At 38.9% G+C, this 65,687-nt stretch overlaps 2 protein-coding genes and 1 long non-coding RNA gene across 5 annotated transcripts; 2 read left to right on the top strand and 1 right to left on the bottom strand.

The window, feature by feature from the left end:
- Positions 1–16,683: 16,683 nt before the first annotated feature.
- Positions 16,684–17,483, top strand: LOC126802736 (extensin-1-like). The gene is made up of 2 exons (XM_050530419.1): positions 16,684–16,792; positions 16,975–17,483. The coding sequence occupies exons 1-2, from the start codon at positions 16,684–16,686 to the stop codon at positions 17,481–17,483; spliced, it is 618 nt and encodes a 205-aa protein (XP_050386376.1).
- Positions 17,484–24,743: 7,260 nt separating this feature from the next.
- On the top strand, positions 24,744–52,464 carry LOC126801820 (uncharacterized). 3 transcript variants are annotated; one of them, XR_007672880.1, is made up of 3 exons: positions 24,744–25,048; positions 25,479–25,542; positions 52,395–52,464. It is a non-coding gene; the product is annotated as an uncharacterized LOC126801820 (long non-coding RNA). The 3 variants fall into 3 exon arrangements; XR_007672879.1 differs by lacking the exon at positions 52,395–52,464 and adding an exon at positions 45,970–46,088; XR_007672878.1 differs by lacking the exon at positions 52,395–52,464 and adding an exon at positions 26,853–26,915.
- Positions 52,465–53,290: 826 nt separating this feature from the next.
- Positions 53,291–60,066, bottom strand: LOC126801819 (CSC1-like protein At3g54510). The gene is given in 11 exon segments (XM_050529284.1): positions 53,291–53,533; positions 53,853–54,086; positions 55,247–55,525; positions 55,682–55,776; positions 55,779–55,960; positions 56,533–56,831; positions 57,231–57,425; positions 57,546–57,758; positions 57,926–57,989; positions 58,812–58,979; positions 59,768–60,066. Coding segments are annotated over 11 exon segments (2,190 nt in total). The 3' UTR covers positions 53,291–53,371.
- Between the last annotated feature and the right edge of the window lie 5,621 nt (positions 60,067–65,687).

The raw sequence follows: 65,687 nt of genomic DNA, 5'->3' as shown, positions 1-65,687 counted from the left end.
GCCTGCACCGAGGTCACTAAAACCTGATGTCTGGTACATTCAGGAGCACGGAAAAGCTATGGAAGCTACAAAAACTCAGAAGAGAAACGTTCAGAAACGATGGGGCAGGGCTAAGCGAATGCTAGAGGCATATAACCGAGGAGAGCTCTCTCACGACCAGCTAGAGCAGCCACCTTGGCTGTTGCGAGAGACAGTTGAAAAGCTTAGTTTCAAGCCATATGTGCACATTTGCCGGAATGATCGCCACAGGAAGGAGCCATACCCCAGGGAAAGCGTTCATAATCGACTTGAACGACCAATGGAAACTGCTCCTACACAAAGAATTTCAATCCATGATAGGTTGTCTTACGCGTCCACTGACGGCAGAGCAACAAACAGGAAACACGCACAAGGTGTTTCTGCTCAGCAGAAACAACAGAGAAGTTGTGTTGCGCATCCTGCGCAATCGAAATGGATGCCAAAAAGGTCTGTAAGTAAGCCAGGCCTACATGAGCTAATTCCAGAGAAAATCAAGCCACAGTTTGAATGGAAACTGAAGATCAAAGAACCAACACTAGTGGTTCCAATAGTGCAAGAACCAACACTTGTGGTTCTAGAGGAAGAGGTTGCGGCATTGGTTATTCCTCTAAAGGCTCATCAGGAGCAATCACTAACGGAGTATATCAGGAGCAAGTTCCCCTCGCGAACACCAACTGGGTCCATGCCGGATGACAATATGGACGAATCAGGTGGTGATGAGCAAGGCTTAGGGTTTTCTGAGGACGAGCTGGAGGAAGGTTATGATGAAGAAATGACAGCTACGCCAGATTGCAACATGTTTAACCTATATCACGGAGATAGCGACGAGGAAGGAATACCAAGGTTAGACACTGTTCCTAGTTGCAACATGGTGTTCACTTTGTCCTCGAAGTATGCTCTTCCACGGCCGATGCCATCTCATCTATTTATTGGAGGTGAGACGCAAGCCTAAGAGGTGGGTACAGTCGCAGAGTTATTATCTACAGAGGTGCCAACTGTTGAGAAGGACACGAGGAAAGAAGGAGCTGATAACTCTCACACGATGACAGAGCTCCAAAGATTTTTCATGATGTTCACAAAGCCTATGGCGACCATGACTCAGCACATTAAACCTTTATACATATCAGCTGAGATGGAGGGTAAGAGAGTGAACAAAATCCTTGTTGACGGCGGTGCAACAGTTAGCATTATCACGGTGAAGACAAGCACTTGGGATTGCGAAGGAAAAGGTTCTCAGTAGCAATCTCAAGGTCAGGAGTTTTGCTGGCAACTTAACTAAGACCTTGGGAGTTTTGATCCTCAAAGTCAAAATAGGACATTCTGAGCTGTTTCAGACATTCTTCGTTACGGATTGCACCACTTCGTACAACATCATACTAGGTAGGGATTGAATACATCGAGCTTACTGCATCCCTTCTACTCTACACCAAGAAATATTGATGCAGGATCCCGCAACTGACAAGGCAGAGCTAGTGAGAGCAGATGATCGACCATACTCAGTCGCTTCCTGTATTTTGGATGCAGAGTATTATTATGGTGATATGAGGCCTTTGGGAGTTGCCGGGATCGATACTAAAGGTCGTCCAGTTGGGGTGACTTCTACAGAATTGACACGATGGGGTTTAGTACAGGTTAAAACAAACATAAATAGACCTGGCTTTATCGTGAAAGCAAAAAGTAATCATCCATGAGTACATCACTGACCAAGGAGCAAGAGCAGGCCTATATATCCTTTCTCCAACGTTAATCTATTTACATAGAGGAACAGGAGGCTTGGGGGCAGTGAGACTAGTTGAGTGCATTGAGGATGATTTGACTGAGGTTCAAGCAGAGGAGGAGTTTATTCAACCAGCACCTGCAGCTTTGGATGATACTCCACCTAAAGTGAAGGATACAGTGGAAAAGATCAATCTGGGGACCACAGAGGAGCCCATGAAGGTTGGAATAAGTAAACACTTGGATGAGGAACTGAGACAACGTTTGGTGGAATTGTTGCAGGAGTTCCGCGATTGCTTTGCTGAGAAATTTGAGGACATGTCGGGCTTGTCACCAGATCTGGTTTGCCATCGCTTGCCCATCATGGAAGGGTACAAGCCTGTACAACAAAGTCCACGACGAATGAGTGTAGACACAGCAACAGCGGTCAAGAGAGAGGTTCCAAACATGTTCCAAGCCGGTATTTTCCGACCAGCTAAATATTCCCAGTGGTTGTCGAACATAGTACCGGTTCGGAAGAAAACTGGCAAGATTCGCGTGTGTGTGGACTACAGGAATCTGAATGCCGTGACACCGAAAGATGTCTATCCCATGCCCGTGGCGGATATGTTGGTCGATGCGGTCGCAGGGCATGAACGACTATCTTTTATGGACGGCACAGCTGGTTACCACCAGATTCCTGTTTATGAACCGGATAAACACAAACAGCATTTCGATGTCTAAGATTCACTGGAGTGTTTGAATATAACAATATGCCATTTGGTCTGACCAACGCGGGGGCTACATACCAGCGAGCAATGAACCTGATTTTCCATGATGTGGTGGGGGGCATTCTCGAAGTATATATCGATGACGTGGTGGTCAAGTCTAAGAAGAAAGAAAATCACATCGAGAATTTGAGGACAGTGTTCACCAGGATGAGAAAGCACAAGCTCAGGATGAACCCAGCTAAATGCATTTTTGGGGTTCGAGCAGGAGACTTGTTGGGTTTCATCGTGCATGAAAGAGGTATTGGGGTCGCGGAGGATAAGGCAAAAGCGGTTCTAGACACGCCGACACCAAGGAACAAGAAGGAACTTCAGAGTTTGCTTGGGAAAATAAACTTCCTTCGACGCTTCATTTCTAATTCCGCTGGCAAAACCGCAGTCTTCTCTCGTTTGCTGAAGCTTAAGGCGGATCAGTAGTTTCAATGGGGACCTACGCAACATGCAGCTTTTGATAAAATCAAAGAATACCTTACTCATCCACCTGTTCTTCGACCCCCACGGCCTGGAGTACCGTTGAAGCTATACATCTCAGCGTCCCCTTATTAAATCGCAGGACTCTTAGCATAAGATCGTGATGGAGAGGGGGCAAGAAGATTGAGCACTCGGTTTATTACCTGAGTCGGACCCTATTGGAGGCTGAAACTAGGTACTCGCCAATTGAGAGGTTGTGTTTAGCTTTGTACTTCGCCGGTACTAAGCTCCGCCATTACATGTTGTCCTTTACTACGGTGGTGGTGGCGCAAACTGATTTAGTGAAGTATATGCTTACCAGACCTATGCTTAGGGGTCGGATTGGTAAGTGGATCTTGGCGTTATCGGAGTTTTCTTTACAGTATACACCCTTAAAGGCGCTCACAGGACCGGCAGTGTCCGACTTCTTGTTGCATCATCCTATTATGGAGGGCATTGAAGACCATAACGTAGTTGTTTCCTTCATTCACACTCAGCCTTGGGTTCTGTATTTCGATAGTAGCAGTACGGATCATTTATCAGGCGCGGGTGTTACATTGGTTAACCCTTCCAGAGTAAGACATTGTTACTCTTTTCAGCTAGAATGGAAGTGCACTAACAATCAGGCAGAATATGAGGCCATCATCATTGGCCTGGAACTGTTGCTGGATCTGGAGGTCACCGAGGTAGAGGTATTAGGTGATTCACTCCTAGTTATTAACCAGCTCAAGGGTGTCTACAAGTATAACAATTTTACATTACTTCCTTTTTGGGAGCGCGCATCGGAATTGTTAGACCAATTTGCAGACGTGGTGCTTGACTATATTCCTCGAGAACGAAATTTCGCTGCCAATGAATTAGCACAGTTGGCTACTGGCATTCGCTTGGCAGATGACGTTCGCGAGAGGATTTTGAAGGTTCAGAGACGCACATTACCTTCCTTTATGGCAAGGAAAGAGGTTAACGATGAATGGTTGGTGGCTGTTCTCGACACTATTGATGTGGACTGGCGGCAACCGATTATCCAGTACCTCACTGATCCTTCTGCCCTGGTGGAGAAGACAGTTAGATATTTTGCTACTAACTACGTCCTTCGAGGCGGTGAGCTATTGCGCAGGACAGAAGATGGCTTGTACCTGCGATGCATCTATGGAGATGAGGCTAAGAGGTGCTTGCGAGAGGTTCATCGTGGAAATTGTGGTTCTCACCAAGCTGGTCCAAAGATGCGATGGCTCATTCGCCGATATGGTTTTTATTGGCCTACCATGCTCAGGGACTACATCAGCTTCGCGCAGGGTTACATTGAATGTCAAATGCATGGACCAGTCCAGCATGTGCCTGACGTTCCTCTGCAACCAATAATTAAACATTGGCCAGGTCGTGGATTGGCTTTAGACTTTATTGGGGAGATTCATCTCAATTCCTCTTTACAACACAAGCACATTCTACTGGCTACAGATTTCTTCACTAAGTGGATCGAGGCTATACCAGTCAGGACAACATCTTCGGAGGTGATCACTGATTTTATCTTTAAATATATTATCACTAGGTATGGCATTCCAGAATGTTTGGTGGCAGACAGGGGGGCAGGTTTCATGGATGAAAGGACTCAGAAATTCTTAGCTGGCTATGAGATCAAGTTTCTGCATTCCAGTCCTTATTATGCTCAAGCAAATGGCCAGGCCGAAGCTAGCAACCGCATCATTATGTCTATACTCAAACGAATGTTGGATGTAAATCCGCGATCTTGGCACACAGACTTGGATCACACATTGTGGGCTTATAGAACTTCCAAACGTACTCCAACTGGTACTACACCTTATGCGTTGATGTATGGACATGATGCGGTGCTTCCTATGGAAATTAATGTTCAGTCGCTGAGGGTTCGCAAGCAGCACCAGTTGATTGGTGAGGACTATGTTCAAGCTATGTTTCAAGAACATGAGGACTTGGACTTTCGCCGGATGGAAGCTCTCGACAGCCTTATTGCCGAAAAGAAAAAGATAGCACGGCTCTATGATAAACGCACGAGAGGACGCAGCTTTGGAGTTGGGGACTTAGTTTGGAAAGCTTGTTATCCGTATGGTGAGCGAGTTGATGGTCATGGTAAATGGTCTACTAAATGGGAAGGTCCTTTTGTGATTGATTGAGTAATGGGCAAAGGCGCCTACTACCTTCGCGACACTGATGGGAATGTACACAGAAATCCCATGAATGGTCGCCATCTTAAGAAGTACTTTCCTAGAGTTTGGGAGTATGAAGATCCACCGGCAGCGGTGCAAGCCACTTAACTGGTGTTCGGACTTAGTGTTTCCTTGGTTTCCATTCTTTAGACCAAGTAAACAGGGGGGTAACACCATGGATACTCAGTGCGATCGCGAACTCAGAAAATTTTCTAAAGTCGCGAATTCTAGAGTCGCGAACGTTCCTACTGGTCGCGAGCCCAGAATTTTTTTTCCGAAACTATCGAGTTTCTGAAACTTTCTGAGTTTCTTAATCATACTCAGGCGTTTTTTGTAAAAACGTTGGACCAATACCTGTGGTCAAAAATTTTTTGTGACTTTTGTTTTGCAGCACTGAAACAATACAAGTGTTTTATGAAACAAGTTGTGCTCGGGCCTGGACGAATTCTGGAGACTCTAGAGGTGTCAAGGTGACGACAGGACCCAGCATATCATTTAGAGCGATGTTCTAATGGATCAACAACTAGTGTTGATCCAGAGGCTCCAACAGTCAGAGTGCCTTGGGAGTTGGAAGCGTTCGCGACTGCTGCGGCCTGCAAATGGTAAAGAACGGTTAACCATACAGTTAAGTGTTTATAAATGGGAACATAAACATATAAACCAAGAGGTGGTTAAGGGTTTTACCCCATCAGATTGAGAAGAAGGAACAATGTTTTCCAAAAGGGTTCGTGGTGTAACATCAGGGCTCACTGAGGCCGCATTCGCGAGGGGATGCTCCACACTTTCACCTTCTCGGTGAGAGCTGGTCACGCCTTCTTCATTCTCCAGAATTTGAGTTGAAGAGGAGCGGGAGAGTACAACTGTTGGGTTGATTAAGGCATGTGGCTCCAAGGTCCGAGTTCCTGCCACCATGTTGAGGGGAGTAGCTTGAATTGGTTACCCATGCATGATCGCAACCTGTTGAATACCAGTCGCGATTCCCATGATGGTGACTGAGTTTCAGCATGAGCTTGTGTTAAAGACAAATTAGTACATCGCTTATTCACAGATGAACAATATAAGACAGAGGAATTACATCCTAACAAATAATAAAGCGTTGCTTGGGGGGCAACAATGTGTTTAACTACGTACAGAGACGTCTTCCATGGTGGTGGCAGCAGCCTGAGTGGTAGACAGAGGTTGTGAAGTTGGGTTCTCGTGAACCTACAAATCAAATAAGAATCAGTCAAAGTGGTTCATGAATGGATTGCCAGTTGGAACAAATAGGGTGTTCTTTTTACCTCAACTGTTTTCTCTGGATTGCTATTCCCAGTTACTGTCTCAGGGTTGACTTGGTCAATTGACGAGCGTGGTTCTGCATCATTCGCGACTGGGGTAGAGGTGCTTGAGGCATCTATTCTTCTTCTTTAATTCTACTGATATTCACAGGAGTTGGTTAGTGGAAAATGTTGCAACAGTCTTTAGTTTTGTTAATCAAATATGGATAAAGACTTACAGGATTGAAGTCTACAGCGTTAAGATCGTCCTCTTCATTGTTAGAATAAATTATTCTCCCTCGCTTATGGCATTGGGAGGAGGAATCACCAACTGTGTCCTCAAAAACCTGCAATATGAACCAGTTAGTGGTTTTTAGTCAGTGTTGGAATAGAAACTGAAAGGGTTTCTGAGATTGGAACCGATTGGGTTCTGGGAAGAGATGCGTCTGCTCGATTGAAACTGGTTTGAGTTTCTGAAACAGTAAGTGTTTCTCGCATACTTCAGCTCGAAAGGTTATAGTGGTTTGAGGTGAAATCACGCGTCAGTTGGCAACTGGGGAACGTAAAGCGTTTCGAACTATTTTAAAAGATAACCGTTTGGGGTTTTTCTTCTACCCCTTTTCAATTTCGCGGGGTCTTCAATTTCAAGGCCTGGGGGGCAATGTTTGGGCCTAAAATAATACTCCGGTATTATCTAGACTATTTAGGCTCGTGGACCGGTTATTTGAGGAAAGTATATCACAAAGCAAGATTACCTGCCGTATTGGAATAGATTTAGGGGACTATCGCCGTATAGAATCTGAGTTGATTAAGGAAGGTGAATCTAAATCAACTAGGAGGTTCTCAAGACTTGATTTGCAAGAAAGAAAAAATTGTGTTCTCTATATAAGGGGGTTGAATACACAGAATAACACAGGCAACGTCAAAACAAACTATCGCGCAACCGCATAGTCAAGTCTCCTCACGGAGCAAAAGTCTCATCGCGGAGCAAAAGTCCGATTAGCTTCGGCAACCAAGTCTCCTCATGGAGTAAAATTCCGACTCGCATCGGCAACCAAGTCTCCCATCGGAGCGGAGCTACCCAGATGTACGCCTCGCGCTGCATGTAGAAAACAAGTCCGATTAACCTCGGCAACTAGAGTCAAGTCCATCGAGTCGCTAGCCTAGCTTCTAGCAAACACAAAAGTCTGCACTAGTCAGCAAATCTCATTCGCGAGAGAGTCCTGCTATTAACGACACAATATAAGCTCTGCTTTTCCCCAAGCGGTCTAAAGTAAGATCGGCCATCTACTTGAGGTGGAGTGAAAGGTACCTAGCAACTCCGGTTGTGTATAGGTCATTCGAACTTCAACGGTTTATCAGCAACTGCAGAGCAATCGTTTGAGAAGAAGACAATACGTGGAGCGCAATCATCGTCAAACAAAGCAAGAGTTGTACCTAACTCAAAGCTACTGGCACGCCGGCAACAACAGAGAACGAAGGGTCGAACCGTCTAGGGTTCGACACCGGGGTTTGCTGATTGTTCTCTGAGGAGGATCCGTTTTCCCAGCTCGAACACATATGTCAGATGAAATAAATTAATTTGTAGAATTTTCGGTGTCAGCAGTCCTTCTATCTGACAAGAAATCATGTTATCAATTCTTAATTGATTTCATTGTCCACGTGAAAGTGTCTTTTGATTATACTTTGATTATGGAAAGGAAATAAAAATTCACTTCCTCATAAACTCTGAATTGAACTTCCTACTAAGAAGTGGTAATCTACAGTATTTCCATTCAGGTATTCAAAGATAAATGACATGATTCAACTAGGGATCTAGGCCGCGCGTTGCTGTGGCTCTGTGTTAATGTTCATGTTGGAATACGTTGTTAGGTAAAAAGCATGCAGGTTGTAGCAGAGTTTTTAAATATAATATATGGTATTGTAAAACTAAACTTCATATAGATTTACCAGGAATATACGTTTAAGTGAAGTATGTAATAAATTCTTATTTTGAGTTGTTATGCAATCTTGTTGTAGTAACCCGATTTTTCAGAAAAATTTATTAGATTGTTTTTAAATTTAAAAAGTTTGTGAAATTCATTAAACGTGTTTATTTCGCTTTGCGACGTCGAAAATCAAAAAAGGAACCGATATCAGAAATGTGAATTAGAAAAACGTTACGTTTCCGCGACGTGAGAATCGACTTTTACTCTGTCGCTCGTTTGTGAAAAATTCCTTCACGAAAGTAGTAGAGATCGTCGATACGAGTTCGTGGACATGTCACGCGTCCTAATCGGACGTCGTACGTGAAAATTATTAACGACGGAAGTTAGTTTCCGATTTAGAAAAGGGTATAAAAGGGAATTTAATGGAGTTAGGGTTTCCATTTTCGGAAACCCTCACCCCCGCCCCCTTTCTCCTTCTCTCTCTCCTCGACCTCACCCCTCTCCCTTAAATCGCCTCCGGCGATCTCACCAGCTAGAGCGCCGTGGCTCACACCGCCTCGCTCGATAGCTTCGCCAGGACCACCGCACACGACCCCGAGCTCGAGACGCCTCGCCTCACCGCCGTGAAGTCGCGCAACATCCCCGAGCCCCTGCGAGGTTTCTGTCGCCGTCCAAACCCCACGCCACCGACGCAAGCTCTCACCCCTTATCCCCCTCCACCCTCCGACGCCGCCTACGAGTAAATGGAACTCGATTCGAGCCACAACACGCCCTCCACGAGGAATTGACCACGATCGGCGATCCATCCCTCTTCGACGCCTTTTCAAAGGCTCCACCATATGATCTAGGTATGATTTGATGTATTTGATGTTTGTGTGTGATTGTGTGATGATTTTGGATCGATTTGGGGAAGATTCGGAGGAGGAGGAGATGGAGGAGATACCGCCGCCTAGGGCGGTGCTTGTAAGTGCGTGAGGAGGTTTGGAGGCGGCCTTGGGCCGTGTAGGAGTGGAGGAGAAAGAAAGGAGCGGTTTTGGGGCGACGGTGGCGTGCTACGCGCTAAGTTTAGGAGAGGTGCGTGGGCCCCACGCGTAGCCATAATGAGTGGCGTGTGAACCCCATGCGCCGCCACGTGCGGCGGCGCGTAAACAGTGAATTCAAAACAATAATTTTGTAAAATTTTTTTTTTCGTGATTTACGTACAGTAAATGTGAATTTATTTTACGTATAGTAACTGTAAATGTAAATTACGTACAGTAAATGTAAAAGTAATTTCGGAAGGGTAAATCGTAATTATTATTTACTGAGACAGTATTTACGATTGAATAGTATGCATACGTACAAGAATACGTAATTAATATATATTTGTACAGTAATACATGAATAGTAATTTTGTGAACAGTAACTTCGTAAAACCAGAAATTGCTGAACAGTCTAACATTATTATTGTTTCGGCATTTAAGGTTTTACGTAACGATCCTAAATTCACTTCTTATCTATTCTAGGTGATCGATACTTCAAGTAAAGGATTCACATTCAGAATCGTGGAAATTACGCTCAGGATTATAAGGTGAGTAAAATCTCATGATTACGCTTAATTAAAATGAATGAACTATGATATGTATAAGATATAGTGGATTGTGTATGTGTATAAATAGTAAAAGAGGTACATATATACGGTTTGCTATATTATATACTTTCATAAATTCCGTTTGCGAATAAGTTTATTTGGTGTTCAGATATATTTATTGAGCATGTTGATTCGATTTGTACAATATAATGTGATGATTATTGTACGTTGTTTTAACATTGAGTTTTGTTAAAACGTTTTGTCTTTGGACGTGTTTCTTGTCTTCGGACGTGTGTATGTCTTCGGACGTGTTGGCATGTCAGAACCTAGCCTTGGCCGGGCGAAAGTTACGATACAGTTAGAGCTCTAGTCTGTCTGCCGGGGTACTGCATAAGAGGTAACAGATGGGTTATCGGCTTATGAGTACCCATATTTTGGATATTGGGTAGCAGGTGGTTGCCCAATGCCGGCGGCATACCATCATGAGGGGTAACAGAGGTGTACCATCGCTCATGAGTATCCGTATTATAAATATATTTGGGTAAACAGAGAGGTTGCCCAATTTCTCATGAGCACATATATTTTCACATTATTAGACGACCAGATGGGCCGTCTAATGAGTCATGAGTGCATTTATAATTGACATTTTTGTGGATTTTCGTATATATTTTTATACGAGTTATATTGTTGTTTTACTCATACGAGCTGCAAAGCTTACCGGGTTTGTGTTTACAATCCCGGTGCACCTATTCGATGGTGTAGAGGATAATTCTGTAGGTGTGGATTAGCGGAAATCGATGGACAACTCTGAAGACTTGAAGTTGTTTAATTCTATCTTGTGGTGAGGATTTGTGAGGATTTATACATTTCCATTTGATATAATGTTGAATTATAAATTTGGTTTGTAATAATCGATTTGGCTGAGTTGTACTTTGAACACAGTAATGATCCACTGTGACATTAAAATGATTTCGATTTATTGAGATTGTTTTAGAGTTTTTTATGACTTCGAAATTTGAGTTTCATGCTCGAAATTTTGGGGTCTTGACAATTGTTTCCTAAGATCAAAGTTTGGCTATGTCTAGCATGTATGATCTAAGGATGTGTGGCGATATTAATGATTAATCATTAGTCCAAGACTACTTTTGAGAAGCATGTAATGAACATTGTATACTTTGTTAGTTGTACTTCATGATTATGATACTAATCAGGGGGAGTTGTTTCATAGACTTCAGGAGAAGTTTACCTCCCATGTTGCTATTAAATGTAGATAGTGTGTTGTGCTATTTTTTCCTTCGTTCAAACTTTTGTTTTTCACCAAAGAAGTTTTTATTTTGCTTGATATGGTTTTTACCGAGTCAATGTTATGTGCATCATGCAACCTAGGCATGCGACACAAGGGGAAGTATTCCGGGAGAATTATTATTCTACCATTTTGTGTGTCTTAACCTATTTAGGTTTTTTTATTGGAGTAGATTATGCTTTATGTAATAGATATAAATCCATGATTCATCGGGATACTAAGTATGTAATGCCTATAGATATGCCCCATTATCAATCAATAAAGAGCTTGGTTTATGTTCTTTTACGTTGTTATTATTCTCGTTTCTATCATACTCGATCAGTTTTGACTTTTTAATTATATATTTTTATTGAAATTATTATAGGCTCTCACTCTTCTCATTCAACCATATTTGACGTGAATATATATTTAACAAAATAAAAAGAAATGAAGCAATGATATTGCGAATTTATCAAGTGTGTTGTCATATGACATGTAATTAGAGACTTAATTTATTGTATTAATCATAAAAAAAATTTAAAATTAATTGTATTAATCTCAAAATTAAAATTAATTGTACTAACTAATAAAATTAATATTAATTGTATTAATTAAGAAAAAATAAAATTAATTTTATTAATCATCAAAATTAAAGTTAATTGTATTAATCATCAAAATTTAAATTACTTGTATTAATAAAAAAAATTATAATTAAAATTAGATGTAATTGATGATGAGAATTAGATGTAATTGATGATGAGAATTAGATGTATGGACCTATTAAATAAATAAATAAAATCAAAACCACTCAAAGGGCTAAAAGACATTGTTAAGAGCTAAAATAGCCTTTAATAATGTCTTTTAGCCCTCTCATTATGATCTTTTAACCCTTAACTAGATTGGTTGAAGATGAGTCTTTTAGCCCTTAACAAGCTTGGGTTGGAGATGGCCTAAGGATATCTGTAGGGCAAGTGTGCTCTGTTGATCCTTTTAAAGAGAGCCTTCTCTTGCTCGACAGGGCTGATGCAGCTTCCTACTGAGGGAAACCATAGGTCAGGTATGTTATCACTTATCAACAACCTAATTTTATGCGCAGTGATTGATTTACTACTTCTGCCTAGTACGTAGAGGTGGCAACTGGGCCCAAAAGCCCGAATCCGGCCCGGACCTGGCACGTTAAAAAATGGGCTGAGCCCGGGACTGGCCGAGCTCGTTTTTAGCCCAGCACGAACAGAGCACGATAAATCATGGGTCGGCCCGTTAAATACATAATTTTATATTATTTATATCAATATTTAAACAATTATTATTATTAAACTTGAATATTATATATTTAAAATTAAAATCTATTGATTATTTCATTATTTTAACTACAATATTTCACAAATATTATCAAAATAGCGAATAAAACGTAATTGTTTTGAGATACGTAACGTTTTAAAAATAAGATTATGAAATGTGTTGTAGTATTTTATTTATTTTACTATTTTAAATAGTTATATAAAACAAATATTCAAAATACATAATATTCTGTTTTTAATTGTGTCATATAATGCTAATTGACTGGGCCGGCCCGCTTCTTGGCCCGACATGAGCTTGGGCCGTGGGCCAGGCTGGGCTTAATATTTAAACAAATGGCCTGGCACGATAAATAAATGGACCGGCCCGAGTACGGCATAAACACGATTTTGACCCGTTTAAAATGGTCCGGCCCGGCCCGTTTTCCACCTCTACTAGTACGTGTTGTTGTTGGTATTGTATGTTTTTGTTCTTTTGGCAATGTACATCTTCCCGTCTTAGCTAACTGTTCTTTTACTTTCGTTGTCTCAATAGAATCTTCTCAACTAAACTTGACTCAGATATAATGGAAGAAACCAAGAAGTTAAAAAGAGAATCTCTAGAATGTCAATAATTAAAGACAACCAGATATACGTAGTTAGGCTACTCTGAATCGGTTTGCACCTTCATGTTTTATGTATTATGGAACTCGAATTCCTTAGATAGTGGACGGTGGAATTGTTCATGTTGCTACTATAGTGTGCTTGAACTTTTGTATATATTTATGTGCTGTTGTAGTCTTGTAGATAGAATTAACACAGTTATCTTTTCTTTTCGTTTTTTTTTGAGGAAAAGAAGTAACATAGTTTCAGATCCCAGAAAATAAAAAAAACGTCTACAGCATAGTTCATTCAGGTTACTAAAAAGTTTGCACTCCTGTTTCTTCATGTTAATTTGTTTCATGTTAGCTTCTTACTTTGAAACAATTTTATCTTTGCAGCTTAATCTCATTTTCTGTGAAACGCGGCTGAGGATAATTCTTCTAATGGAGATGCAACCACTGAACAAGAAACCGCATCTGCTGGTGGGTTACTTTGTTTGATCTGTAATAGGATGTCAATGAACGGACTTAGTGATATGGCTACTTTTCTTTTGATGTTGCATGATCAGTTTAAATTTCCATTTTCAGTTGAACTATTTGCTTGTTCTAGTACATTAGTGTTTAATATAATTTGCATAGTCACGTCTTTGATGCATAAGCAGCTGTTTTAGTAAAAACTGTGGAATCAGACTCCTCATCAGGTGCCTATATGCAAATCATGAACAATTTGAAAGCAAGATCTATTCCAAAATGCTGGCCTGTGATACTTGTGCATGAAGTTATGAACTAGATACTAGTTAGTGTGGTCGCCGCTTTCCCGCGGCTTAGTAATTGCACTACACATTCTCTGTATATCCAACAGAAGCACTTATACATTAACTTTATAAGAGCTCATACTCATTTATAAATTGGCGGTCCATATACATTAATAAACATTATTTACATTACAGATTAAGGTTCACTGACCTCCACACAGTAAGAGCTCGTTCATTGTTCTAGAGCAGCAATTAGGAGGGGAAACCAAAAAAACAAAAAAACCAATGGGCACAAATAGCTCAAGTGTCCTAAAAGGTGTAGTGTTTTGTGCAAATATATGGTATTACTAATCTGTTCGTAGTTTGAGGGCACTGTTTTTATTTAGACACAAAATATATTTGTTCCATAAGAGCAATAGGAACATTAGCAATAGACATATATGTGCTAAATGTAAGTATAGATAGATATATATATAGATATATATATATATATAACCTTCACTCTGAAGTTTCAGAGTGAAGTTCCAATTTTGACACACTTTTAGGTCAAATTTTTTCGCCATAAGTGATTCAATATTTAGATATGCTATTCAAGATCATCTCTATAAAGTTTCATCCAATTTGACAATGATTTGAGCTTTCAAAATTGAGATTTACACGAACGGTTCACATTGAACAGTTTTAATTCATTCATTGATTTAATCTAATTTCAATACCTTAACGATGTCCGAATTAGATGAAATTTTGTAGAGATGATCTTGAATAGCATACCTAAATATTGAATCACTTATGGCGAAAAAATTTGACCGAAAAAGTGTGTCAAAATTGGAACTTCATTCTGAAACTTCAGAATGAAGATTATATATATATATATATATATATATATATATATATATATATATCTATACTTAGCACATTATACTTACAGGCCGATATATATATATATATATATATATATCTATATATATCTATCTATACTTACATTTAGCACATATATGTCTATTGCTAGTGTTCCTATTGCTCTTATGGAACAAATATATTTTGTGTCTAAATAAAAACAGTGCCCTCAAACTACGAACAGATTAGTAATACCATATATTTGCACAAAACACTACACTTTTTAGGAAACTTGAGCTATTTGTGCCCATTGGTTTTTTTGTTTTTTTGGTTTCCCCTCCTAATTGCTGCTCTAGAACAATGAACAAGCTCTTACTGTGTGGAGGTCAGTGAACCTTAATCTGTAATGTAAATAATTTTGTAGAGATGATCTTGAATAGCATACTTAAATATTGAATCACTTATGGTGAAAAAATTTGACCGAAAAGTGTTTCAAAATTGGAACTTCACTCTGAAACTTCAGAGTGAAGCTTCACTCTGAAATTACAGAGTGAAGTTCCAATTTTGACACACTTTTCGGTCAAAATTTTTCACCATAAGCGATTCAATATTTAGGTATGGTATTCAAGATCATCTTTACAAAGTTTCATCCAATTTGACAATGGTTTGAGCTTTTAAAATTGAGATTTACATGAACGGTTCACGTTGAACAGTTTTAATTCATTCATTGATTTAATCTAATTTCAATACCTTAACGATGTCCGAATTAGATGAAATTTTGTAGAGATGATCTTGAATAGCATACCTCAATATTGAATCGCTTATGGTGAAAAATTTTGACCGAAAAGTGTGTCAAAATTGGAACTTCACTCTGTAATTTCAGAGTGAAGCTTCACTCTGGATAGAGACTATATATATATATCGGCATGTAGATACCACCCTTAGATATGTTATATCTCCTCTTAGCCCTTTATGTCTTTTAGTGTCCCTATTGTTTAACACTTGAATGAATTGTTCCGAGTTGAAACTAAACTAGAGACAAGAAGGATTTTGAAGTGAAATGTTGTCGTTGTTAGGAGTATATTTAGGTGAGTCAAGTCAAGACTTGGCATTTTGAACAAGATTTTCTAGATTCCTTAGCAGCGGAGTCAATTTAAAACTGCACCAAAATCAATCCGAAAGGCAAAGCGGTTCACGTACACAAAGAAAACTAGATGGAACCGGTTTGAGTTTTAACCCGCACCGCAACACACACCGTGTCCGGCTAGCTAGCTGCAGCAGACCTTAAACTGTTGATGACCTAAATACACCATCAATAATATCAGTCACCTTTGAGCAACATTGTCAGCATTAACATAAACAACCCACCACATCAAAGTGATCACTATCAAATCGGCTGTCTCAGACACTGACTAATTAACAGTAGTGGCCCAAAAAATTATTTACCCGAATGGTAAGGTTTTGATCGATCACTTCTTTCTTCGTAATTCAGTACACTAAAACACTCGATGCCAAGCCATGACGTACATTATAAGAACCATATTGGATTGTAAAGTATTTGTAATAAAGCTATATATATATATATGTATGTATGTATATGTCAGTACTCTTATTAAACTTGGCATTGTTGGCAATGGCTAGGCAGCGGATTTCAATAATTAAGCGGTCGTGTATTTTTATCTTTCACATGGAAATTGGAAAATCGTGCTCACTATTAATGGCAAGTAAGAAAAAATTTAAATGTTGGTAGCAGTTAGAGAAATGGATCAATCGAAACTCAATGAAACAAATTAAATAAATTATCATTTGAGCTGAAAAAACGGTGAGCATTATCATACTTATGCTTAGAACAATAATCCTAATGAATCTAGCTCTTAGTTGGCCCTCAAACATTTAAGGGCAAGCTAGCTAGACACCTTCCCAAACTTGTGTTATATATGCAAAGCTAGCCTTTGAGAATGAATACATCAAGCACCAAAAGTTGCTTAACCAACTGCAAACTTGTGGTACACTAAGTGCGTGTAACACTTAGGGTCATCGAAATGCAGATCCCTCCTGCCCATGGGGCTCTACTTGGTCTCTGCATCTTCTTGTTTACTTCAAGCTTATGCTACGGTGAGGATACCGGACAGCCAAGCAAAGTCTTCTCAGGTGAGAAATATATCTATATATAGTTCGATATTGATCGACCCGGCATCATATACTTTTATCATATGAGAGCTAGCAATTAACACATTACTTATTTGAAGTCTTTTCTTCCATATATATATAGATAATTAAAAATAGAAAAATAACAACGTTTATGTCTTTGTGCATGTTCAACATGATTGAAGAGTTGAAAACAGCCGAGGCTGCAGAGCTCAATGAAGAGGGAAAGTTTGCGGTACTACCACCAAAGTCGTTCTTCAAGAAACCCATCCTGCCTAAGGTTCCAATTCTGAAGAAGCCATTTCCACAAAAACCCTACTTCAAGAAACCACCTCTGCATAAGATTCCCACTCTCAAGAAGCCATTGTCATCTCCTATACCTGTTTTCAAGATCCCACCGTTTAAGAAGCATCCTTCCCCGATTCCACAAGATGAAAAACCTTTTTTGAAGAAACCATTTTTCCATCCGATTCCAAAATTCAAAACGCCATATTTCCATCCTATTCCGGTTTATAAGAAGCCACTTTTCCCCCCAGTTCCGGTGTACAGGAAGCCCGCAGTTCCGGTTTACAAGAGTTTACCTCCAATTCCTGTTTACAAGAAGCCATCCTTCCCCCCAGTTCCAATCTACAAGAAGCCATACTATCCAATTCCGAAATTTAAGAAGCCATTTCCTCCATACGTGGCTCCCTAAGAGGCTAAGATAGCTCATGCATTTCTAATTTCTTTAATAAAATAAAGTCTAGCTTGTATACACAGAGCGAGAAGAAAGTGATGAAAAAGAAAGGAAGAATACAATTACTGTCCTTGGAATTTCATTATATATGTATGTATGAAGTATATGTTCTTTCTGGTTGTATGTGTAGCTACTGCATGTTAATCTAGTACCAAATTCAGTGTTTTCGTAAGAATACATATGTTATAACGAAATCGATCAGAAATATTCTTTGATATAATCACTGAGAAACTGAGAATATAAAAAGTATACATTATCGTAAAGAATTAACATTTGTTCAAGATCAAATCTGATGACACATAGCCACACAGTCGACTAATAATTATCCAATGTTGTCGAATAACTATAAAGAATCAATTGTACTTGTATCTCAGTTTTAAATTAACCTAGAATATCTATAAAAATGATCACGTACAGAAACAAATTAAGTGAAATAGCAATAATTCTCAAAAAAGGGGACCATGTATATTTATGCATGGCATTACTATTTCTGCTCTCAACTAGATGATCGTACGTATAACTAATAACTAATATTCTATCTGCATCAACTACCTCCGGCAATAATGTCACCGATTTTTCAGGTTGCAAAGAGCACATGAATGCAGCTGCGTGCATGCCTTAACCCGTCCAACTTTTCATTTTTCCTTTGGAGTTTGGAAATACAAATACGTACTGTTTCAATCAAATAAGTTTTAAGCAGGGCCGGTCTTGAGAATTTTGATGCATTTTATGTCTGATAGGTGCAAAATCACCTACAAAAATACTCTATTATTAAATTAATTATATCAATGTAATAAATGACAAATAGGGGGTCATTACCCGCAGATAATTGGTGAAACTAAGACTTAAAAACACAAATAGACACGTAAACCAGAAATCTGGCAGACTCGACCTATGACCGGAAACCTAAATAATTAGATAGTCTAGACTCAACTAAATATTACGAAATTAAATAGACACTAACTAGACACAGTGACTTACTACCACACAAATTGTGAGAGTATTCGGAATTGGTCTGATTGGTGAAAAAAGAAGAAGACAAAAGTACTGCTTAAAACCTAATAATTAAAAAGTGAATATGGATGTAAATATGAGAAAAACAATAGGTAGGAACTTCTCTCCAGCAGTAGATATGTTTCAATCACCTCAAAACAATATCAATAGTTATAGATGAATGCACTCACAGTTAAGCCAATGTCGTTAGGTCATTAACCGTATTACATTCTCTTACTTGTCATGTTAAGCGAAATATTGATATCGACTTAACTATATTCTCAATTAATTGATCTATGAAATGTCGGTATCTAGACCAAAATAATTAAAATCATGAAATTCTAAGAACGTTTGAGTAACAACAAAGAATCTAAGGTCAATGTCAGTAGCCTTAGATTACTAAGGAATCACTTCACACAAGTACCTGCAAATGACTTGTTATCTCTCACATAATATGCAATGATATGTCGGTCATATACATATTCAAGATAATAAATACTACAACATGCATCAAAGTATCGACCCAATGAGATATGCAATAAAATTATCAATGAACAATCAGTGAAGAAATTTTCATCTAAAATTATATAAATCAATTAGAGTTTGAAATCGAAGACATATCTAGAGCTTCCTTTCTCTTGGGGAGGTTTGATGAGATTTTAGCACCTTGAGGAGATGTGGGTTGTAGCTTGAGGAGATGTGGGTTGTAGCTTGAGGAGATTGAAGGTGACTTCGCTTCGGCTCTCACTGTCCGTCTTCTCCCCTTTCTCTTCTCTTCTTCTCTTTATTTTTTCTTCCTCTCTTCCATTCGGCCTCTCCCCTATTTATTCTCTTCTTTTCTCCTTCTCTTTTCCTTTTTCTCATTTTCTCTTTTTTTCTTCTTTCTTTTCTCTTTTCCCTCTTTCTTTCTTCTCTCTTTTCTCCATCTTTTCGGTTCCTCCTCTCATTTTCTTGTCTCTTTTCTCCTTTCTCTCTTTCTTTCTTCTCTTTCCTCCTTCTTTCGGCCTCTACTCTCTTTTCTTCCTCTCTTTCTTCTCTCTTCTTCTTTATTTCACTTCAAAATACCTAAAAACAAATAAAATTAATTAAAAATATAAAAACATAACAAAATACACTACTACACATATGTGCATCAATGACATTTTAAGCATGACGTTTTATAAAAAAAACGCCGTGAAAAGTACTATTTCATGGCGTTTTATTTGAAAAATGCTATTGATAATCTAAATTTAAGTATGTGGGATATTTCTATGGCGTTTGCAAATGCCGTGAATTTTATAACGTTTACTTAAACGCTATTGTATGTATTTTTGATGGTGTTTTCAAACGCCATGGAAATATTTGATATTGATGGCGTTTCCAAAAGCCATGCGACAAGCGGGTTTTTTTTGTTGTTCACTCTTTAGACCAAAAGACACGGAGATCTTATTTCATTGAAAACCCTTGGCTCCAACTTTATCCTCTCCAAATTCATAAAACTCCTGAAATCACTACCTTCGCATTTCCTTTCCATTCCCATCTTCTCTTCCAGACTTTGAAGGCTTTGACAACGACGAGCCTACCGACAGCGACGAGCCCTTATCGGTTGTAACTCCTCCGATCCATTCATTCGATACCATGCTCCTCTATTCTCGGTTCAAATTCTCTGGGTTCAAGGTAAATTGCAATTTTAGGGTTTGAATGCAATTCAGGCATGTGCAAAAGCTTTTGCCAATTCAGATCTATGCTTCACGAAGGTGGAGGAGATCTCACAACTTCTTTCAATGTGGGTACTATAATTTCTCATTCATTCACTTCTGTTGTCACCACATATCCTTCGTTATTTGTCTTATCATGTTATTTAGTGTTGTATCAGTTGTTTCTTTCATCTGTCTATGGAAGATCGAGACTGATTTGCGATTTTCGGGTGATGGAGAATTTGATTTGGTTTGCAATCAGGAAAGACGAGGGTTTTCATTTTCTGGGTTTAGGGGATGGTTAGCTAATTTCTTGCTCTGGGTTTAATTTCTGGCTGATCTTCTGATTTTGTTTTTTTTGTTTTTCCTTTTTACTTCAATGTAGTATTAGTAGAATTTGCTCTTTTCACTTGTGTTATAATTTCTAAACCGTATAAAGCTTTTTGCTTATGAAAACTAAAACTAAATAATAAACATGAAATTGTTGTGAATGCTAAAGATACAATTTTCAGGAGTGTCCTTGACTTAGTTTGTGCTCGCAATGGTTTGTGTTCGAGGCTTCACAATAAAGTAGCTATATTGATATAGTTTCTTATTGCATAACTCCAAACAATAAAATCAATGATACAAATGTAACGTGGATGTTACTGGTGGGTATAATTGTGGATGATTCTCTTTTTTTCCTTTTTATTGTTCATACTTGATTTATAGCTTGACCTTTTGTTTCAATTTGACATGCATCAACCAGAGAAGAAGATACCAAACACGTGAAGGTAGTCTTTTTTATTTTTGTAGATTCTCATAGAGCTTAATTGTCTTCATTGTACTATCTGAAATTGAGCTTAATTGTAGACCTGTAAATTTTAGGTGACATCAATGTGTAAAACTATTGCTACTTCTAAGAGTTGGATACTCTTTTTGGGTTGGATAATCATTTAGGGCAAGGAGGTGGATTCTAAGTCGCCGTTGTGGTTCCAATTCATTGTGGTGAATCAGCACAACACAGGTAATGGGTAGGTTCCAATATTAGCTTCTTGTTCACATGCACGTAGGACCATATGTTAAAATGATACATATGGATTAAATGTAGATGATCTTGATTTCCAGTGTTACTGTTTGATTGGAACATTAACTGATATGAAGGGGTTATATGAGCATGGTTTATTTTATATGTAAATTCAATTTGAGGTCAATATCTTGTGTAGTAGTAAAATCCATCTTATAGATGTTTGGATATCTTTGTCAGCTCATTCAGCTCATTTCTTGATGAGTGCCTTTATAGGAGCTGCACTTGCTAAGAAAAAGATGTCAGTAAGCCTCCATGATGCCTTTGTCTATTTGGTTGCTACCCATGACATGGGACTTATTCAGAAACATATGCATCTATTTGTGTTGTAATTTCCGCTATATATCACATTGTATATTCTGGATTATCTATTTTTGAGTTGTTGGTGCAGTATATTGTCTATAAGTGCCTGTTAGATTTAATTAGTAAAATATCATAGTTTCTTATTGTTTTTGATATTGTATTTTAATAAGCCTATTACTTCCTTTTCGTTCTTAATTAACAGACAATGTTCCTAACATGACATATCTCCAAGTTTAGTTGAATATTTATATGTTTTAGTGCATATGTTTTTTTATAACGTCAAGTAGCACTTTTCTTTACTGGATTTTTATTTCATTCCATTCTAGGTGTGCTACGCATGGTGGGTTTATCGCATATCGCAGAGAAGTGCGCAATGATAAAGAGAATGGCGTGATGGATTTGATAAAGACTGGAGTTGCTAATCTTTACACTTCTATCTTTTCTTTAGAGAAACTTGTATTTTTTTGTCTTTTCTTATATATTGTGGTTTAGCTACCTTAGAACTACTTGTAATTTCTTCTGTCTATTTTTTATCTTTGTAGCATGTGTGAAACTGTAAATTTGTAGAACAAGAATAAGAGTTGCACTAATGACGGACTGTTAATTGGGAATTTCTTTTCTTTTTTCTCAATAATAGATTGATTTTCTATATTTAAATAGAAAATCAATAAATGTTTGTTTTTTAATTTGAAAAACCATGCATGGCGTTTATCAAACGTCATGAAATTAAATTCAATGGCGTTTTGTCAACCGCCGTGAAGTTGATGGCGTTTGGTAAACATCATAAAATTACATTCAATGGTGTTTAGCAAACGCCATGAAAAGATATTTAACAGCGTTTTTCAAACGCCATGAAATTTTTGTGAAAGAACGGCGTCGGTTTCTACGACGTCTGACCATGGCGGCAAAAAACGCCGTAGAATACATTTAATGGCGTTTTTCAAATGTCGTTTATGTATTTCTGTGTAGTAGTGATAGCTATGTAAAAGGAATAATTAACACAATAAAAATCACATAAATATGTGTCTATCAATGCCTATAATTTTTCTTTGGAGATTTAGAAGCCCATGCCATCAAACTAGGCAGCTAAGTTTTACACAGGATTTTATTAAATGAAAAAGAATGAATCATGCACCGATATATATGGGTTTGTGAGGTGCAAACTTATCGACTTTTATTTTCCTACTGCCGAATGTGCAACATATATGAATTTTTTGTCAGGACCAGAGATATGTTATATTACAACAAAATATTAAAATCATATATATAATTATCTATATATATTGCAAACGATTGAAAAATGACAAATAACTAGAATTAATGAATTAAATAGTTGAATAAATGTTGAAAATATAATTAATTAAAAATTGAACTCTCAAATCTTTCTCTACAAACTCAATAATCTCTCATATTTTTTTTCTATGTTTTCTCTCACATTTGAAATTAACTATATTGTATGATGTAAAATTTGGAATTGATAAGTAGAATTAAGTCACCATAAATATAATACACATACTAATAGTGGGCCTTTAAATAAGGTTTGTTGCTTGAAGATAAAAGATTTTTCTCTGGGTGAATGACATAGCAATGATATAGTGTATGTATACTATATCATATCTAAAATAATGTACTATATATAAAATAATGTTTCAAGGTTATACCTATGTACTTTATATAGAAAATATTATCTAAGGACAGTTTTCACTACTCTCTCATTTTAAAAGACACTGTAATTATTTTACCCAAATTAGGCCTTTTTTTGCCCAACAATATTTTTTTTACCTGAAATACCCTTATAACAAACCAAACCTCTCTCTCTCTCTCTCCCTCTCTCTCTCTCTCTCTCTCTCTCTCTCTCTCTCTCAAATCTGATCGGATCTAAATCGCACAACAATCCGCTGCCGGAAGCGCGCCCTCCTTTGACCCCGTAGCGGTCTGCCGCTGCCACGATACCTCTACCGCGCTTCCACCTCTTCCTTTTTCTAATCAATCCTCCCGCTCAGACGATTCCTTTGTCGATCGATGCCAACACCTCATCAGCACTAAGCCTCCGCCATAGATATCTGAAGCAACACCGCCTCATGATTCGTCGACAAAGCCGACCTGCCATGATGTTGGTAGGGTTCGTGTCCTCTCTCTCTCTCTCTCTCTCTCTCTCTCTCTACACTCCTCTACCACATTGTTACCAACCTTCTTTGCGTTGACCGTCGTCCTTTCCACGGCGATCAAGTCCGCCTCTTTCTACCACAAGATTGACGCCAAATGGCCTGGGTAAGCCACCGATCTCTAATATCCACCGTATCATCACTGGCAACAACGACGACGCTACTGTGCAGGGGAAGATATCAGAATTCCTCCGGCTCATGCTTTCGATGGTGAGTGGCTGATCCCATGCATCACAACAGCACCACCTCTGGTTCATGCTTTCAATCAAAGAACACAGCTTTGAAATCGAATGCCTCTTTGTCTCCATATAGTGGTACTATTGTGGTAGTATCTTTATAGGTTAGTCTAAGTATTTTTATATACCTACGACAATATCTTTTTATGTTGTTGTTTTTGTTTTGTGTATTATGTTGAGTGGATGAGCTATTTGAGATGTATAGTTAGATGAAGTTGGATTGTATGATTGGAATCAGTAGCTTTGTTTGTCGTTGGTAGTAGCTTTGTTTGTTGTTGGTAGTAGCTTTTGTTATGCTTCATAGTAGCTTTAGTAGACATGCATAGTAGCATCTTTTGTGTTGCTCGGTAGTATCTTTATTTGTCGTTGATAGTAGCTTTGTTTATCGTTGGTAGTAGCTTTGTAATAACCCGAATTTATTAGAAACTAAATGTCGAGTATTTTCAAAGTGTTAAACTTGTGAAATTAATTCAAGACGACAATTGCAGGTTTGCGACATTTCGAAACGAAAACGGAAACGTTCTCGGATCGTTTAATTAGAAAACGTAACGTTACCGCAATGTATAGATCGACTTTTATTCCGTCGCTCGGTTGCAAAAACTTCCTTCACGAAAGTCGTAGAGCTCATCAATACGAATTCGTGGACATGTCATGCGTTCGAATCGGACGTCGGACGCGAAAGTTATTAACGTCGGAAGTTCGTTTCCGATTTTGGAAATAGTATAAAAGGAAGGAGAGGAAATTAAAAATCAGAAAATCAGATTTTTCTAAAAATCAGCTCGGGTACTGTTCACCCGAGCTCGGGCACTGTTCACCCGACCCAAAAACCTTCTCCGGCCGATTTCTCCACCATCCGACGTCGCCTCGTGTCGTGCCACCTATCAAACTGACGGGCTCGACGAGCTCCATCTTTTGGGCTACGCCTTGCACTCCGGCGACAACCACACACGGTGTAGCAACCGCCGGAAGTTACTGCTGTGGCGGCGCCGCCTCCTCCGGCCACCATGGCTCGAGATTCTTGGGGGGTTTTGCTTGTCTCAGTCCCAGCAACATTCCCACAAAAGGAATCGAGCCAAATCGAAGTGTAAGTACCCGAATCAAAATTTCAATTTCTAGGGTTTGTGAATAGTGCCGATTTCATGTTCTTCGTTGTTTGGACTGTTTAGATTCGGATTTAGACCTTGGTGTCAACTAGGAAGTTGTTGGAAATGTTGTTTAGGTTGTGGTGGTGAAATTTGGTGATGATTGGTGGCGGTCGGTGAACAGTAACGCCGAATGAATAGTAACTGTGACTAGTGATCTGTAACAGTACATGTGAACAGTGTCATGGTAAACAGTAACTTTGAACAGTGTTATGGTAAAACAGTAACTGTGAACAGTGGTTTAGTAAAAACAGTGATTAGTAAACATGAACAGTGTTCCGTGAACATTGTTTTATGAACAACATTTAGCTGTGCTGAACTCGTCACCTGATATTTTAAGTATCATTTTCTAAGCATTTATCGTGCTATTAGGTGACTGACGAAACGAGTGAGGAAATTACTTTCAGGGTCGTGGAAGTTGCACGCAGGAAAGAAGGTGAGTAAAATCTCACATGTTTACGAATCTACCCTTGCGGTGATTCAAGATTTTGCAAGAGTTTTTAATATTGAATTACGACACGTATACAATATAGTGGATTACTTATATATCGTATAAATGGTAATAAGTACATATATATATAGTTTGCTATATTATATACTGTTATGAATTCATTGGAATTGGTCATTTCGAATGACGAGAATTAAATATTGAACATGTGATTTGATTTTTGTACAATATGAGGTGTGATTATTGTACGTGGTTTTAACATGAGTTTGTTAAAATGTTTTGTCTTCGGACGAGTTTTTTTGTCTTCGGACGTGTTTATGAAATATGACATGTATATGATATAATGGATTATATATATATTGTATAAATGATAAATATGTACATATATATATAGTTTGCTATATAATATACTGTTATGATTTTATCGTGATTTATGTCATTTCAATGACGAGATTTATATATCGAGCATGTGATTTTGATTTGTACAATATGATGTGAGATTATTGTACGTGATTTTAACATTGAGATTGTTAAAATGTTGATTTGTCTTCGGACATGATTTTTGGTACAATATGATGTGAGATTATTGTACGTGATTTTAACATTGAGATTGTTAAAATGTTGATTTGTCTTCGGACATGATTTTTCGTACAATATGATGTGAGATTATTGTACGTGATTTTAACATTGAGATTGTTAAAATGTTGATTTGTCTTCGGACATGATTTTTGGTACAATATGATGTGAGATGATTGTACGTGATTTTAACATTGAGATTGTTAAAATGTTGATTTGTCTTCGGACGTGATTTGGTACAATATGATGTGAGATTATTGTACGTGTTTGGCAAGTCGGAACCTAGCCTTTGGCCGGGTGAAAGTTACGATACAGTTAGAGCTCTAGTCTGTCTGCCTTAGTACTGCATGTGAGGTAACGGGTGGTAATCTGCTCATGGGTACTCAGATTGTTTTGGATGTTGGGTAGCGGGTGGCTATCCAATATCGGCGGTGTATTACGAGAGGGGTAACAGATGTGTACCAGCGTTCTTGGTACCCGTAATATAAATGCATTTGGGTAACCAGAAGGGTTACTTAATTTCTCATGAGCGTTTTATTTCATATTTCTTTGGGACGACCAGATGGGCCGTCTATTGACTCATGAGTGCATTTATATTTGTTTGATTTCTGGATTTTCGTATATATTGATATGCGAGTTATATATTTTCATTTTACTCATACGAGCTGTAAAGCTTACCGGGTTTGTGTTTACAATCCCGGTGCACCAATTCGATGGTGTAGTGGATAACTCCGCAGGTGTGGATTAGCGGGAATTGACGGACCGCTCGGAGGACTTGAAGTTATTTATCTCCAGCTTGTGTGAGGATTTTGTGTGACTATCTTGTGAGTTTGTAGTGAGGATTTCGCAATTCCATTTGTTATAATATTGAATTATAATTTGGGTTGTAATAATCGGTTTAACTGAGTTGTATTTTGAATTCAGAGATGATCCGCTGTGGCATTTTAAATGATTTCGATTCGTTGAAATTGTTTGGTGTTTAACGACTTTGAAATTTTGAGTTTTTAAGCTCGAAATTTTGGGGTCGTTACAAGCTTTGTTTGTTGTTGGTAGTAGTTTTTGTTCTGCTTCTTAGTAGCTTTGGTAAACATGAATAATATCTTTTGTGTCATTATCAAAGTTTGCTGGAATCATGTGGAAGTTTCCGGAACCTCGCCGGAGCCGACAAGTGTTTGACGGAACCTCGCTGGAGTCGGCCAGAAGTAACCGGGACCTTGCCGGAGCCAGCCATGACCTCGCCGAAACCGGTAGAAAGTCATTGGAGACCTTGTCGGAGACCTAGCTAGGGAGGAGAGAATATTTGAGTGTTTTTAGAACTCTAGTGACAGTCTATAATTTCATTCAACTTAATGTCTATAGTGGAAGCCCTTTTATGATAAATGGTCTTATGTGAGAAAAAATATATGAGTGTCTTTAATTAAAAATATGAGTTATGAATTACCCTTATGTGTAATTGGTCACATTTTATATTTTATATGTAGAAAGTTGGTGCCCCAACAATGTGGTGCCTGGGCGTAGGCCAAGGCTGCCCAGCAATAAGCCCGAGCCTGGTTTTAAGTTTAATTAATTGGTAGCTACGTACTAATGTACTCTATTCAACTGTCATAGTGATGATCGCCGGCCATTTCGAGAATTCCAACCAGATAACTGAATCATCGATTGGTATAACTACAAGGTTGAGTAGCCTCGACCGAGAGTAAAGATGTTGATCGATCTGCCATGATCATGAAAAAAATGAAGTACCTGGATAGGAAGTAACTATATTAATGTGGATCACCGTTCCGGTAAACCCTAGGTTGTTGTAAATAACTTGCGACAAAGGGCTTTTCTAGTATGGCAAAGCTAGCCTACTGTTCACCCTCTGACATGTTGCACTACTACTCACTCCGTATTCTTTTCATACGTACGTACGAATGTACGATCGATCTATATATTCACCTCGTATTAAACTAAGTGAGTTCAAGAATCCATAGACCATATGGCATTCAGCACAGTGGTGGATCCAGAAAATTTTGTCAGCAAGGCAAAAATTACTTGTCACTAAAAAAATGTAATGTACCTCCATTAAAAAAAAATCTTCACTAGGGTTTCATGTAATATACTCCTGCAAACTATTGTTATAATGACAATTTAGGATTCCATGTAACACTATACATCTACACTATAAAACTAAATTTCACATCTTCAATCAAATTTATAAAACACATAAATTTGAGGCAACAATTTTACATGATACTAAACATTCAAATAACCCTTAGAAAAAAAATGACAAAATACACCGATTTGAATAAAGTGCATTGAATCAAATACTTATATGAATTCAATGTTCTCTTAGGGCCTTGGGGGGGGGGGGGGGTGGGGGGGGAGAGATCAAATTGAGATCTGAGAAGACGGGGATTGTGGAAGATAAACAAATAGCCAAACTACACATGAGTTATTTTTATTAACTTCCATGTGTTTTTTGTTGTTGTAAAACGACGCCGTTTTGGCACTAAATATATTAATGAGAAGCCCAAAACTACGTCATTTTGGGCAAAAAGCAGAGAACAACAGAAGAAATAAAACGCGTCATTGCACCGTTGTCTTCTACCTTTATCATTTGCCATATCTGCAATTTGTAGAGGCATTTTTCTCCAAAAAAACTTCCACTCTACGCCTAGTTGCTTTGTAATAACCCGATTTTTTGGAACGATATTTGGTTTGTTTAATTTCTATAAGTTGTGAAATTCATTCAATGAGATTTGGATTGTTTACGACATTACGAAACGAAAACAGAAACGTTCTCGGAACGTTTATTTAGAAAAACGTTACGTTTTCGCAACGTAAGGATCGACTTTTATTCCGTCGCTCATTTGAGAAAACTTTCTTCACGAAAGTTGTAGAGCTAGTCAATACGAGTTTTTAGACGCGTCACGCGTTCGAATCGGACGTCGTACGTAAAAGTTATTAACGATGAAAGTTAGTTTTCCGATTTAGAAAAGGGTATAAAAGGAAACTTATCAGAAGTAGGGTTTCCATTTTCGGAAACCCTCTTCTCTCCCCAAACCCGCGCCTCCCTCTCATCTCTCTCTCTTCCCTCGAGCTCTCCCTCCCTCCGAACGACCCTCCACAAGCAGTATGTATTTGTACAGAAATACGTAAACAATATGTATTTGTACATAAATACGTAATTAATGGGTATTTGTACAGAAATACGTGAACAGTAATTCGTAAAACCAGAAATTGCTGAACAATAACATATTATTACTGTTTTGGCATTTAAAGGTTTACGTAACGATTCTAAATTCTTTTCTTATCTGTTCAAGGTGATCGATAAATCAAGGAAATGAATTACTTTCAGAAATTGTGGAATTACGCACGAGATTATAAGGTGAGTAAAATCTCACTTATTTACGAATCTACCCTTGCGGAGATTCAAGATTATGCAAAAGTTTAAAAGAATGTACTATGACATGTATTTGATATAGTGGAATATATATATTCGTATTAATGGTAAATAAGTACATATATATAGTTTGCTATATTATTTACTGTCATGAATTCATTGTGAATATATTCATTTTAATGATGAGATTATATATTGAGCATGTCGATTTAATTGTACAATATGAGGTGATGATTATTGTATGTGGTTTTAACATGGAGTTTGTTAAAACGTTTTGTCTTCGGACGTGATTTGATGTCTTCGGACGAGCTGTGTCTTCGGACGTGATTTGATGTCTTCAGACGTGATTTGGCATGTCGGAACCTAGCCTTTGGCTGGACGAAAGTTACGATACAGTTAGAGCTCTAGTCTGTCTGCCAGAGTACTGCAGGTGAGGTAACAGATGGGTTATCGGCTCATGAGTACTCATATATTTTTGGATGTTGGGTAGCAGGAGGTTGCCCAATGTCGGCGGTGTACTACGTGAGGCGTAACAGAGGTGTACCAGCGTTCATTAGTACCCGTATTATAAATGTATTTGGGTAAACATAGGGGTTGCCCAATTTCTCATGAGCACTTTCATTTTCATATTTTCGGGACAACCAGATGGGCTGTCCATTAACTCATGAGTGCATTTATATTTGTTGATTTGTGAATTTTCGTATATATTGATATGTGAGTTATATTTTTATTTTACTCATACGAGTTGTAAAGCTTACCGGGTTTGTGTTTACAATCCCGGTGCACCAATACGATAGTGTATGAGATAATTCCGCAGGTGTCGATTAGTGAGAATCGAAGGACAACTCTGAAGACTCGAAGTCGTTCATTTTTCAGCTTGTGGTGAGGATTTATTGTGGATTTGTGTGAGAATTTGTGAGGATTATTACATTTTCATTTGATGTATCGTTGAATTATAATTTGGTTTGTAATAATTGGTTTATCTGAATTGTATTGTGAACTCAGTAATGATCCACTGTGACATTAAAACGATTTCTATTTATTGAGATTTGTTTTAGCGTTTTTCATGACTTCGAAATTTGAGTTTCATACTCGAAATTTTGGGGTCGTGACAGTTGGTATCAGAGCCTAAATGCGTATTTGACGATTATCAATATCATCCGGGAGCGATGATCCGACTGCAGCGGGCACCCATCACATGCTCCTCGGTATTGATATGTCGCCGGGTACGCGAGAGTGTTTGGTCCTTTAGGGAGTATCTTGATGATACTTCGATGATTCACCTTATACTGAAACCTCACTTTGATATCTGTTAGATCTATTTGGTTGAATTCGAGACTTCACTTATATTGACTAAGTGTTTCATTGTTTGAAGGTGATGAATTCGGATAAGGGCCGAGGACGGGCGAGAGGCCGAGGTCGAGGTAGGGCCGCAGGCCAAGTCCGCAACGTGGAGAACCTTTATGAGGAGGCTGCTCCACAGGAAGAACAGGTTGAGTCTGCTACTACTGTTAGAGATGATGGTCGAGTGTTAAAGCTGATCAAGGACATCAGTGGACTGTCAGCGCCGTCCTTTCATGGAGGATTAGATCATATGGTAGCTGACCATTGGATCGAGGGTTTGGAGACTTATTTTGAGATGATAGAGTGCTCAGAGATAGAGAAGAGAAAGATAGCTACATTCTTTCTAAAAGATGATGCTCTAGACTGGTGGAAGAGCATGAGACAGACAGTGGATGTGTCTACATTCACATGGGATGGTTTCACGGCTCTTTTTCGAGAGAAGTACTTTCCAGGCTCAGTACAGGAGAACTTAGAGCTTGAGTTTCTTGCAGCTGTACCGGTATGTCAGGCCTATGGGTGCGACCTCCTTAGCTCAGAAGTATCTACGAGGGCTGAAACATGAGTACAAGACCATCATATCAGCTCTTTGTCTGTCTACCAAGGAGTTGATGTTTGAGAGTGCCATGAGCTTGGAACAGGCAGATAAGACTCGAGCAGGAGATGTGGGAGGTAGAGATGCAAAGGGAAAATGCAAGGCAATCTGTTCAGGCAGCGAGCACTCAGGGCCGACGGGTAGGTCATGGAAGAGGCCAAGATCCTACTACCAGATTCCAGCAAAGGCAGCACCTCCATCTATCAAGACTGCACCAGTTAGACCATTGGCATCGGTGAGGTGTTTTGGCTGCAACGAAATGGGGCATTACGCCACAGCATGTCCGAAACCGAAGAGAGCAGGCTGCTACAGTTGCGGGCAAGTGGGACACATGGCTAGATATTGTACCCGACCCCTTCAGGGTAGACATGAACGTCCACAGAGACATCTACCAGCGGGTCAAGCTAGGGTGTTTGCAGTGGGTCAGCGAGACACATGAGTGGAAGGTACATTATCACTTTTTGACTATCTTGGTAGAGTACTGTTTGATACGGGAGCATCACATTCATTTATTGCTAGTTCGGTAGTAGAGATGCTAGGATTGATTCCTACATCTCTTGGGAACGCTTTATGTGTTACTTCACCCCTTGGAGTGTCCCTTGAGTTAGAGACAATCTGCAAGGCTTGTCCGATTGTGATTGGAAGTAGAGAGTTCTCTACTTCATTGATTGTGATTCGGACCACACCTATGCTGTGATCTTCGGAATTGATTGGTTGAGACCGCAGCATGCGGTGATTGATTGTTTTGACATGGTAGTGTCCTTTCATAAACCCGGAGAGCCAGTGTTTCATTATCGTTGCCTCAAGTCAGATAATGCCATGAGATCAAGAGTTTTGGCACATGTGGAATCGGTGGATCAGAAAGTAACTATTGCAGACATTGAGGTAGTATCTGAGTTCAGTGAGGTGTTCCAAGAGATACCAGGGCTACCTCCTCGAAGAGTAGTAGATTTCTGCATTGATGTAGTACCTGGTACGACACTTGTGTCAAAGGTGCCCTATAGAATGGGGCAAAACGAACTTAAGGAGTTGAAGGTGCAGATCGATGAGCTATTGGATCAAGGGTTCATTAGACCTAGTGTTTCACCTTGGGGAGCACCGGTTTTGTTTGTGAAAAAGAAAGACGGTTCTCTGCGGTTATGTCTGGACTACAAGGAGCTGAACAAGGTGACCATCAAGAATAGGTATCCTTTACCTAGGATTGATGATTTTTTCGATCAGCTTAAAGGTGCAACGGTGTTCTCTAAGATTGATTTGAGATCCGGTTATCATCAACTCAGGGTGAAGGAAGAAGATATATCGAAGACAGCCTTCAGGACCCGGTATGCACATTATGAGTTTGTTGTCATGCCATTTGGTCTAACAAATGCACCAGCTATCTTTATGAGTTTGATGAACCAAGTCTTTAGCCCGCACTTGGACGAGTTTGTGGTAGTATTTGTGGATGACATTCTGATATACTCTAAGTCACAGGAAGAGCATGTAGTGCATCTGAGAACAGTGTTGCAGACCTTGAAGGAAGCAAAATTGTATGCCAAACTCGAGAAGTGTGAGTTCTGAAAAGAAGAGGTCAAGTTTCTCGGTCATGTCGTTTCTAAAGATGGAGTGCTAGTGGACCCGTCAAAGGTAGAGGCAGTAAAGAATTGGAGTCGCCCAAAGAACCCTACAGAAATTTGTAGTTTCCTTGGTTTAGCAGGTTACTACAGGAGATTTATCGAATGGTTTTCTAGTATTGCATCTTCTTTGACCAAGTTGACCAATAAATATGTTCATTTTGTGTGGACAGAAGCTTGTGAGGAAACATTCAACAAACTAAAGAACAGTTTAACCACAGCTCCAGTGTTGACGATTCCTTCAGGTGGGGACAGTTATGTCATTTATAGTCATGCTTCGCTCCAAGGTTTGGATTGTGTGTTGATGCAGCATGAAGGAGTCGTTGCATATGGCTCTAGACAGTTGAAGATTCATGAGAAGAACTACCCCACTCACGACCTAGAGCTTGTGGCAGTTGTGTTTGCTCTGAAGATTTGGAGACATTACCTATATGGTGAGAAGTTTCAACTCTTTTCACATCATAAGAGTTTGAAGTATTTATTCTCATAGAAGGAACTGAATATGAGGCAGAGGAGATGGATGGAACTCCTCAAGGATTATGACTTCACATTGGAATTTCACCCGGGAAAGGCAAATGTGGTGGCTGATGCTTTGAGCAGGAAACTGAGAGGTGTGGTAGCTTCACTTATGGTTCAGGAATGGTTCATGCTCGAAACTGCATCAGAGTTCGACTTGGTACCATCGGGAGGAGAACCAAGTGTTTTTCTTGGTAGTGTCATGGTGCAACCCACATTGATCACGAGGATCATACAGGGTCAGGCGCAAGATAAATTATGACAAGCTAAGTTGGCAGATCTTGTAGCGGATACGCTTGATGAGTGTCCTTCCGAGTGGAGAGTTGGACCCGAAGGAGGGTTGAGGTTTGGGGCAAGATTGTGTGTCCCAGATTGTGATGATCTCAAGGAGGAGGTCTTTCGTACAACACATCGATCACGTTATACCGTCCATCCAGGGAACACCAAGATGTACAAGGACCTATGCAGGCAATTCTGGTGGAACGGTATGAAGAAAGATGTAGCGGAGTTTGTGTCGAAGTGCCTTACGTGTCAGCAAGTAAAAGCATAACATCAGCGACCAGCTGGCATGTTGAAGCCATTGACTATTCCTCTTTGGAAGTGGGAGCAGATATCTATGGATTTTGTGACTGGGCTGCCTAGATCCAAGAAGGGTCATGATGCTATATGGGTGATTGTCGATCGGTTGACGAAGTCGGCTCATTTTCTTCCAGTGTCAATGAAGTACTCAGTGGACGTGCTAGGGAAACTATATGTGGATGAGGTAGTGAGACTTCATGGAGCTCCAGTTTCTATTGTTTCTGATTGAGATGCACGGTTTACTTCGAAGTTCTGGGAGGGTTTACAGAAGGCAATGGGTACTACCTTGGATATGAGTACTGCTTTTCATCCTCAGACTCATGGACAGACGGAAAGAGTGAATCAGGTGATGGAGGATATGTTGAGATCTTGTGTGCTGGATTTCAAAGGTAGCTGGGAAGATCATTTGAGATTGATTGAGTTTGCCTACAACAACAGTTACCATTCTAGCATCGGTGTGGCACCTTATAAGGCTCTTTATGGTAGACCATGTCAATCACCGATCTGTTGGGCCGAAGTAGGCGATGTAGCACTGATGGGTCCAGAGGTGGTGCAGGAAACCACAGAGAAGATCTCGATCATTCGAGATAGAATCCGGACCGCCTAGAGTAGACAGAAGAGCTATGAAGACTTAAAGATGAGACATGTGGAATTTGAGATCGGGGATCATGTGTTCTTAAAAGCTTCACCTATGAGGGGTGTAGTGAGATTTGGCAAGAAAGGAAAGTTGGCTCCGAGGTATGTTGGGCCCTTTGAGATCCTTGAGAAGGTGGGAGAACTAGCATATCGACTAGCCTTGCCTACTAGCATGTCGGAAGTATGTACCAGATGAGTCACATGTGATCGATCATAGCACCATTGAGGTGAAGGAAAATGCTACTTTTGTTTTCGAGCCCGTTCGTATTCTGGATAGATCCACAAAGAAGCTTCGGAGGAAAGAAGTAGAGCTAGTCAAGGTATTGTGGAGTCACCATGATGAGGGTGATGCATCTTGGGAGCTAGAGTCGGACATGAAGACCAGATATCCAAAGTTGTTTGTTGAGTGAACTTGAATTTCGGGACGAAATTCCTTTAAGGGGGGTAGAATGTAATAACCTGATTTTTCGGAACGATGTTTGGTTTGTTTAATTTCTATAAGTTGTGAAATTCATTAAATGAGATTTGGATTGTTTACGACATTACGAAACGAAAACGGAAACGTTCTCGGAACGTTTATTTAGAAAAACATTACGTTTTCGCGATGTAAGGATCGACTTTTATTCTGTCGCTCGTTTGAGAAAACTTTCTTCATGACAGTGGTATAGTTAGTCGATACGAGTTCGTGGACGCGTCACGCGTTCGAATCGGACGTCGTACGTAAAAGTTATTAACGATGAAAGTTAGTTTTCCGATTTAGAAAGGGGTATAAAAGGAAACTTATCAGAAGTAGGGTTTCTATTTTCGGAAACCCTCTTCTCCCCCCAAACCCGCGCCTCACTCTCATCTCTCTCTCTTCCCTCGAGCCCTCCTTCCCACCGAACGACCCTCCACCGGCGATCTCGCCGTTCAGCCTTCCGTGGCTCGCACCGTCTAGCTCAGTAGGATCGCGCGACTCTCCTCTCCAAACCCCGAGCTCGCAAGCCTCCCTCTGCATTGCACCGCGATATCTGCCTCCAAGGCGCCGTGTCCCTCACCGCCGGTCCTGGAGCATCGCGTGACCCTCCGCTGCAAACCTCAAGCTCGCCGAGCCTCGCATCACCGCACACGCTCGAATCGACGTCTCCAGCCTCTCAAGCATCACCGACGACGAATCAAAGCCTCCACCGCCACTGATGTGTGTGATTGTTGATGAAATTGATGAAATTGATTGTTGTGTGTGATTGTGTGGTGTAGGTGGAGAGTTGAGCACCGCCGCCTTAGGCAGCGCGTGTGAGTGCATGAGGTGGTCTAGAGGCGGCCTTGGGCCGTGCAGGGATAGAGGAGGAGAGGGGGAGAAATGGGGTGGCGGTCGCGTGCTACGCGCCGGCCTTAGGCTCGGCGGGTGTGCCCCACGCGCTGCCACAGTGAGTGGCGCGTGAGCGCCACGCGCGGCCTGCCGGAGGTGGCGCGTGTACCCCACGTGCCGCCACGTGCGGCAGCGCGTGAACAATGATTCGACACAGTAATTTGTAAAATTTATTTTTACGACGGTGAATGTAAAAAGCTGATTTACGTACTGTAAATGTAAATTTATTTTACGTACGGTAAATGTAAATATAAATTACTTTCAGTAAATGTAAAAAAGTCAATTCAAAAGGGTAAATGTGTAATTAATATTTACTAAGACAATATTTACATTTGAATAGTATTCATACGTACAAAAATACGTAAACAGTATGTATTTGTACATAAATACGTAATTACTATGTATTTGTACATAAATACATAATTAATGGGTATGTGTAAGAAATACGTAATTAATATATATTTGTACAGTAAATACGTGAACAATAATTCGTAAAACCAGAAATTGCTGAACAGTAACATATTATTACTGTTTTGGCATTTAAAGGTTTACGTAACGATTCTAAATTCTTTTCATAGCTGTTCAAGGTGATCGATAAATCCAGGAAATGAATTACTTTCGGAAATTGTGGAATTACGCACGAGATTATAAGGTGAGTAAAATCTCACTTATTTACGATTCTACCTTTGCGGAAATTCAAGATTATGCAAAAGTTTAAAAGAATGTACTATGACATGTATTTGATATAGTGGAATATATATATATATTCGTATTAATGGTAAATAAGTACATATATATAGTTTGCTATATTATTTACTGTCACGATTTCATTGTGAATATATTTATTTTAATGATGAGATTATATATTGAGCATGTCGATTTAATTATACAATATGAGGCGATGATTATTGTATGTGGTTTTAATATGGAGTTTGTTAAAACGTTTTGTCTTCGGGCGTGATTTGATGTCTTCGGACGAGCTGTCTTCGGACATGATTTGATGTCTTCGGACGAGTTTTGTCTTCGGACGTGTTTGGCATGTCGGAACCTAGCCTTTGGCCGGGCGAAAGTTATGATATAGTTAGAGCTCTAGTCTGTCTGCCGGAGTACTGCATGTGAGGTAACAGATGGGTTATCGGCTCATGAGTACTCATATTTTTTTAGATGTTGGGTAGCATGAGGTTGCCCAATGTCAGCGGTGTACTACGTGAGGGGTAACAGAGGTGTACCAGCGTTCATTAGTACCCGTATTATAAATGTATTTGGGTAAACAGAGGGGTTGCCTAATTTCTCATGAGCACTTTCATTTTCATATTTTCGGGATAACCAGATGGGTCGTCCATTAACTCATGAGTGCATTTATATTTGTTGATTTGTGAATTTTCGTATATATTGATATGCGAGTTATATTTTTATTTTGCTCATACGAGCTGTAAAGCTTACCGGGTTTGTGTTTACAATCCTGGTGCACCAATACGATTGTGTAGGGGATAATTCTGCAGGTGTCGATTAGTGAGAATCGAAGGACAACTCTGAAGACTCGAAGTCGTTCATTTTTCAACTTGTGGTGAGGATTTATTGTGGATTTGTGTGAGAATTTGTGAGGATTATTACATTTTCATTTGATGTATCGTTGAATTATAATTTGGTTTGTAATAATTGGTTTATCTGAGTTGTATTGTGAACTCAGTAATGATCCATTGTGACATTAAAATGAAAGTGCTCATGCAAAATTGAGATTTGTTTTAGCGTTTTTCATGACTTCGAAATTTGAGTTTCATACTCAAAATTTTGGGGGCGTGACATGCTTCTGCCTAGGTTTGCCCACACGTGGGGCCGCCCCTACCAGATCAAAGTTGAGAAAGGGTGTTTTGTTTTTGGGAATTGAGATCAAAGAAGATGGGGGATTGTGGAAGATAAACAGATAACTAAACTACACAGGAGTTCTTTTTATTAACTTGCGCGTGTTTTTTTTGGTATAAAGAAACCGTTTTGGCACTAAATATATTAATGAGAAGCCCAAAACTACGTCATTTTGGACAAAAAAAACAGAGAACATCAAAAGAAATAAAACGCGTCATTGCTCCGTTGTCTTCTACCTTCACCATTCGCCAGATTCTGCAATTTGTAGAGGCATTTTCTCTAGAAAACGTGGATCCTATGTGGAGCCTACCTAACTCAACCAATTCATGGGTTAATTCTCAACCCACCTATTAGTCTAGACTCTAGATCAATTGATACGCGTGGCCACTTACTCGTAAATTCATGGACCATATTGGTTTTAACCATTGAATAACAATCTTTTTTAGAGGTTAAAAGTCATTGGTGTTCATATTGCACTCATGCTATATTGTCGAGCTAAGGACCATGACGAGTTAGATGAATAGTATATCAACTTGGGTTGAAAATTAGTTCAACCCATCTAAAATGAGTGTATTTGCTCTAAAAGAAATGGTTCCTAATTATTAATAACACACGCACACGTACAATATATAATTTCGCTTTCATTTGGAATAAGCCACTTCATTACTATCATCTGAAAGCCTTTAATCACCAGATTGAATGATGACACTCATTTATTGCTACATGAAGCAACGAACAATTTTAGTTTTATATCAATAAATCCAGGGGTGCCGCTATTTGCAGCCTACTATCTTCTTAGTTCACCCTACATTCATATTTTGAATTCTAATTTTCCACTTTTATTCTTAAAATAAAAATATTAATGAGAAGCATTGTAAAATAACGAAATAGAAGCAGCTCACATATGAAAATTAAAGCTTGACGTCACCACAACCACCACCAATTTTTGGTTTTACTACACTCATGATGATCACCGATTTACTAATCACCATAGCCTTTTCAAAGCATCTTCTAGTCATTAGCCATCTTCACAGGATCACAATTGTTTGAACTAAAAAACAGGTCAAATCAAAGAAATCAAGAGGAGATCTAGGTTAGGTTACGCCGTTAGGAGGAGGATGGGATAAATAGAGATCGTAGGTTAAAAATGTCCATATAATACAAATTTGGCCCCATTTTTGTTCATTTCAATGAAAAATTCTAAAATGCGCATATTTCAACACAAGGTAACAAAACATTTGCCAAATTACTATAAAAACTATTATATATATATATATATATTTAGTCTATTTTACTCTCACATAATGAAAACAATCATAGAAAGAGAAAGTTGATAAGAGAGAACATTAGGCTGGAATTTCGCCTAACTCTGATCACTAATCGTCGGAATAAATTATTGACCCATAGTAACCTGTAATAAATTTCGAGTCATCGGTTGTCAGGATCGGAAATCCGATCATTAATTGCCGAAATTACAAATCCGGTCACCTATCTAACAATAAATTATTGATCTCTAATAACCTATAATAATAAATTACTGAACCTCAGTAATCATAATCTAACCCCTAGTAACCATGTTACTAACCCCAGTAACCATTCATGACATCACGGTTGCTTTACTTGCTCATTTCCCTTACACACCAATAATCAAACTTTTTCTTCTTCCCCACTCCTTTCATCTTCGTTCTTCTATATTTTGATGTGAACTCTTCAACTACCCACCCTCATATCATCGAAAAAAACAACCTACCCTCGAGTCCTCGACTTGCTGCCTCTGAATTAATGGGGAGAGGAAAAGCAAGGATCGACGCAAGTCGACGTTCATATTACAAAGATACATATCTGAGGGAGTCAACATGGGAACTTGAAGCTTCTCGTCGGAGTTAAACTCGGCTCCTTGATGCTTTCTTTTTTCTGGCCATGGAGGTGGTGGTGCCATAGATGTGAAGAAAATTAGGGTGGAACCATGGAGGTAGTGAGGGAGTCGCAGAGAGAGAGAGAGAGAACTAGGAGATCCAAGCTATCTTACAAAGCTTCAGCGGTGGGGAAGGGCTAACTAGGCGACACCGACTTCATTGAGGCAGAGGCGGCAGTGTCCGGTGTCGTCGCTCAAATGAGAGAGAGAGAGAGAGAGAGAGAGAGAGAGACCCTCTGAAAGGGGTGAGAAACCGAGTGAGAAATCGGTGAGGTCGGGGAGAGAGATGTTTCCCTTGGGTAGTTGAATTAGAGGGAGGGTAAGTCTGTCTTTCTTTATTAATCATTGGAATGAGATAGTAGAATTGGTTTGGGTAATTTTTGTTGTTGATTTTGTGCATTTGGTCAAAACCCTTTTTTTCAATTAGGCTTTTTTAAAATATATTTTTTACTTTTTTTTTCTTTGAATTATATAAATGGTAAAATTGGAATATGTTGGTTTGTAAGGTGAACAAAGGAGACTGTAGGGTACCTTAATTGAGTAGTTTTCCTTGGTTAGGGTTTAGAGACTGTACATGTTTATCTCGACGATATGTTCGGCTTTTGTCCTGACTGCATGTCGTGCTCGTTCCTTCTCTTTATTTTCGTTTTTATGTTTTAGTTCTTCCTGTTATTCATTGCTTGCACCTACTTAGTGCCATTTATTTTCTTTGTATTGTGCGGAAGTGCTTAGATAGTTGGTATATCCTATGCGTAACGACCCCAAAATTTCGAGCATAAAAACTTAAAATTTCAAAGTCGTTAAACACCAAACAATCTCAACGAATCGAAATCATTTCAAATGCTACAGCGGATCATCTCTGAGTTCAAAATACAACTCAGTCACACCAATTATTACAAACCAAATTATAATTCAACATTATAACAAATGGAAATGTATAATCCTCACAACAACCTCACAAGATAGTCACACAAAATCCTCGCTCCAGCTGGAAATAAATAACTTCAAGTTCTCTGAGCCGTCAATTCCCGCTAATCCACACATGCGGAGTTATCCACTACACCATCGAATTGGTGCACCGGGATTGTAAACACAAACCCGGTAAGCTTTACAGCTCGTATGAGTAAAATAAAAATATAACTCGCATATCAATATATACGGAAATCCACAATCAACAAATATAAATGCACCCATGAGTAAATGGACGGCCAATCTGGTTGTCCCAAAAATATGAAATGAACGTACTCATGAGAAATTGGGTAACCCCTCTGTTTACCCAAATGCATTTATAATACGGATACTAATGAGCGCTGGTACACCTCTGTTACCCCTCACGTAGTACACCGCTGGCATTGGGCAACCTCCTCGCTACCCAACGCCCGACATTGGGTAACCTCCTCGCTACCCCACGTCCGACTTCGGGCAACCTCCTCGCTACCCTAAGTCCGACTTCGGGCAACCTCCTCGCTACCCGAAGTCCGAAATCGGGCAACCTCCTCGCTACCCGATGTCAGGCAGACAGACTAGAGCTCTAACTGTATCGTAACTTTCGCCAGGCCAAAGGCTAGGTTCCGACATGCCACACACGTCCGAAGACTGGTCCGAAGACATAAACACGTACAATAATCTACTCATTATTGTACAAATTTCATCACACACTCAATATATAATTCTCATCACCACTGTGATCATAATTCACAACCGAAAACCTAACAGTATATAATATAACAAACTACATATATATATGTACATATTTACCATTTATACAATATATATATATATAATCCACTTTATTATATACATGTCATATTTCATACACACGTCCGAAGACAAAACGTTTTAACAATTCTCCACGTCAAAACCACGTACAATAATCTACTCATTATTGTCCCAATCGCATCAATATGCTCAACATATAATCCTCATCACCACCGTGATCATTTTCACAAATGAAATCCTAACAGTATATAATATAGCAAACTATATATATATGTACTTATTTACCATTTATACAATATATATAATCCATTATATCATATACATGTCATATTTCATAAACACGTCCGAAGACAAAACATTTTAACAATTCTCAACGTCAAACCACGTACAATAATCTACTCATTATTTGTACAAATCACATCAACATGCTCAATTCGTAAATAAGTGAGATTTTACTCACCTTCTTTCCTGCGTGCAACTTCCACAACCCTGAAAGTAATTTCTTCACTTGTTTTGTCAGTCACCTAATAGCACGATAAATGCTTAGAAAATGATACTTAAAATATCAAGTGACGATTTCAGCACAGCTAAATGTTGTTCATAAAACATTGTTCACAGAACACTGTTCATGTTTACTAATCAATGTTTTATTGAAACACTGTTCATTGTTACTGTTTTTTTTACCAAAACACTGTTCGGCATGGTACTATTCACTGTTTTACCAAAAACACTGTTCACAGTTACTGTTTTACCATGCATTGTTCACAGCTACTGTTTCAAATCACTATTCACATGCACTATTCATGTGGCGTCACTGTTCACAGTTACTGTTATAGATCACTATTCACAGTTACTATTCATGCATCGTTACTGTTCACCGACCGCCACCAATCATCACCAAATTTCACCACCAGAACCTAAACAACATTTCCAATAACTTTCTAGTTGACACCAAGGTCTAAATCCGAGCCTAAACAGTCCAAACAACGAAGAACATAAATTCGGCACTATTCATAAACCCTAAAAATTGAAAATTTGATTCGGGTACTTACACTTCGATTTGGCTCGATTCCTTTTGTGGGAATGTTGCTGGGACTGAGACAAGCAAAACCCCCCAAGAATCTCGAGCTATGGTGGCCGGAGGAGGCGGCGCCAACACAGCAGCAACTTCCGGCGGTTGCTACACCGTGTGTGGTTGTCGCCGGAGTGCAAGGCGTAGCCCAAAAGATGGAGATCGTCGAGCCCGTCAGTTTGATAGGTGGCACGACACGAGGCGACGTCGGATGGTGGAGAAATCGGCTGGAGAAGATTTTTGGGTCGGGTGAACAGTACCCGAGCTGATTTTTGGAAAAAAAACTGATTTTCTGATTTTTAATCTCCTCTCCTTCCTTTTATACTATTTCCAAAATCGGAAACGAACTTCCGACGTTAATAACTTTTACGTCCGATGTCCGATTCGAACGCGTCACACATCACGCATGTAATAACCCTAAAATTCAAACAATGTTAGTTTGATTTGAATTCTATAAAATTTCGAATTTTAATTAGAATGAATGTGATTGGTTGCGACTTTAGTAAACGAGAAACGAAAACGTTCTCGAAACGTTTAAATTGAAAAACGTTACATTTCCGTAACGTTTATACCGACTTTTATTCCGTCGCTCGTTTGCGAAAACTTTCTTCACGAAAGTTGTAGAGCTCGTCGATACGAGTTCGTAGATATGTGACGCGTTCGAAACGGACATCGTACGTAAAAGTTACTCACGTCGGAAGTTAGTTTCCGATTTGGAAACTAGTATAAAAAGGAATTTTTTTTAACTAGGGTTTCCATAACAGGAAACCCTTCATTTCCGCCGTTCTCCCTCTCTCTCTCTCTCTCTCTCTCTCTCTCTCTCTCGGCCCGACTCTCCTTCCCCCTTCGAATTCCTTTCGCCGATCTGCCACCCCAGCCCTTCGTGGCTAGCACCGCCGCACCCTACAGCCTCGCAAGCACCCCGCAAGCAAACCGAGCTTGCGGCGCGGCCTCACTGCCGAGAGCTTCACTCGTCCCCCGAGCCTCCCTCTGCCTCGCGCCTTGCTCGCTGCCTCCAAGCTGCAGACCTTCACCGCCATCCTCTAGGACACAGCAAGACCCTCAGCTGCCACCCGCAAGCACGCCGTGCCTCCTTTCGCCGCCAAGAAGCCGGATCGACGATTGAAGATCCTGCGAGGAGCTTGTCGACGATCTACCATTCCTGACGCATTTGGAGCACCAATCTGGGTAAGAATACATTCAAATTGATGTTGTAATGTGTGTGGATGGATTGGTGTTTGATTGTTGAAGATTTGGGGAAGAATCGGGGTGGAGGTGATTTTGAGACACCGCCGCTTTAGTCGGCGCGTGGGGAGGGTGTGAGGTAGCCTAGGGGCGGTTTGGAACCATAGGTAGGTAGAGGAGGAGGAGAGGAAGAGATTGGGCGCGGCGGTGGCGTGATACGCACCGTTGGGGGTGTCGGCGCGTAGGCCCCACGCGCGGCCCGCCGGAGGTGGCGCGTGTGTCACACGCGCCGCCACGTGCGGCGGTGTGAAAATGTTTTCCGACAGGGGTATTTTGGTAATTTACTGTGTACGGTAAATGTAAATGTAATTTTTATTTACTACGGTAAATGTAATTAAATTTTACCTTCAGTAAATGTAATTATAAATTACTTTCAGTAAATGTAAAAAGTAATTTGTAAAAGGGTAATTTAGTAAATTTTATTTACTAAGTTTGTATTGACATTTAAATCGTACGTATACGTACAGAAATACGTATTAATATTTATACGTACAGAAATACGTATATAATATCTATACGTACATAAATACGTATTAATATTTATACGTACAGAAATACGTATTAATATTTATCCGTACAGAAATACGTACTAATATTAATACGTACAGAAATACGTATTAATATTTATACGTACAAAAATACGTATTTAATAGTTATATGTACAGAAATACGTATATAATATATATACGTACAGAAATATGTATATACTATTTATACGTACAGAAATACGTATAAATCGTATATTTGTACAGTAACCGTGAATAGTAACAGTGAACAGTAATTTCGTAAAACCGAAAATTGCTGAACAGTAACCGTTTATTACTGTTTTGGTATTTAAAGGTTTATGAAACGATTATAAATTCTTTTCTTATTCTTTTAAGGTGATCGTTAAATCGAGGAAAGGAATTAGCATCGCGAATTGTGGAATTACGCTCAAGTCATTAAGGTGAGTAAAATCTCACTGAATTACGAATCTACCCTCGTGGTGATTCAACATTTTTGCAAGTGTGTTTATCAAATGAATTACAACATGTATATAATTTAGTGGACTACATATATACAGTATAATGGTAATAAGTACATATATATATATAGTTCATTAAATTACGTACTGTTATTAATTCATTAACAATAGTCATTTCGGTGACGAAAAATTGTGCATGAGTATGTGATTTGAATGGTACAATATGATGTGAGAATATTGTACGTAATTCTTCAGGTGTTTATGAAATATGACATGTATAGGATATAGTGGACTATGTATATATTGTATAAATGGTAATAAATACGAATGTATATAGTTTGCTATATAATATACTGTTATGATTTTTATTGTGGTGATTTCGTGAAAGTTTTAAAACGTACAATATGATGAGTGATTATTGTACATGATTTTATCACGGAGAATGTTAAAAAAATTGTGATTTGTCTTCGGACGTGATGTGTGGTACAATATGATGTGAGATTATTGTACGTGATTTTTAACATTGAGATTGTTAAAATGTTGATTTGTCTTCGGACGTGATTGGTACAATATGATGTGAGATTATTGTACGTGTTTGGCAAGTCGGAACCTAGCCTTTGGCCGGGCGAAAGTTACGATACAGTTAGAGCTCTAGTCTGTCTGCCTTAGTACTGCATGCGAGGTAACGGGTGGTTATCTGCTCATGGGTACTCGGTGTATTTTGGATGTTGGGTAGCGGGTGGCTATCCAATATCAACGGTGTATTACGAGAGGGGTAACAGATGTGTACCAGCGTTCTTGGTACCCGTATTATAAATGCATTGGGTAACCAGAAGGGTTACCTAATTTCCTCATGAACGTTTTATTTCATATTTCTTTGGGTCAACCAGATGGGCTGACGAGTGACTCATGAGGGCATTTATATTTGTTGTTTTGGTGATCTTTCGTATATTTTGATATGCGAATTATATTTTGATTTTACTCATACGAGCTGTAAAGCTTACCGGGTTTGTGTTTACAATCCCGGTGCACCAATTCGATGGTGTAGTGGATGACTCCGCAGGTGTAGATTAGCGGGAATTGACGGACCGCTCAGAGAACTTGAAGTGATTTACCTCCAGCTTGTGTGAGGATTTTGTGTGACTATTTTGTGAGAGATTGTGAGGATTATTACATTCCAACTTACGTAATGTAAATTATAAATTTGGATTGTAATAATTGGTTTTCTGAGTTGTATTGATAACTCAGTGATGATCCGCTGTGCACTTAAATGATTTCGATTTTATTGAGATTATTTTGTGTTTAACGACTTTAGAATTTTGAGTTTTTAAGCTCGAAATTTTGGGGTCGTTACAGTTGGTATCAGAGCCTAAGGGCGTATTTGGTGATTATCAATATCATCCGGGAGCGATGATCCGACTGCAGGCGGGCACCCATCACATGCTCCTCGGTATTGATATGTCGCCGGGTACGCGAGAGTGTTAGGAGCCATACCTTATGGTTTGGTCCTGTAGAGAGTATTGTGACGATACTCCGATGATTCACATTCTTCTGAAATTTCATGATTGATATTGGTTGGATCTATTTTGTCGAATTCGAGACTTCACATGTATGACTGAGTGTTAATTGTTGAATGGTGATGAATTTGGAAAAAGGGCCGTGAACATGGCCGAGGACGGACGAGAGGTCGCAGCCGAGGTAGGGTTGCAGGCCGAGTCCGCAATGTGGAGAACCTTTAGGAGGAGGCTGCTCCACGGGCAGAACAGGTTGACCCTGCTGCTGTCGTTAGAGACGACGATAGTCGTGTGTTAAGTTGATCAAGGACTTTAATCGTCTGTCAACGTCTTATTTCATAGAGGCCTGGATCATATGGTAGTGGACCACTGGATCGAGTGCATCATAATCTATTTTGAGATGATTGAGTACCCTGAGAGAGAAGAAGATGATATCGACACTTATTAGTGATAGTTCGGTAGAGGAGATGGTAGGATTGACTCCTACATCTATGAGAAACTCTTTATGTGTCACTTCGTATTTGGAGTGTTCCTCGAATTTGAGACAATGAAAAGCTTGTCCTATTGTGATTGGAAGTGGAGAGTTCTCTGCTTATTTGATCGTGATTCCGGATCACACCTATGATGTGATCATAGGAATTGATTGGTTGAGTACGCAGTACACGGTGATTGATTGTTTTGACATGGTGGGTTCATTCGTAGACCCAGGAAACCAGAGTTTCGTATCTTTGACTCGAGGCGGATAATGTCATGAGAGTTTGAGTCATGGCATATGTTGAGTATGTGGATCTGAAGTAGCTATCACAGACATCGTTGTGATATCAGAGTAAAGTGAGACGTTTCAGGAGATACTGTGTTATAGCCCCTATAACGAAGACGCCGTATGGATGGGACAAATGAATTCAAAGACTTAATGACTGGTGCAATCAGTTTAGAGAGGCTACAATACTCTCTGAGTTTGACAAGCGATCCAGATACTGGAATGCTAACATGTTTGAGTATATAGTTTCCTATCAGGGCAGAGAACTGTCAAGGAGTCTTGATAGAGAGCGTTGACCCTACGTTGAGGGATGTTCAGTGTTTAAATGTTGAGGACTAGATTTTTGTTATGCAACTAATCTAAGTTGAAGCCTAACAAGATTGAGATTATGGTCACGTAAAAGATGTGTAGACCATAGGTTGGAGGTGGTTAACGAAAATTTTTGTGACTAGCATCTCTAAGGATATTGGTAACAGAGTGGTAGGGCGTATGATACGTCCATAAGTGGTAATACAGGAAATGAGATTCACATTTTGTTGACGTGACATTCTTGTTTTGGTTCGGCTATAGATAATTGATGTTACACATTGTTCTTGGGTGAGCAAGAAATATAAGGTGATGGAGAAATCTCAAGGTGGCGATATGATTTAATTATTTGCTAGATGAGCATTTAAATGTGAACACTGATCTTCCATGATTTAATTATTGTGATGTTGGGGATTGGAACTTCACCATGCCACAAGTCCAAATGAGACGCAATGGCGGTGAAGTAACTCTATTGAAGGTAAGGTATGAGATGACCTTAGCTTAATGGTGTTTTGACGAATTTTCGTGACAAGCACCTCCCAACCGATAAAGAAATGGTTGAAAATCAAATTTTCTTTTCAAGTGCAAGTGGTGTTAGTATGGGAAGACTTAGATACTCTTCTTCCCTCTAGGCATCAGATTTTTATTGTTGGATAAGGTGAAGTTGACTAAAGTGTTCAACAAGGGATAATTCTACGATAAAGAGTAGTCAATTATATTACTGTTCGCAGAGAAGTTATGTTGGCCGAATGTGTCGGCCATGAGAGTTCTTAATGAAAGTAAAGAAACAACTGTTTAGAGTGGTGGTGTAGCAACCATTTTTGGGTTGATTTTGAGGAGACAATAGACCCAACAACCAGCTTCTGTTGTTGAATTAATTGCAGAACTTATTAGTACTACGACGGTGGGGGAAATCAATATGTTAGATGATGCCACTGGGGCGTTTGTGTGGGACCGTATGTCATGAATTTGAGGCATGTATGAACCAGGGGGTAAAGTACATCTCGGTCGCGGTCTTGTAGGATTTTGCGCTGTAAATTCACTTAATTTTCATGTTTCACCGTTGTGGGATAAATACCACCTTGGTCTGACTTGTAAATTGTGGCACACCACTCAGGGAAGCAAGAAGCTGAAATTGATTTTCGACGGTAAGTTTTGATGAGAGGGGTAGGATGCGTGATGCATCTCTCTTGTGGTGGTGGTAGAATTTTCTACAGCCTTTTGCGTATATTAGTCGATTCTCTGGTGAACTGTTTGAGAGTAATTCATAGTCCAAGATGGTGTTCTGTGATGGTTGTGAACTCGATGAGTTAAGATTTCCTTATCGTGATACCGATACAAATAGGGTACTTGGACGGGTATCATGCACGACAACTTTCATGGTTATAATAAGATGATCTTGAGAGGATGATTATATTTTGAGTAGCTCACTTGCAACTATTATTGTTAGGACATGTGACAAATTGTCTGATGGAGGAAGTTTAAGGTAACAGCAGATAGGTTGAGAGCTCGTATGCTGGATTGTAAGGTAGCTGTGAAATCATTTGAGATTGATTGAGTTCGCCTACAACGACAGTTACCATTCCAGCATCGGCATGGTACCCTATGAGGCACTTAAGGTAGACCATGTCGATCACCTATCTGTTGGGCCAAAGTTGGGTATAGTGAGATTTGACAAGAAAGAAAAGTTGGCCGAGGTATGTTGGGCCTTTGAGATACTTGAGAAGGTGGGCGAACTAGCTTATCGACTAGCCTTGCCTACTAGCATGTCGGGCGTTCACAACGTCTTCCACATTTCCATGTTGAGGAAGTATGTACCAGATAAGTCACATGTGATCGATCATGGCACCATTGAAGTGAAGGAAAATGCCACATTTGTGGTTGAGCCGGTTCGTATCTTGGATAGGTCCACAAAGAAGCTTCGGAGGAAAGAGGTTGAGTTAGTCAAGGTGTTGTGGGGTTATCATGATGAGGGTGATGCATCTTGGGAGCTAGAGTCAGACATGATGACCAGATATCCACAATTGTTTGTTGAGTGAGTTTGAATTTCGGGACGAAATTCCTTTAAGGGGGGTAGATTGTAATAACCCTAAAATTCAAACAATGTTAGTTTGATTTGAATTCTATAAAATTTCGAATTTTAATTAGAATGAATGTGATTGGTTGCGACTTTAGTAAACGAGAAACGAAAACGTTCTCGAAACGTTTAAATTGAAAAACGTTACATTTCCGTAACGTTTATACCGACTTTTATTCCGTCGCTCGGTTGCGAAAACTTTCTTCATGAAAGTTGTAGAGCTCGTCGATACGAGTTCGTAGATATGTGACGCATTCGAAACGGACATCGTACGTAAAAGTTACTCACGTCGGAAGTTAGTTTCCGATTTGGAAACTAGTATAAAAAGGAATTTTTTTTAACTAGGGTTTCCATAACAGGAAACCCTTCATTTCCGCCGTTCTCCCTCTCTCTCTCTCTCTCTCTCTCTCGGCCCGACTCTCCTTCCCCCTTCGAATTCCTTTCGCCGATCTACCACCCCAGCCCTTCGTGGCTAGCACCGCCGCACCCTACAGCCTCGCAAGCACCCCGCAAGCAAACCGAGCTTGCGGCGCGGCCTCACTGCCGAGAGCTTCACTCGTCCCCCGAGCCTCCCTCTGCCTCGCGCCTTGCTCGCTGCCTCCAAGCTGCAGACCTTCACCGCCATCCTCTAGGACACAGCAAGACCCTCAGCTGCCACCCGCAAGCACGCCGTGCCTCCTTTCGCCGCCAAGAAGCCGGATCGACGATTGAAGATCCTGCGAGGAGCTTGTCGACGATCTACCATTCCTGACGCATTTGGAGCACCAATCTGGGTAAGAATACATTCAAATTGATGTTGTAATGTGTGTGGATGGATTGGTGTTTGATTGTTGAAGATTTGGGGAAGAATCGGGGTGGAGGTGATTTTGAGACACCGCCGCTTTAGTCGGCGCGTGGGGAGGGTGTGAGGTAGCCTAGGGGCGGTTTGGAACCATAGGTAGGTAGAGGAGGAGGAGAGGAAGAGATTGGGCGCGGCGGTGGCGTGATACGCACCGTTGGGGGTGTCGGCGCGTGGGCCCCACGCGCGGCCCGCCGGAGGTGGCGCGTGTGTCACACGCGCCGCCACGTGCGGCGGTGTGAAAATGTTTTCCGACAGGGGTATTTTGGTAATTTACTGTGTACGGTAAATGTAAATGTAATTTTTATTTACTACGGTAAATGTAATTATAAATTACTTTCAGTAAATGTAAAAAGTAATTTGTAAAAGGGTAATTTAGTAAATTTTATTTACTAAGTTTGTATTGACATTTAAATCGTACGTATACGTACAGAAATACGTATTAATATTTATACGTACAGAAATACGTATATAATATCTATACGTACAGAAATACGTATTAATATTTATACGTACAGAAATACGTATTAATATTTATCCGTACAGAAATACGTACTAATATTAATACGTACAGAAATACGTATTAATATTTATACGTACAAAAATACGTATTTAATAGTTATACGTACAGAAATACGTATATAATATATATACGTACAGAAATATGTATATACTATTTATACGTACAGAAATACGTATAAATCGTATATTTGTACAGTAACCGTGAATAGTAACAGTGAACAGTAATTTCGTAAAACCGAAAATTGCTGAACAGTAACCGTTTATTACTGTTTTGGTATTTAAAGGTTTATGAAACGATTATAAATTCTTTTCTTATTCTTTTAAGGTGATCGTTAAATCGAGGAAAGGAATTAGCATCGCGAATTGTGGAATTACGCTCAAGTCATTAAGGTGAGTAAAATCTCACTGAATTACGAATCTACCCTCGTGGTGATTCAACATTTTTGCAAGTGTGTTTATCAAATGAATTACAACATGTATATAATTTAGTGGACTACATATATACAGTATAATGGTAATAAGTACATATATATATATAGTTCATTAAATTACGTACTGTTATTAATTCATTAACAATAGTCATTTCGGTGACGAAAAATTGTGCATGAGTATGTGATTTGAATGGTACAATATGATGTGAGAATATTGTACGTAATTCTTCAGGTGTTTATGAAATATGACATGTATAGGATATAGTGGACTATGTATATATTGTATAAATGGTAATAAATACGAATGTATATAGTTTGCTATATAATATACTGTTATGATTTTTATTGTGGTGATTTCGTGAAAGTTTTAAAACGTACAATATGATGAGTGATTATTGTACATGATTTTATCACGGAGAATGTTAAAAAAATTGTGATTTGTCTTCGGACGTGATGTGTGGTACAATATGATGTGAGATTATTGTACGTGATTTTTAACATTGAGATTGTTAAAATGTTGATTTGTCTTCGGACGTGATTGGTACAATATGATGTGAGATTATTGTACGTGTTTGGCAAGTCGGAACCTAGCCTTTGGCCGGGCGAAAGTTACGATACAGTTAGAGCTCTAGTCTGTCTGCCTTAGTACTGCATGCGAGGTAACGGGTGGTTATCTGCTCATGGGTACTCGGTGTATTTTGGATGTTGGGTAGCGGGTGGCTATCCAATATCAACGGTGTATTACGAGAGGGGTAACAGATGTGTACCAGCGTTCTTGGTACCCGTATTATAAATGCATTGGGTAACCAGAAGGGTTACCTAATTTCCTCATGAACGTTTTATTTCATATTTCTTTGGGTCAACCAGATGGGCTGACGAGTGACTCATGAGGGCATTTATATTTGTTGTTTTGGTGATCTTTCGTATATTTTGATATGCGAATTATATTTTGATTTTACTCATACGAGCTGTAAAGCTTACCGGGTTTGTGTTTACAATCCCGGTGCACCAATTCGATGGTGTAGTGGATGACTCCGCAGGTGTAGATTAGCGGGAATTGACGGACCGCTCAGAGAACTTGAAGTGATTTACCTCCAACTTGTGTGAGGATTTTGTGTGACTATTTTGTGAGAGATTGTGAGGATTATTACATTCCAACTTACGTAATGTAAATTATAAATTTGGGTTGTAATAATTGGTTTTCTGAGTTGTATTGATAACTCAGTGATGATCCGCTGTGCACTTAAATGATTTCGATTTTATTGAGATTATTTTGTGTTTAACGACTTTAGAATTTTGAGTTTTTAAGCTCGAAATTTTGGGGTCGTTACAACGCACTCGTATCGACGAACTCTACGACTTTCGTGAAGAAAGTTTTCTCAAACGATCGACGGAGTAAAAGTCGATGTTCACGTCTCGGAAACGTAATGTTTTTCTAAATAAACGTTCCGTTAACGTTTCCGTTTTCAATTTCCGACTTCGCAAGGCGGCACAAACACGTTTAATGAATTTCACATATTTTATAAATTCAAAAGTGATCCAAAAATCATTCCGAAAAATCGGGTTATTACACTATGTATTACATTGGTACTTGTGCCATGAAACTCTGTTTATTCTGAAATAAGTGATAACGGGTGGATATGTAAGGAGAATTCTCCAGCCAAAATCTGAAGTATTGGTAAGAAGCAGCTTCTTGAAATTTTGTTGTACAAACCTAGTACCATTGTTTTCACTTCTAATTAAGGAGAAAAAGCTGAGCAATACAATTAATATCATCACATACATTCGGTACGTATGTATATCCACCTAAAAATGAGCTACTGCAAACTTAGTTAAATTGCACAACAGCTACCTATATATTTCTTATACTGCATGAATTAACCTTCTCATTTCTTTGAGACACATCATGTAAGGAGGAGTTGCAGCATGGTATAGGGAGATTTTACTTGCCTTATTTTCCAAATAAGAGAGGATGAACACTTTGTAGAGAAACAGAAAGAGCTTAAATCGATGATGTAGAAACTAATGAGCTTGAATAGCTTGGTTCTGATTTCATCACATTCAAGGGACGCAAACAAGGTGGGCAATAAGCAATGCTTGCACTCTCATAGTTGAACTCCATCTGATTGCACTTGACATCAAGTTCATCAAATTCCTTTGCGTTCTGATAAAGTATCCAAAACTAAGTTAAAAAAACATTCAAAAATCGATCAATATATGATATCTAGCTATTTAACAATTAAGTTTTACTCGTCAGTACGTACTGTAAGTTCAAAATGCATTGTATCTAGCTAAAAATTAAGTTTAACTTGTCAGTGCGAGTTCTAAAATATATGGGAGAGTCTATGGTCTAGTAGAGCATGCAGTAGCTGCAGGTGCAATCAATTATCGATATTAGTAGCAGTACATTTTCTCACTTACAATCAATTGTGATATGATACGAATATACAACATTATTAGGATTTCACCAGACTAATATATACCTGAATAGATAAAAGGTGGAACGTAGGAAGAAAACGAATTTTGCAGTATTCATTAAACATCAACGTAAGCAAGAGAAGTGGAACTGTGGAAATGGATGCAGCTGGCTTTGCTTTCAGACTGAAAAGACCAATCATTGTAATTTGCATAAGAACGATTGCAATGAGAATATAATGGTGGATATAAGGCCAATACTGTCCACATGTGTCATAAACTGTTTCATACACATCTTCAATCTGCAAAATATAGCAATCGTTAATATATATATATATATATATATATATATATATATATATCAAAGTGCTCAAAATGGTGCTCATCAGCAATATATTCATGGTTGCATGTCAGTCATTTCAAATACTAGCACCATAGAAGGTGAGAAGAAATTTCAGAAAATATTGAATTTATAATAGAAATAATTTTAGTTTATCCCCCTAAACTTTACACTTAAAATCAATTCACCCCCTAAAATTTTATTTTAATCAGTTCACCACCTAGTTTTCAAATAACATCAGAGAATGATAAAATTCAGATTTTTTTGGTTAAAATCCGATCAAAAACTATCAAAAGAAGGCTTCAAATCATATATGCAAGACCAAAACAAAATTCATAATAATATTACAACAACACTGAAACATTAAAATTATGTCTCGTAACATAATTATCGATATAATCTATATAAGATTTTGAATTTGGTCATTCTTTGATGTCATTTGAAAGTATAGAGGGTGAACTGATTAAAATAAAGTTTAAGAAGTGAACTGATTTTGGGTGTAAAGTTTATAGAGGTAAACTGAAATTAATTCTTTATAATATCATGGAACAAACGGTACTACAATAGTTCGAGACTTTAACCAAAATTTAATCACCTACTGTGCGGGAAATAATTGCTAATAGTCCCAGAAAATTAGAACACACGCAGAATGGTTGTATCAAGAGACTTTTTAGGAGTTTAGTGATGCATGACAGAGAAACCATGAAATGAAGCAACAGTAGGGGTGACGTGAACGTATAAAAACTCTACTACCCCTCAACTTGAAATTGCATCTTATGCTTCTGCGAAAATAATGAATTCTATGACATTCTGTAGAGACAATGGTAGATTTTATGTAAATAAAAAATGTAAAAAAGAAATTTATCAAGACTGACATAGAATGAGAGAGAGAGAGAGAGAGAGAGAGAGATTGATTCTTCCTTTTGGATAATAAAATACGAAAACAGAATGGTGGATTGTTTGTACCAATTTATTCATTATTCTCTGAGACTATTATTAATTATTAATAATAGTTAATAATCTTAATCCCGATACAAGGACCAGCACCAACAGTTACTGATGAGAAACTGAGAATAATGATGATAATAAACTTGGATTTTAAAGAAAAATTAGAATGCCAACCTGATTTATATATACAACATAGCCCAGACAGAAGTAGCCAATCAGAAATGGGAGCAGAAGTGGTGTGACAACTGCATATACCATGCCAATCAGGACAGACAGTGAGACTGTAGGAATGATTCGGTAGTAAGGTAATGAATATAGAAAAGGAGTTTTCTCCTTCCCCCGGCCATATGTACATGACTTTATAGCATCCCAACAAAGTAAACCTGGTTGAAGGATCTCCAAAGAAAAACCTGACAGTCCATCTGTCAAAATATATGTCACAAAGAAGTCTGCCTGAAACACGAGATCGAAGCCAAACAATCAGGTTGGATATTTTCTGCTTACAGGATGAAGAAAAAACCATAGGAAGTTATACTTGCAAAGTAATGAATATATGCTTACTGAACCTAAAATTTGATTAATAATAGGTCCTTAATAATATCAACTCACTTGAGCAGACACAGCAGTAGCAAGGTGACCAGGAATATCTCTCGGGTGAGTAAAAGATTCCCCAATTTCATCTAGTAACGACCCAGATAACAACTCCAAAAGAACACATTTCCAACCAGAAAGTAGAAAACCATGTTGGAAGCTTTTATTTCCTCTTTGCTTTTGGATATACAGCCAGCCAGTTTAGCCATTCCAAGCATTGCAAAAGGAACAATGTATATGAACCCTTTCAGAACGGCACTTGGAAGATATCCTGTTATGATAGAGCTTAACCCTGGTCTGTATAGCATACCAATAGTGACCAACGATTATGCATAAAAACAGAAAGACGAAAATTAACGAGGATGACAGAGACAAATATAGGAGATGAAAACCACGAGGTCCTGATTATATTCTGAATATGTTTAAAAACAGAGTATCATGTGAAAATCATACGCATCACCAAAATTTATAAACTAAGCTAGAGTTTTTCTCTCAAGCTTTGCGCCAGACACTATTTCTTATGTTAGTTGAATATGAAGCTTAACCTAGATACTGGTTAGTAATTACATATATACATAGAAAACAAGATCACCGATTGTATTGCAGTAATTATATTTTTAATAAAAGAAAAAGTTTACATAGAAATATATTACAGTAATTAGATTTATAAAGAAACCAAGATCTGCAAATGAATCTGTTTCATCGATTTCCAACACTCGGATATTTACGAATCAAAAATACAATGTATATTATTGAACAAATAGTAGTTTCAATCAGTACAAACTTATGACTTCGTCACTCAAAGTTTAATGCATCAAAATTTATATTTTAAATAATCATGATAAATAGAAAGATAAAAGATGTCTTACATCAACTGTAAAGCCATGGCTGGAGGAAACCATTTTTTAAGTTTCTCATATTTGGCTATACCCTGGACAGCAGTGACTGGTATAGCAAAGAAAATTGTAAGAAGAGAGGCTGCAACAATGACACCTAGCCTGCAAAGTGGCAAAATTCTGTATGGTATCACCAGATTTCTCCAAGATACATCCCTCGGTTCTGGAGCCATGTCAGTTATCCAAAGAAGTGGGTCTGCATGCTGCTGAGAGTGGGAAACTAGTGCTGCCCCCAACCGAGACTTGAACGTAACAAACGCAACAGGTAATTCCTACGAGTATGAAAGAACTTGCTATGTTTATTTCATCCAAATTGCAGAGAATGATTCATTTGATGATAAGCTAAAATACAGACATCTATTATCTTAAAAGGACTTCAGGGAAAAAGTTAGTTAAGTTATGTTATTGTAATTGTCTTGTAGAAGGTTGTGAATATGATTGGTTATAGAAAGACAATGATTGCCTATGATGAACATTATGAGAGACACAGATCTCCTATACCATCATTTTATAAATTAGACACATCAATGAACATAATATACAAAGTAACAGTACATGTAGTGGATATCACTCAGAAGTAAATAGAGATAGCAGTTGTTCAATAACTAATACAGAGATAAATTCTCAATTGTACGAGTTACCAGGTCACTTATCATTTCACAAATACTTGCCTTTTCTTTAAGCCTATTTTCAGACTGTAACTGGTGTATCTTGTGATGCAGCTCTTCAAGCTTTTCCTCATGCGAAGCTAATTTAACATCATCTTGATGAGAAGGATGAGAAAGCAAAGGTGTCTCGTTCTGTTTCTTTCCCATTGACCGCTTGCTCAAGTCCTCTATCTTTCTTTCAATGGATTTTGCCTGGCCCTACACACAACATTATCTGTATCAGATGTTGATCCAAATAACGAGAAAACAAATTACAGTGTTAGCTATAAAAATGGTGAATCACTGCACGGAGGGTGCCCTAGAATGCTGAAGCCTCACCAGCAAATCTTGAAATTCTTTTCCATCATACAAAATCTGATAAGAATGATACGCATATGGATGATGCTTAGAGAAGAATTTATCAACACAACATCCGCGAGACCTGTATTCATTGCAGAAGGGAATTTCTCGGACTAGAACAGTAAACTGATCAGGCTGATGCCTGATGTTACGAAGCTGTTGAATCCTTTTAGACAAAATTTCATGATATTCCTGAAGAACAAATGATGCAGGAAGTCACCTGTTACGCAAACTTATCTAAATGTTAAAGTCCAAGTAACATTACAAATTTCAGTAACCTTTACTAAAACTTTCTTTTTTCACAGATATTTTTATAGTTAAACCTGAACCAAATTGGTTGTTATGCGTAGAATTTTTACCTTGTAAAGTAGATATACTCCATAAAGAGATATAAACCATAAGCATGAAAAATGAACCCAAAGCCTGTCAATTTGGAGGTGAACTTGGTAAGTAAAGTGAAATAGAAGCCTTGTTGTTACCAAAAAAAAAATAGCCTTGTTGAAAGAACACGCCGATTGCCAAGAGTATATCATTTGATTTAACAATTAGTCGCTCACAGTCACAGAGCAACTTACACATGGAATCACCCACATAGTACCATAATAACCAAATACTGAACGTAAGAGATGAACTCGGTAAACAGAGCGGCTAGGATTCTCGCTCACAGGTGACATCCCAAAAATAGTACTCATTCTAAACAAAAAACAATTATATATGTGACATGGCACTATTATTAAAGCCTATTTCAATGTGACTAAGAAGAACAAATTTACAATATCATGTAAGTTAGAGCAATCCAACTGAAAAGCTAGAAGGTTTGGTAAGCAGAAATGGACAAACTGCAGAGTAAGGGATCAATTATCATTATCATGATTAACCTAACCAACGCTCCAGGGGTGAGCTCAACTTTAAAAAATATATATATATTTTTAGCATAAAAGTTCTTAATTTCTACATGAATTGGACATGGAGCTTTCCTTAGATGCACTACAAAATGACAACACCTTTTGCTATATCTACATAAGTTGTTACAAGCCCTAATCTTTTATAAAAGGTATAACTAATAACTAATGAGCTATGCCAATCTAGCAGCAGTATACAAAGAACCTTGTTTGCGCAAATACACTCAGCAATTACAGCTGCAAATTCAAAATTAAATAGAAAAAAGTAAAAAATCTGCATTATACGAAAATAATTTCTCCTTCAAATGACCTCATTTTTTTTTTCTCTTGTAATCAGACTCACCTGTTAGAACCTGGTCTGATGTTAGATATACTGAAGAGATCCAAGGAATGGTGGCTCAAAGCTTGATAACTCTGCTGGTGGCGCATAGCTAGATGACCCTGGCCATAGTAGTTTACCGGAAGAAGTGCCGCCAATCCAATAAGAGAGCATACCAAAAAGAATTTGATACTGCAAAAAATTACACCTGTTACTTCCATCTGAATAGAAATAGTCCCACGAAATCCACCGAGGACTGTAAGAACTATTGTCAGTAATATGACTAATCAATTCAGTGTATCATTAGAGTGTCACATCCAAGCCACTGATTTTAAGTCCATATTGGTGCGACCATATACATAAAAGTTTGACAGCTGAAGCTTGCGACACACCTGTTTCTCTAGCAATCGAAGCCAGTCTGTTTCATTCCTATATCTATTAAGTGATCATCATGGTAAAAGGGAAAAGCTATTTCTCCAAAAAAAAAAACATAAAATCAAATTCACTGTATTATACAAGTTTTTGCTCTTTTCCTCCATCCTAAGGCCCTAGACCAACATAAAACATGGCTTTGGAACCGCGATCGAATTATAGTAACTATCTTGCTACATTGGTCTATTATGAATTTACGATATAACAGTATTTTCCTCCATGTAAATTATGTAAGAAAGCTGTATTAAAGCTAGTGAGGCACAAATTTATTATGATGTCTCCTGAATTTTTTATTTATGAAAGTTAAGTAGAGGATCCGGCGATACTAATTCATCTGCGATAGCCGATTTGGGGTGACTAGCTAGTAACCACCCGCAATCACAAATGTCTCCTAAGTTGAACTTCGATCTCGACCACATCAATATATATAGATAGTTGTTCTACTTCTAATATTTAACCCTCCTCATACATTATACATGCATATGCAATATGTATGTGAAAATCAAAACATGAGGAATGATTTGATCGGTTAAGTAGGTGTTACTGACCCAAATTTGAAGAGCCTGATGATGATGAGGGCGTCGAGGCCACTAGTCTCAAGGATCTCATCCTCGGAGACGCGGTAAGCGCGGCGAATCCATGAGAGGGAAGGGAGGAAGCGGCCGGGAGTGACTGAATCAGTGAAATTCGGAACGTTATTGCGGTTGCGCTGCGACTGAGAGAGGCGACGAGGGTAGTAGACAGGGGCGTACGAGGGCTGCTTCTTGAGGATGGAGAAGACCGACAGAATCACGACGGCCAGGCCTATGTTTATGGCCGCCGAAGCTATCAGACTTTCAGGGTTCATAATAATCCCCGATTCGTTGCTATGTTGCCTTTGATTAGTTTGAGATATATATATATGATACTAATCAAACATTAAGGGTTACTTCGATCTTCTTGTCTTCTTCTACAATGAAGGAAGCACAGAGAGAGAGAGAGAGAGAGAGAGCATGCAAAGGGTGAGAGACTGTTGCCACCTCTAGTAGTACGTGGCGGGGTTTCATGAGGAAGATGACGTTATGGTAATACGAGCAGTTGGAGTGATTCTAGTGTGTTCCCCAAAGATTAAATTTACACGTGCGACGTTTGACTGGTTGATGGCAGTTTGGTAATTATGAATGACAATACTTGTTCATTCGTAGAACGTATGGTAAGCGTATTGTATCTCGTCCCCTGTATTATACGAGATAGATGGTGAAAAATTGTTTATTGCATCATGTGCGCCGCACGTGTTAGTCTTGTTAACTCTATAGATTTAGGGTTAGATTAGAACGACCCTAACTGGATTGAAACAGCCCCAGAGAACTAGTGTTGAGCCAATCGAGTGGAAGCACAGTGGTTCTGCAAATCCAGAGTAACATCGTAGTTCGGGCGATCTGCAACAACTAATATCTGATATTATGGTACAAGGTAAGAAGCGGAACTCCCGCAAATACGCTTTCTGTAGTATTATGATTTAAGATTGATAATTTAATTGTTTACCTCTTAGAGGAGAGGATGCGGTCGAAGAAAAGGGCGACCGTTTTGGGATGGAGCTCAGAAACGTCGAAGAGAGTCTGTGTTGATAGCGGGGAAGGAAAAGATATACCGGAGATGAAGTAAGTATGCCCATCGCTTGACTGTGTAAATTTTAGTTTCAATCTGTGGAGCCTTAGTCAATGTTTTTTGGCAAAGTTTTAATGAAGGGAGTTATTCGAATGGCAGAAGTAGCTGAACCTTGTTGATTGACTATGAGGTGGGTTCAGGTGTTAATTATATGTATCTATGTATAACGAACCTTTTTTAATGTTGTTTGGGGATGATGTTTGGTAGATGATTTGAACGCAGATTGGTAAGGGCAGAGATTGGTCAAGTGCTGGGGTTTTCCAGGTACAAGAGAATAGAGATAGTGAAGCCGAAAAATCTGTTGAGGGTGACACCACATTTCGTGCGGGGTGTGATCCCAAAATGTATAAATGTGTCGTGTCCCGAATATCTACTAAGAAGACGGCATGTATTGAACAAATGGGATTTGGTCTAGTTAGTCTTTTCCGTTGTGGGACGATTAATGTGGCACTATGTCAGATGTTGCTGGAGAATTTTAATGTGAAGAGAAGCACAATTTTGACACATGGTAGGCAGTTGTGTATCGCGGAGAAGACTTTGAACGATTGATGTGTTTGAGGTGCCAAGGTACTGAAGTTAGGCTACTTGACAGCGTTAGTTATGATCTTGAGATAACTGAGTTAGAAGGGAAAATTTGCTGGGGTGATAAGGTAATGACCCCTGAGAGACTCTGGAAAAACGTGGTGTTTTCTGACTGTGCGGATGACTTGTTTGCAGTTAGTTTTGTCTTATTTGCCCTGGCTGTCATGTTCTGCCCAACCAAAAAAGGCTATGTTGATCTGAGGTTCTTATCACTGGTTGTTGATCGAAAGTGCATGAGGACTTATAACTAGGGTGGTTTTGCATTTAAGAAGTTGTTGGAGGAAGTTGTTTTGTATCAGAGTGGTAAACCTCAGGTTGTAGGAGGCTGTGCTGTCTTGCTTTCCTCTAGCTATTTTATCTGAGTGTTGTTGGAGAACGATTTTGTGTAATCCCGCGAAGTGTTCCTCCAGTGATGGCAGCAGAGTCGCAACAGATATTTGAAAGGGTTGAGGAGAAAGGGGGTTTTTACGCAAATGACAGGATATGGGTTACAAAGAGATATTCATGTGTTAGGTCGACTTAATTCTCGGGTTCGCGTGATTATAGCACGGGTCTAAAGACAAATTTAGTTGATGACATGGCCGAGCTGAGGAGTCACCTGCTTGCCGCAGAAGCATCAGTGGGATGTCTGGGATCATCAGTGTACGCCACGGGTCCTCATATTACTGAGCTCCATCGTGTGATGACCTTATTACACAATTTTGTAATGAAGCTGGAATCGGAAGATGTTGACGGTTTGGTTTCCAATGTGGTGAAACAAATAGGGAGGTTTGCAAGGGCCTTCAACTTAGTGGGCGAAAAGACGGTTCCTCTTAGAATGGAAGATATAGTGGTAAAATATGGTGTTTCCTTCATAATATAAAAATATATTTATGCTCTTTCGATTTGTAAAACAACGGTTATTGTTGAAAGTGTTAATATTGTGTACAGGAGGATACATAGATGGGAGAGCATACAGTACGTTTGCCAAAGTCCGGGAATAAAGGGCCGGTGTTGGGTAAATCCATGGACCAGCAAGCAGAGTTGTATGAAAAGAAAGAAATGATAACCGCCCCCATATTTGATGTGACGGAGAAGGATAATGACTTGCTGAAATACCTGTACGGCACGGAGGCTGTTGCTGAAGACAACCTAAAAATGTAAATTTCAACAAGTCGGTAATGTCTTTGTGACACATGGGTGATGTGTGTGGAGTGGTATAACGACAACGCATATTGGAAAATAAAATTAAAAATATAGGGTTTTGATTCAAGAGCTCTATCTGACCCATATTCATTATTGAGATTTGGCGTGGTATATGGCTACATCTTGTTTTGAAATAATAATGTATGTTTGATGAAAACCCCCAAGATTAGATGTTTATTCGCTATAAAGGATTGTTGGAAGAATGATATTAATTTAAAAATAGGTTATTTGTTTGTTTATTCCACATAACAATATGTTTTGAATAATATATGTACGGTAAATATATAGTTTTGATTGAGAGTTATAGTTAGAACAATATGAGGTGTAATATGTTTAGTGTATTGTAACAGTTGAAGTGGCCAAATTTGGGGATTTCAGTGTTTCGCAGTGGGACCTCTCTTGTCTAGGCCCTGAAAAGCACATATGAGGTTAGTTTAATGTTCATACGAGAAGTCCCTTGAGAAGTCATGGTTATCTAATATTTGTGTAGTGAACCTTTGCCATCTTAATCATATTACAATCAGGTGATCAACATGATGGGGAGTACTATTTTGCAAACAGAGAAGATTGGTGGTTCTTGCCAACCATGTTTTCAATAAGTGATGCCGGTAAAAATGTTGTGTAAGTAGAAAATATTATAGAGTAAACCGTGTGTAAAATCCCGACATATTGTTGTCCCGAATAGGACCGTGCCAAATGGTACAATTCTTCTCATGCACCAGCGGAGTCATATTTATCTGGCATCATTACGGTGTGCAGGCTCAGAAAATTTTTGGGGCGGTTGGTTGCATGTAAAAAGGTAAGTAAGGTTAATATGATGTGTGTTGCTCGCGTGATGCACGATTTGTAATCTCTATATTCATAAAACCCCGATGATTAATATATCCCTTGTATTAGCAGATATTTGTTCCCATCCATGATGACGTCGTCAACCACTGGTTTCTGCTCGTGGAAAACCTAACTCAAGATGAATGTGAGATATGGGATAGCATTTCTGATGTCCCATCCCAAGATCGCCGAAAAGGCTTTGTGAAATTGGTGCTGAGCGTCTACATATAGGATCGTACATTACACAGAAATGTGACATTAGATTAATTATTTTCCTGGGTATATTTTCTTCAGATGATTATGCTGGGAGATGTTTTTGGCTCAGAGCTGAAAGATAGTAATCTCCGTCCCAGTATATTTTCATCGGACATTATGATATTCCCAACGGCCCGAAGGGGTAGAGCAAAGGACTATGATTCGGGTATATTCACCATCAGACACATTCAGTACTATAGGCAGCGGTGGTTCACTCAGGTGAGCTTGTACACATACGAGATCAGTGGAGTTAAAACTATACAAATTTTGTAGAGTTATTAAAATCAATGTCCGTCCTTTATGCTGTTTGACTCCTACGAACAGAGGGGTAGGTTAGCACTTGAGATTGTGAACAACCCCTGAATGAGTGCTATAATACTGTTTGGCAATATGTGTATCAGTAACAAAGTACAGAAGGGGCAGTTGGGGGAAATTCGGTTGGACGTTATCCCGGTGGCAGCATGAAGTTTAGGCCCCGTGTCCCACGCCGTAACATTTGAATTAGTGACGAAATAAATTTGTAATATTTGCAGCTGGTACAAATGTTGGACTGGCTTTTAATTTGCGAGTGTATAAATTGTGTTTCAACTATTGTTCCAAAGACTTATTTACGACGGATGTTGATTGTTAAAAGTTAGTTAGATGTGTATCATTGTGAGAATTCAGTTTAGTTTGTTTCGTGAAATGGGTTGATATTACACATATATTGTGTTAACAATAGCGAATACGTTATGTTTTTCGTATGTTTCGTTGGAGGTAACCCGCCGATGATATTGTGCAAAACAGAGCCAAAAATATGTCATAGTTTCCAACAGACTGAAAAAGAATATTACAAACTGCATACAATACCTTATAATTCAGGAAATAGAGTTCAAAATTAATTAATACTACATACTGACGGTAGCAATGTAGTTAAGAATGGCAGAGAAAGAAAATGTTACATATAATTAGGTCATGCATTTTCCCATGTCGTTTTGAAGACGCCAAGATAAGAATTGATGAAAGTCACCTATCGAATACAACCCTACACAGGGTGACGATGTATAGTCTTAATATTCCCAAATAACCTGCTCAAGTAGTGAATTCCATTGGTAGGAGTGACTCATATCTCATACCATTCCGTCTGATCATTGCAGGCAAACCCAATTACGGCAATTCCTGCCAAAAATCCTTCTTGGCAAAATGCATGTACAAAGAAAGTACGAATGTGTTTCATAATCAGAATCCAATGAACTCCTTTTCAATGTTGTCATCAGTACAAAGTAGTGTTACAACTTAAATCCATGAAGTTCAAATGTTAGGAATTAGTACAGGTATGGAAAGTGTGAAGATGTTATATTTAGAAACCGTACTTGTAACGACCCCGAAATTTCGAGCTTAAAAACTCAAAATTCTAAAGTCGTTAAACACCAAATAATCTCAAATAAATCGAAATTATTAAAGCGTAACAGCGGATCACATCTGAGTTTAAAATATAACTCAGTCAAGCCGATTATTACAAACCCAAATGATAATTCAACATATAACAAATGGAATTGTATAATCCTCACAACCTCACAAATAAAATCACACCAAATCACACACACAATCCACGCTGGAACCTCACCACGACTGGATGCGATCGACTTCGAGTCTTCGGAGTCGTCACTCAATCACCACTACTCAGCACCTGCGGAAGTATCCCCTACACCATTGTAATTGGTGCACCGGGATTGCAACACAAACCCGGTAAGCTTTACAGCTCGTATGAGTAAAATATTAAAATAACTCTCGTCTCATAAAAGACACAACTCCACATCAACACAGCATAATGAAAATCATGAGAAAACGAGCAACCCATCTGGTTACTCAAAAACTTTCACAAAATGGTAACTAATGAGCGCTGGTACACATCCGTTACCCCTCACTTAGTATACCGCTGATGTTGGGTAACCACCCGCCACCCAACATCCAAACAAGCTGAGTACCCAT

The sequence above is a fragment of the Argentina anserina genome, chromosome 7 (genome assembly GCF_933775445.1).
Source record: "Argentina anserina chromosome 7, drPotAnse1.1, whole genome shotgun sequence".
In the NCBI taxonomy this organism is placed as follows: Eukaryota; Viridiplantae; Streptophyta; class Magnoliopsida; order Rosales; family Rosaceae; genus Argentina; species Argentina anserina.
Note: the sequence above shows the minus strand (reverse complement) of the source record. Positions and strands in the feature narration are given on the sequence as shown.

Bases quoted from the DNA above. Each gene is read 5' to 3' on its own strand.
- LOC126802736 (XM_050530419.1), top strand. From the start codon at position 16,684: ATGCAGATCCCTCCTGCCCATGGGGCTCTACTTGGTCTCTGCATCTTC. The intron at 16,793-16,974 runs GTGAGAAATATA...ACATGATTGAAG, and splicing joins GCCAAGCAAAGTCTTCTCAG to AGTTGAAAACAGCCGAGGCT.